This window comes from Ischnura elegans, chromosome 3, assembly GCF_921293095.1.
Source record: "Ischnura elegans chromosome 3, ioIscEleg1.1, whole genome shotgun sequence".
NCBI classification, from domain to species: domain Eukaryota; kingdom Metazoa; phylum Arthropoda; class Insecta; order Odonata; family Coenagrionidae; genus Ischnura; species Ischnura elegans.
The window spans coordinates 25,375,438-25,447,526 of record NC_060248.1 but is presented as its reverse complement, the minus strand read 5'-3'; the positions used below and the strand labels follow the sequence as shown (position 1 = coordinate 25,447,526).

At 39.7% G+C, this 72,089-nt stretch overlaps 1 protein-coding gene across 1 annotated transcript; it reads right to left on the bottom strand.

Moving 5' to 3' along the window:
- Positions 1-13,192: 13,192 nt before the first annotated feature.
- LOC124155559 (lysozyme-like) lies at positions 13,193-49,051 on the bottom strand. Its single transcript, XM_046529489.1, has 5 exons — positions 48,707-49,051; positions 37,838-37,973; positions 32,661-32,752; positions 22,449-22,503; positions 13,193-13,948 (listed from the first exon to the last, which is right to left on the bottom strand). The coding sequence occupies exons 1-5, from the start codon at positions 48,728-48,730 to the stop codon at positions 13,767-13,769; spliced, it is 489 nt and encodes a 162-aa protein (XP_046385445.1). The 5' UTR covers positions 48,731-49,051; the 3' UTR covers positions 13,193-13,766.
- Between the last annotated feature and the right edge of the window lie 23,038 nt (positions 49,052-72,089).

Here is a 72,089-nt window from a genome sequence, read left to right as displayed (position 1 = left end):
AACGAATGATGAGAAGGAATACGTAGGTAAGTCAAGTGATAAGTGGTGATAAGTGAATTGAGCAGTGAGATACGTCACGCCAATCTTAGGATCCAGGATCCAAGAAGCCAGGAGGGGCCTTTGAGGGTTCCAGTCTCCTCCACCCCCGAAATATTCTCCCAAGTGGTGACTACCCGCGATACATCTGTAGAGGCTACTAGCCCAGGAGCATCTGTCCTCTGTCACTCCATTTTCGGTATCGAGTTAAACCTCTGTTCGCAGGCACCTCTGACTTCAGGACAATTCCCCGGCAGAAGGATATGCATTTGTATAAGGATAGACCCTCTTATATATACGTAATCTCCTACTTTCGGGCACGGATACTCTTAGGCCCAATTTTACTCTTTTACACACACCATCGACATGGGTTTTCTGACCGATCTCGCAAAAAAATTTTAAATAAAGTTTTTTAAATAAAAGAATTTCATTCACCAGAATTTTATTCCCACAATATAATACTTACGCGGTAATATTAGGCGTAAAAATGAGGTTTTATTCAGGTTACCTCCAACTTAAGGACACCTCTCACTTACGGACACATTTTCGAGGACCGTTAGTGTCAGCATTTTGAATACATAATAATTAGTGACTTATTGAACTGTCTGATTTTCCGATGCGTGGGAATTGACAGCAATATATCCGTAGAGGCAACCCACGTGCCGCCGTGTACCCTCCGAAGCAATTTTTTGTCCACGAGTATGTTAGAGTCGTTGACCAATGATAATGATGAATGGTTAGATGTAGAAATTGGCCTTAATTTTATCGCTAGTAGTAACTCCGTTACTTTCGCTCAGTTACTCCGCATATCACTCTTCCATGTCCACCTTCCCGTCCTTATCGCTCGACCCCTTCCCCCTCCCCTTAGTTCGGCCAGCGACCGCAAGCGTCGCTCGCATCCTGTCCCCTTATCTCTAATGAGCTGGAGATGCTGTCGCTTTGTTCCAACTTCTTGCCCACTCTTTTCATCCGAAATTTGCACGTGTAAAAACAATATTTTTTTTAACTCTGAGGCACTTTTATTTCGGAAACGCGACGATAGAGGACTACCATGGATACTCTGAATGAAACTAGTCCTATCCTTTCACTCACACATGCGGCGATATTGAGATTCGCCTATTCAGGCAGTAAAAAAACCTTAAAAATTTATGCCGACTCCGACGAAAGTTGTTTTTATCTTCTTCACAATGCCTTAAGTTCTTTGGAATAATGTTTGTATGGCCGTCTATCAAAGCCAATATTTTCAATTTTTTACGCAATATTTATTTATTTCCATGCCATCGAAAACAGCTCTAATACGGCATTTTACATCGGGGCTATCAACGTGTTAACAATTTAAGGTACACAAACAACCATGCCCTGGATAGGAGTGACTTACCCAGGCGGGACTCTAACCCGCGACCTCATGTTTGGCAGGCGAGGATTATACCTCGCCGCCAAGGAAGCCGGAAAATATCCTTGATTGAAGAAAATTACAAAAATATATGAAGAGACTAATGAACGATTTCAATTTTTCCTGGTGAATAATATTGAGGAATGTTTCGCGGGTTCTCAACCAGGTTAATTCAGTCGTATTGGCCGACGTTTCAGAAAACGACGTGTCTTCAATTCTCACGGCGTGTTACTGTCTCAATCAGGGATGCCGGCTTACAAAAAATATTGGGGGGGCCAAACTGGGGATCTTGCACCGGTAAATGTTATAAGTAGTGAGTTTTAAGTTTTTTAAGCATTTTTGTAGAGTTATATGACCAACATGAGAACCCTGATAGCTCCAATCTCGATATCTGGACACTCCGGGGAAAATCGACAAGCCTGACAAATTTTTTCCTCACACCCATAACAAATTTTTGAGGGGGCTCGGGCACCCTCAGGCCCCGTGGAGTTGGCGCCATGGATCTCAATGTCCAAATTTACACTGAACCGAAGTGACCGTTTGGTGAGTACAAAAATAAAGCTCAGGTGTTCTCTGATTGGCTGATGGTTTTTTGAAGTTTCGACGACACCAGACCCTTATGCTTGTACTCGCCAAATGGTCAATTTGTTTCAGCGTGAATTTGTACATTCAGTAACACGCCTTGAGAATGGTAGACAAGTCATTTTGCGAAACGTCGGCCAATGCGACTCAATTGGATTGGTACTATTTTTATAGTATTCTACCGATTAAGGTAGGTTTCCATGAATTACTAAATCAGTGATCTGGGAGCCTCCCTTTCCTTCCAGCACTGACTTCTTTAATTCACTCTAAGGCCTACTCCCTTTCAAATCTAAAAATCCTATTCTTTTCCTTCCCCTCCCTCGTTTCCCTAACATTTTACCCTCTAACACCATTTTCAACATCCCCTCCCCAATGAGTACTCCTCCCATCCATACCTTCTGTCTCCTCCGAATCTCATCTAAAAGCTGCCTCTCTTCGCCAACCATATCCAGCACTTCGTCGTTCCTTTTCCTCTCCTTCCATTTCACCTTCTCCATTCTTCTCCATACACATATCTCGAATGCTTGGTACAGAATCCGAGAATAATTCCTGAATATGAAGGGAGACTTCCCCGGCGCATATGTTTCTCGGGCTTCCACTCGAGTTAAAAACTCAATCGTCGCCAACGTTTCGAGGTGCGCGTAGCCCATCAGCCTCATGGCAGCCTGATACAGGGATCGGAAAACCGGCATTACATACAATTCCTCATGGGTCAAACCGGATATGATAGGTGGATGCACCTAAGGATTGTTTTCCATGATTGTCTGAGAAACTCTTTTAGTTTTTAACCCGAGCGAAAGTCCTAGAAACAACTACAAAAAGAGTTCGTATCATCGTGATTGTCTATGGTTAAATATCGAAAAAATCTTTGAATCATTCTTCTCTCGTGATGGTCTACCAATTTTCTGGGAAGAGTGGATTCGATTTCGCTTGTGGTAGCCTGCGTCACTCAAATGACGATGATGACACTCACGGCGCGGGATTCCTCTACCCTTTCATTCCGCAATTATCTTTACCCCGAAGGCATCGACGCGCGTCTATCCCGGCGTCAAACAGTAGTCCCAAGTCGAAAAAAGCTGGCCAGAGTCATGTTTTCGAATTTTTGCAAGGAATTTTTGAATGTTGCATTCGGGTTCTACAGGATATGTTCTACAAAATACGCTTCTAATTTAGTTTTTTTGTTGATCAGAGCGGCTACAGGCTGCCGTAAAACATGGAGCATTCAGCGTGAAAATGACAGTTGCGGAACTCGGTCGATTTAAGAGAAGTTCAGTTTCATGGGGAACTTTAAACAATATATTTATCTAATAAACATTTTTGTAAATGCAAAGTCATAAAAAACATGGTCATAAAGGATGGCCGAGAGCAGACCGGAAGCACGACTTTGACAGGGGGGCAAAGATCAGTTCTGCAGATGGAAAACGTAGATTCAATTCATTCGGTTCATGCCCTTGAATCGTTCATTTTGAACGATTCATTCATGAACGGCACAACTCTATTAGTTGCAGTTTTTTAACAGCGGTGCACACTATCTTGCTCAGTCTTGAAATTGCTCTTAAGCAAAGATAAAGGGAGTGTTTCTCAATAGTTTTATCGCTTTGTTGTAATTTTTTAAAACATGATGAACCCCTTTCGCCTTGGTTTTGAATTTCTTGATGATTTTTTTAAATACAAGGTTAGGAAAAAAGATCGTTCATGCAAAGAGGCTAGCTATACTTACGAACCGGTAATTCATTTCTTTTCTAAATTCAAATCAAATTTGGTGGAACAAGGAATATGTTCCCAAATCTATTAATTAATGATTTTACGTGGCTTTATAGTATGTTGAGAACTAAATTGGATAAACTACATTGGGCAGCAGCCAGGAAAGTACTAGTGGGTAGGTACGCATTATAAACACCATAAAGAAAGAGAACCATAATTATAATCTACGAAAATGGTGCCCGTGTACTGGTAAAGCCGTATTTTTGTGTGATATAACTATTGGTCAATTGGTTTATTTTGAAAATACAAATAACGATATATCGGTATATTTTTATATACCACATGTGCACATACTTATTCTACGACCGTACTATTACGAAGCCCTCCACTTTGCATCAAAACCTATTTATTTCTCATAATTTTCCTCCTATTCCAGCAAATCTTCGGTTTTAATGCCCCACTCGGAGCAAATTAAGCCTTTTTCCTGGTCCGTATCGCCAGCGGTCGTCCTCTTTCCTCTGCCAACTCGTAAATAATCGCTTTTCTCAGTGGGAGAGAGGAAATTGATAAAGAGGTAGGAGGGGAAGGGATTTGGTCGGATGAAGAATTAGCCCGCTGAGAACGGAATGGTATAACCGGGATGGAAATATAAGTATTTTCTAGAGCATAGGAAAAGGGAATAAATACACTTTTTCAAATTTTCTCCGAATAAATTCTCTTCGGTTCCAGGCAATTCTGACACGCATCATTTTATCTGTGAAAATTATATACTACGATTCGTAATTTCCGAAGAAAAAATCGATGACTTCAGGAAAACAGCCAACAACTCCTAGTAGATTACTTCCTCGAGGTGGTTTTTATGGTAAAAAGCATGCATTTTTCATTTGAAAAAACGAATTGCGAAAAAAACGCGATTTGATCTGCTGATAGGGATATTGATATGTTGTGCGTCGGAACGACGAAGTGCTAGACATGGTGGACGAGGAGAGGCGAGATATCAAGGAGACAGAATGTATGGATGGAGCTAGTACTTACGGGGAGGGGATGTTGAAAACAGTGTTGGAGGGGAGAATATTAGTTAAACGAGGGAGAGGAAATATAAGCTTTTTAGATAGAATGGAAGGAAATAAGCCTTATTGCGAATTGAATAGGGAAGTCCATAAAGGGACGGGAGACTGCCGATATACTTCTTGAATACTTCAGGAATACTTTCCATTTTACCATATTAAGGGCTGTCGTCGCAGTCCAATCTGGGAAAAGGAAACAAGAAATTATTGTCAATAACCATTTCGATGGTAATTCAGAGTGAATCAAGTTTTAGCAAGAGAGTAACGGAAAAACTATATAGACAATGAGGTTGATACTCTGCCCCAGATTCATTCCCTGCTTCTCAACTGCATCGGAGTCTTCTCCTCAATGTCCATTTGGTAAAGAAAGATTTGTATTCTCCAAATTTTGATGCTCATCATCCTCCTCCGATAAACAGCAACAAAAAGAGTATTTGCGTACGTGAGGATAGCCACTGAGAAACCATTGATTTTCTGATATTCTTTGACTCATTTTGTGCCTAGCGGTATTGTTCTTTTCCTTTTTGAACTATCTCTCCCTGCCAGACCTGGAACTAAGACGGAGCTGAGGAGGCAGGTGCTTGACTGAGTGGCAGATTTCAGGGTTCGACAAAATTTGAGAAATTTATTCTAAAAAGTTATTCAATATTTCTAATTAAATTTTTTAACTATAATTTTTTATTTATAAATTATAAAACAATAATAATCATAAAACTTCTTAATACCAAACATACGGTGTATAATTTCAACTACCGCCTCTCAAAAAAATAGCTTACTGATGTATTACATCTTAGTGGTGGGTGAGGGGGAGCTAGGGGGTAAAGGGGGTCGAGCGAGCTGATCTTTGCGCCCCTGACAAAGTTGTGCTTCCGGTCTGCTCTTGGCCATCCTTTATGACCATGTTTTTTTATGACCTTGCATTCCTATTGACAAACCCTACCAACTATCTCTTCCCTGAAAACATGGAGTACAACCAAATGAGCCTCGGAATCTCATCGCCCGGGACCCGTCCGCAAAGGGCGGGTGTCGGGCACGGCAGCGAGGTCGGCAAGGCCCTCGGGGTCGCCAACATGCGAAATCCTTGCAGAGAATTATCATCATCATCATCATTATCATCAGCAGCAGCAATGAAGAAGGAAGAAAAGAAGACCAAGAAGATGGAGAAGAAGAAGTCGGCTATAAATGTAGGGTCGTGGAATGTGAGGACTATGACGACGGCGGGGAAGTTAGAAAATATCAAAAGGGAAATGGATAAAGGGAGGATAGATATCTTAGGATTATGCGAGGTGAGGTGGAGGGATGGGGGGGACTATTGGAGTGATGGTGTTATATATAGTGGTGGGGAGGAAAGCCAGCGAGAGGTAGCTTTAGTATTAAACGGGAAGATGGGTAAGCGTGTGGTAGGCTTACACCAGGTAAGCGATAGGATTCTGGTGGTAGAAATTGAGGCGCGGCCCACAAACCTTGTGGTGATCCAAGTTTACATGCCCACTAGCAATCATAGGGAGGAAGAAGTAGATGAGGTGTATGAACAGCTCGAGGAAATAATTAGAGACACACCGCGTAAGAAAAATCTGGTAGTGATGGGGGACTGGAACGCCTCAGTCGGGGAAGGGAGGGATGGAAACGAAATAGGAGATTTTGGTCTAGGAATACGGAACGACAGGGGAGAGAAAGCAGCAGAATTTTGTAGGAGAAACAAATTATTCATCACAAACACGTGGTTCAACCATCATAAAGGGCGAAGGTACACATGGAAAAGTCCAGGGGATGTGGGGAGATATCAAATAGACTACATTATGGTAAGACAGAGGTTTAGGAATAGTGTGAAAAACTCGCGCAGCTTCCCTGCAGCGGATGCGGATTCGGACCACAATCTAGTGCTCATGAAATGCACGTAAGATTCAAAAGACTTATGAAAGTTAGGAAGGCGAAGAAATGGAACGTAGAAGCCCTGAAGGGGAGTATGAGGAGAGAATATCAGGAACTAGTGGACATTAGTATCTATGCGGGACATTGACAGCACCAAGACTGTTGAGGAAAGATGGATAATATTAAAACGGGAATAGTCAAAGCGGCGGACATTGTCTTGTCAGCGTAACCAATTGACATGTCCGCCGGACAAGTTACGCTGGCAGTAGAAGGACAAAGAAGCCGTGGATAACGGAGAACATGATAAGGGAAATGGAGGAGAGGAGGAAGTGGAAGACCGTGGGCACAGAACAGGGCAAAATAATGTATAGACAAATTAATAATCGATTACGGCGTGAAACAAATAGAGCAAGGGAGGCTTGGTGGAAAAGACAGTGTGAGGAAATGGAAAAGTTCCAGAAGGATGAAGAAGTAGGCGCGTTGTACGCCAAAGTGAAGTCGCTATCGGGCGGGAAAAGGGGACAAGCCATGGCTAAAATTAAGGTTAAAGATGGGAGGATACTAACCGAGCGAGAAGAGGTACAGGGCAGATGGGAGGAATACGTGGAGGACCTGTATGACGGAATGAACAGACCAGAGAAATTGACTCTAGAGGAGGAAAGTGCAGTGGAGGAGGATAATCTTGGGCCGGAGATATTAGATTCAGAAATAGAGAGAGCACTTCGTGATATGAAGGCTAGGAAAGCAGTAGGCGTGGACAATATACTGTGTGAGCTTATGAAGAATCTAGGGAAGGAAGGTAAGTAAAGGTTTTTCGAACTAGTGCGCAAGATCTATGAGGAGGGATGTTGGCCGGAGGATTTCGTGAAGACGGTTTTAATTCCGCTTCCGAGAAAGAAGAAAGCTGTGGAATGCGGAGATTATAGGACTATCAGCTTAATATCGCATGCGGCGAAAGTGGTGCTGAGGATATTGAACAGACGAATGGAGGCGAGGGCAAACGGATATTTGGGCGAAGATCAGTTTGGTTTCAGAAAAGGGAAGTCGACTCGTGATGCAATAGCAATAATGAGGCCCCTCGTGGAGAGGTACCTAGATTATTACCAGGACGTATATGCGTGTTTCGTGGATTTTGAGAAAGCGTTTGATAGGGTAAACTGGGTTAAGTTATTGGATATTCTCAATAGAATAGGTGTAGATTGGAGGGATAGACGACTGATTCGTAATCTGTATATGGCCCAGACTGCGCAAGTGAGGGTAGCGGACGGAGAATCTGGGTGGGCAAGCATTGGCCGAGGTGTGAGGCGAGGCTGTCCTCTATCGCCGCTGCTCTTTAACGTGTACGCTGAAGAGATGGTAAGGGAAGCGTGGGATGAGTTAGAAGCTGGAATAAAAGTGGGAGGAATGATGTTCAAATCAGTGAGATTCGCGGATGATCAGGCATTGATTAGCCAGTCAGCGAGGGGGCTTCAGGCTCTAGTGGATGCGTTATACGAGCTTTGCGAGGAGTATAGGATGAGGATTTATCATAAGAAAACTAAGGTTGTGCGGTTTTGTAAAGCATCACGAGCGAGGAATGTGAGACTCAAGATAAAGGTGGGTGGTGAAAAACTTGAGCAGGTTGAGCAATTCAACTATTTAGGCATTACGTTAGAGGAAAACGGATACAGTAGTAAGGACATAAGGAAGAGAATCGCATTAGCGAAGGAGGCATTCATTAACAGGAAGGAGCTTCTGAGAGGATCGTTGTGTAAGAGTTTAAAGAAAAGGTTAGTGAAGAGTTTGATCTGGATTGTAGCTCTCTACGGTGCGGAAACGTGGACACTGAGGATAGAAGACGAGAGAAGATTGGAGGCATTTGAGATGTGGGTATGGAGAAGAATGGAGAGGGTGCAATGGACGGAGAGGAAAAGGATTGACGAAGTGCTGGATATGGTTGGCGAGGAGAGGCAGCTTTTAGATGAGATACGGAGGAGACAGAAGGTATGGATGGAGTTAGTGCTTAGCGGTGAGGGGATGTTGAAAATGGTGTTAGAGGGTAGAATGTTAGGGAAACGAGGGAGGGGAAGGAAAAGAATAGGATTTTTAGATGGATTGAAAGAGAGTAGGCCTTACAGTGAATTAAAGAAGGTAGTGCTGGAAGGAAAAGGGAGGCTCCCAGCTCACTTCTTGAATACTCCATGAAAACCTACCTTAATCGGTAGAATACTAATAATAATAAATAATTCCTATTGACAGATAATCCCTCCCTGAACTCTGTTGCATCCAATTTCTTAGTTTGAATAATTAAGTGACTGGAGACTCGGAGGCTGCCCGCTAGGCTTAGATTGCTTGAACAATTGAGAATGGATATCTTTACGAGCGACACGGAGAACATAATATTAGAGCACCATTACATATCCAGTTCTGACAGAAGCGATATATTAAGAGAGATATTTTGCCAAACGGATAGCTATGGGATTGTTTTTCCCCCGAACCATAAATGACTTTAATAAATGCTATTTGTAATTTCCTGAGAGCACTTCCTTTTTATTTGTAAACGGGTGGTTTTTTAACACCCCCTGCGACAGGCCTTTTAGGTGGCTTGCGGGGTATTATGTAGATGCACGCCACTATAAGCAACATAACTTTCTTATCAATGTGGTCTGTGGAAAAGGAATCCTCCCGGGAATAGCCATTCCAAAGGTCTAATTCAAACTTTGCACAATACAGATTGGTCAGACCTCAGAAACAAATTCAGGAAGCTTGAACTGAGGTCTTTTAAATTTATGGGTTACATGCACTAAATCGTGAGACTCAAGGTAAAAAGGTAGGCGAGGAAAAACTTAGCTGGTAGAGCAATTCAACTGTTTGGGCAGAACATAAGAGGAAAATGGGCACAGTAGTATGGACTTCAGGAAGAGAATTGCTTTAACCTGGAAGGCATTCATGAACAGGAGGAGCTTATGAGAGGATTGTTATGTGAGAAGTTGAAAGAAAAGGTCAGTTAATAGTCTGTTCTTGAATGTAGCACTTTACAGAATGGAAACTTGGTCACTTAGTGAGAAGGAGGAGAGTGGACGGTAGGCATTTGTGAAGAATGAAGAAGATGAAAAATGGGGAAGGTGAATACCGATTAACATACCTTAATTTTGGAGTCTTGAAATCTTGGAATTCACCATATCCATGAGTGTCTTTTCAGCCAAGTCTCAAATTCTCCAATTATTTGATAACTTTTGGTGAAAAAATAGTGTTTAACTTTGTCAATGTGTGCAAACAAAAGTGTGCATTAACATGACATGCTCTCAGTTTCGATAACCCAAGTAAATGAGGTAATTTTAATTTTTTCACAATTTTCAGATCCAATGCCTCTTGGACCCATTGACTTATGCCATTGAAATTCAAAGAGATAATCCAAAATTAGCAAAAGGTGTCATTGACTACTATACTATTGCCTAGATAATATTTTGCCACATGTGATCTCTAAGTATTTCAATTTTCTGTCTCTTTTTAAATCTCTAGCCCTTGCATACACCTTGCGATCCATAAGGCTGAGACATTTATTTACGTAACTAATGTTAGCCTGAGAATCACTCAAGCCAATTTCTTTTGTTGAGAAACTGCATTTAACTTTGTGAACTTTTAGCACTTCACGCACTAGAATGCATGTCATAAAGTTGACCCCAAGATCCACTCCACAAGATCCCATTTCCCATTTGGCAAACTGGAGCTCCCAAAACTTCACTAGGGTTGATTCGTATATAGTGTATTTCTGTGATGCATCAGAGTGAATCTTCTTCCAGAAAGTTGAGCTACAGTTATAAGTTTTTCACTATTTATCCAGGTTATGATAATCTATCACAAGACCATCAATTTTTATACTGTTACTTATGTATTTGAAAGGAACTCATTGATGACGGTGAAGGTCGTGGTTTGCTTGGCACGGATTTGTGTTTGAATTTGAGTCCTCAAGAGTCTGCAGATCAGCCTCACTGAGAGAGACACTGGCAATGTGAAACACTCCCTCACAGTTCCCCTACTCAACACGTTTATGGTTGATTTTTTTAATCAAACTACACTGAGGACAAGTTTGCATTATAAGGCCACTCTGTCTCACTTATTAACAGCTCAAGACAGAAAGGCAAAGCCAGGAAAGTGAAAACATGTCCTTTCACCAGTATAGCTCACAAGTATTTGTTTGGTTCAGCTCTCCAACAAAATGTCTATACTCCATATTAAATATCAGCTTATCTTTCAGTGCTAACTTAATTCCTCTGATTTACATCCTTCATCACCATGTACATATCTCATATGAGGCCTTGCTCTGCTATTCTTACCTTCCACTGGTCCTTCGATTATTTTTTTCATCAGACCATCATGTCTCACGATGTGGCTGATTAAGCTGTGCCATCTTCTCCCTAATATTTTCAAAAAGCCTCTATTATCTCCAAATTCTTCTTATAATGTCCCCATAATTCACACCATAAATCCATTCAATCTTCATCATTCTTCTGTATCACCTCTTTTTGAAAGCTTCCAATATCGATTCCCTTGCTGCTGATATCATCCGTGTCTTGCTTTCATTAAAAGTATTCTCCAATTGTCAGTCCAAATGAATTGCTTCCTCACCTCATTGATTACCTATATCACACATTCAACGCGGGCCCAATTTTCATGAGCGTCGTCAGAATCGGCTGATAAAATAAGAAAGAAAATTAAGGATATGTTTTCGTGTCATAGCTTTCGTTCAAATACTGCTATGTATTTACAAACGGTGCACACTGGTTGAAAGAGGGAAGCTTGCTGAAGGCCATACACACGATCGGAAGAGTCAAAAGTGGATATTAGTTTAGTACGGTGGCGGAGAAAGGCCCCCCATCCGACCATCAGAGCATGTCAATTGACATGCTATGTATCTCGGCTTGGATGGGACCACGTCAATTGACGTGCTATGCACTGAATGTGTTAAGAGACACCTCTTGTTGAGAAATTACCTCCTTTCTTCGATTGTTTTACTCACTATTTCTTTCTTACTTTGTCTATCGTTTATCTTTGTTACACAAATATGTAAAAGAACTCCTCCACCACATCAAGTTTATCATTTTCTAGTTTCAGGTTGATCTTCACTTCTTCTCTTCTGCTGCAAGCTTATGTATTTTTATTCTCTGCACAGGGTTTCAGCCTATACATTGTCATTGTTTTTTTCATATTCATTAGAATATTCTTTCGGTGTCTCTGCTGCCGCTCTGAGTGCTATTTTATCGGTCAATCACACCTTGCTTATTTGTAATAGCATCGCCCTCTTGCATCACTACTCTGGTGGAGTGGAAAGGGTTGACGAGTATATTAATTGACATTCTTTTTCCGATTTTTCATCCATCGCCTGATGATGTGACCTGCAATGGATGCAAAAGCTCGCATGACAAAGTGCAACACTCAGCTGCTCCGGAAAGCCATTGACAACAATGCATCTCACTGCGAAATCCTACGTTCCATGGTATCGAGGATTTAAAACAGACAAATGCAGGCGAGGGTTAACAAGTATTAGGGTGATAGTCCATTTGGTTTCAATAAGAGAAATCAACCTGTGATGCAAAAGTGGTAATTAGGATCCTTGTGGAGAATCCAAAAAATATCTAGGACAATTCACTGACTGCAAGCCTGCTTTACGGATTTTGGAAATGCATTTAATTGCTACCCTCACTTGTGCAGTCTGAGCCACGTACAGATTATGAATCAGTCGCCTATCCCTCCAATCTACACCTATTATCTTAAGAATATCCATTAACTTCACCCAGTTCACTCTATTGAATGCTTTTACAAAATCCACAAAGCAGGCATCTGCGTCCTGGTCATATTCTAGGTTCCTCTCCACCACTCCTCATTGTCGCTATTGCATCATGAGTTGATGTCCCTTTTCTAAAATCAAACTGATCTTCGCCCAAATATTCGTTTGCCCTCGCCTCCATTCATCTGTTCAATATCCTCAGTACCACTTTCGCCACGTGTGCTATTAGGCTAACAGTCCTGTAATCTCCACATTCCACAGCTTTCTTCTTTTTCAGTAGCGGAATTAAAACTGTCTTCACAAAATCCTCCGGCCGCCATCCCTCCTCATACATCCCATGTACTAGTTCGAAACTATTTGGTATTTCCTCACAAAAAGTGAAAGAAATTTTTAGTCAGACTTTTTGCCAATTTATCAAATTTTAGTTGAAAATGAAGAAAGAGAATGACACTATTTCCTATGGTATGGCGGCCTAAATTACTCTGACTTGAACATTGGATTAAGTGAAAGTAAGTTCAATTATGGTCTGTAGAAGAAACCCACAAATAATGGCATGCTTAACATTGCTGATAGAAATGAATTCACAAAATATTTCTTTCACGACTGAAGTTTTTTCAACTATGAAAAGTGTTATTTTAGTTTAAAACCCTTTACTTAGTACACTGTTTTTCAAAAATTACCCCCCTTGGTTTTAGACACCCCCCTCGGGGAAAGAAACTCCTGGCTACACCACTGCAATTAAATTAATAAATATGTAATAAAAGATGCTTAAAAATAGACAAGATTTTTTATACAATCCCTTTTTTATCATCAGTGCCGTTTTGTTTTGAGTTACAGAATATGGAGAGGAAGAATACTGTTTCAATTATACAATCAATACAATTTTGTACAGTAACTTTTGTACATCCTCCTCCAGCCCAAATATGAGAGAAATGTTTGCCTTTCAGACCCATGTGCCCCCCCAGAAAAATCCTGAATCAGACCTTTATTGATCATTCCTGTCATTTTGTTTTGTGTTATGGAGTATGGAGAGAAAGAATACGTGTCAATTATACAATCAATTAAATTTCGTTCAGTGATTTTGGTACATTGTCCTCGATCCCAAATATAAGAGAAATTTTTGAGTTTCAGACCCCTTCAGATAAAAATCTTGGATCCGGCCATGCTTTTCCCCATGTTACTTAGAGGGCCTCAATAGTTTCATTTTGCACTATCAAGAGATTGTGTTTATAATTTTTCTTGGGCATATTTAGCTTACACATAGAATCCATACATTTTTTTAATTGTTATTTAAAATATGGAGTAACATTTTAGCTGAAAATTTTGAAGTAACATTACATAATTTTTATTTAAATGTAGGGGTGCGATTATCTTTATCGCTACCAGTGGTAGGAAAGCAATTATCCAAGTTTGGCTTTGTTGCATTTTTGCATCTCTTGGTCCATCCATGCCAAGCATTGAAACCTTGTCTTCTATATATTTTCAGAGCACATACAGCATCATCCCTTATATCATCATCAATTAGATCTAGAAAAGAAACGAAATTTTATAGTTAATGAACAGAAGAGACAAAGATTCATTAGACCAGGACTATGAAAGCAAAGTAGAGACAAAATTAGGTACTATCAGATTTGTCTTCTCACATATACCATGTCCCCTACTTTTTGAGCCTACCACAGTCTAGTGGTGGCTGTGGTAAAAGCATAAACATGGTAGGTACCACGGGTACATTAGCATCTACATATGCTGCGGGAAATGAATCAAAATTTTGATCTGAAATTTATTATCAGAGTTAATCTTCAGATTGATTGTTGACAAATTCACTTTGTGGAAATTCAGTAAAGCTGTTTGTATCATTATACTGATGTGAATGTTAGTCAAGGAAGTTTTCCTTGATGGACTGCATGGGCCAAACACAATATACCTTCAGGTGATTATGTCCCGAGTGAAGCAGAGAACGATATGTTTGAGGCAAAATAAGCCATTTAGGACACAGGGTCGAGTGAGATGAAGAGCAAGTAGTAATGCTGCAAATTTATTCTGTTGTCAAACTTGGTCTATTACTACATATAATAATGGGATTCAAAGGCATGGGTATAAAATTACAATACAATTGACTCCGGCATTTGCCCTCCTCTCAATTTAGTTCTCTGACTTTTAAACCTATTCAAAAAGATTATCATTGAGAATAGTAACATTTATCATCAAAATATGACTTTGTTGTGGATAGCCACAATGTCGGCAGTAGTAACAGGAAAAAAAATTGAGGGTTGCTCCTATAAAGTAGGCAATTTTCAATAAAAGACACCTGAAGTCCGTGGCGACAACTCCATGGGTCCTGAGGGGGCCCGAGCCCCTCAAAAATTCTTTATGGGTGTGAGGAAAAAATGTGTCAGGCTTGTCAATTTTCCCCGGAGTGTCCAGATATCGAGATTGGAGCTATCAGGGTTCTAATTTTGATCATATGGATCTTTTAAAATGCTTAAAAAACTTAAAACTCACTACATATAAAATTTCCCGGGGCAAGATCCCCGTTTTGGGCCCCCCCATTATTTTTTGTAAGTCGGCATCCCTGCCTGAAGTACAGGTGCCCTTAAAGGACAGGTGGAAGGGCAGCAGAGGTAGGCCACAGATGATATACTTAGAAGAAGGATGATGCAATGATGGATGTAAAACTGAAGAATTATGCAGGTGTAAAAGGATTAGCCAATAGGAGAATTGAGTGGAGAGCTACATCAAAACCAATGTGAGGATTGATGATTGCTGATGATGAAATTAAGCAGTCTTCAACAAATGTTGAGAGGTCATAATACACTAATTTTGCCATTATCTGCCTTCTCTGACTCTTAAATTTCAATATCTAGAGTGAAGCGTGCACCACTTGGCTTGCAGCCCAAGGGTAACTCAACAGGTCTGCACCAATTAACTGCATGTTTTTGGCCTAAGTCACTTGTGCAACCGTCGCATTAGATTCCTCAGAGCTAGAGCATGCCAAATGGCTAAGTGCATCCCTTCGTACCACGTGACTCCCATACCACTGGGAAGTCACCTACGCCTAAAATAAGACCTTGTTCTTTCCCAGTGTATATTGCAGGTGAAGTCTTCTTGGGTTTTCCACCGGGTGATTTAATTGTAGGCCCAAGTTTTGATGGCTGCCTCTGCAATTATCTTCAGGGCAAGAAAATGATATGTGTTGAAGATGTAGGCAGAGGCAGCAATTGAAATGTTGGCCTATAATGGACTCACCCGGTGGAAAACCCAAGATGACTTCATCTGCATAGTACACATAACATTTTGGGCTTAGACTCCCAGTTCATATTCTTCAATAAACTTTTCTTTACATTCTTAACCCTTAGAGTGCAGGAACGTTTTCATACGTTTTGCATGCTGACTGTGGTATTTACCCAAAATGTTTATTACTATCTGGATATCTTGCATTTGGACACATCCCCTCACCTTAAGCATCCCCAAGGGGTTTAACTCTACCAGAACAGCCCTCATGGCAGGGGGTGCCTCCTGCACAGGGCGTCTTTTCTGCCTTACTTTGCAGCTAAAATTGTGAGCTCCCACAGCCCAAGGATTAAACAACTAAACCATATCATTAGTTCTTATTTACGAGTGTTGTAGCTTAAGCAAGGTTTCCGTATTTTTTGTAAGTAGAAAAATTTGTTAATTGCTATTAATTTTCACATCATTGAAAAGCTTACACTTTTGCCAATTTTTCAACATAATGTCCTTATTTTTTGACACACTTTTGAAGACAGTGCTCAAGCTTTTGTATCCCTAAGTGGAAGAAGTCTCCCGCCAACCTGTTGAGGAAGTGTGTGACCTCTGCTCAGACTTCATCATCGCTCTAGAAGCGTTTGCCACCAAAGTGTTCTGTTTCCTGGGGTGTAATGGAACACCCACATTTCATCTCCCATGGTGATAGACTCCAGCAACTTCTCCTTGTTGCCTCCCCCCTCACATTGTTGAAGAGCTTTGCGAACGTGGTCAAGGAGTTGCTCCTTTTGTTGGTCAGTCAGCATCCGGGGGACCCAACGAGCACACATCTTCCGATAACCCAACGTTTTTGTTAAAGTTTTTTCAATTGTGCCATTAGAAGCTTCAGGAATGCATTCAACAAGTTCACGGTTAGTGACCCTCTGATCTTTGAGCAGCTCACCTTTGATCTTCTGAACAATCGCATCCGAAATTATATAAGCAGCAGTCTTCCACTCCATTCTTCATTGTGAACTTCCATGCCACCCTCAGCAAAAGCCCTGCACCATTTGAGGACATGCTGAATGGATATGCACTCTTCACCATAAACTTCTATCAGTTACTGATGAATTTCCATGGGCGGTATCTTCCTTGCATGGAGAAATCAGATTACTGCATGATCCTCTCACTTGGAGGGAATGGGTATCAACACTTTCATTGTTGACGGTTGCAAAGCCAATAATGAGCGACACAGTGAATCGCGGACTGGCGGACTCGAGAGTAGGGGAACCAGTGCGCATGGCACAGCTGTGGGATTTAGCCTAGCACCGTCCCTCAACATTGTAGCTCATTGGGAACCTTACTTTTGGTACAACCCTTGCAGTTTCATCGATATCATCTTGACCAAATGCTTGCCCTCTCTGAGTCTCCATTGCCTACCCTTAGCTGTGCAGTCTGAGCCATTTAAATATAGCAAATGAGTCACCCGTCACACCAACCTACTCCAAATTTCTTAGCACTCAGTGGCAGCGCGTGCGTATACGCCTGTTAGCAAGTGCACACCCAAAGATGAATAAATTATAAAAGAAAACTATTCCTTTGCAACGCGAAGGATAAAAGTACTGTCTGCATATGCAAGAAACATGAGCCTCCGAACGCTACTGCTATCTCCTTTTCGAATTCACCGCTCTACTAGAGTGCGATCCCGTGGCATCATGCCGGGTGCATTTTCGGTCTGTGCGATCGCTTGAGGGAGCTCTGGCGGGACGAGGTAAGCGGGGGGGTATGTGCTGTTCAAAGGGGCGATGGGAGCAGACTCAAAACCATGCGAATGCGCACGCGCATGTTTTTGGTGACTGACTAGCAGGTAGTGTCGTGGTGTAGCCGCCACCTACACTACCTGCGCCCAGGATCCTAGTCCGTCTACAGAGCCATCTGTATAGCCGTTTTCTACACTACTTCCTCATAGGGTGTAAGGAAAAGAGAATGAATTCAACTGCTGTCACTTGTAAAGGTGTGTTGAGAATAATTATTTTCATACATGCTAATATTATTTCTGTTCATGCAATTTTAAGGGTAGAGTGTACCAGTGATATGTTTTGCTTGCTATGTATTCTATTACGACGAAATATGACGCTCATGGATTAGGATTAACATAATATAATTAAATCATCCTATATCTGCTCTAATGCACACCCTAGATAAATTACCACCAGCCGCCACTGTTATCACTTACGAGCATTTTGGATCTTAGCCATGACCACTGGGCTTTATCGGTTGTTCGAGTCTGTTAAATAGAGTAAATATTGCTTTGGTTTTTGTGAAAACTAAAATATTTATTCTGTCAGTAATAAGAGATACATTTAGCTTAATAGCACAATAATTTATCGAGTGAATGAGTTGGTTTAAAATAAACAGCAGCTATTTTTACAAAACTGGAGGTAACTTTTCATGCATTAGTAAGTTAGAATTTCACCTGATTAAGTCTGAAACAACACTCGATGTTTTAAGAACATCTATTGACTAATCCCTATAAACTCTATCAAATGCTTTTTTCTTTAAATCCGCATAGGAAAAGTCGTGGTTAGTTTTAGTTTCTTTATGCTAGGGCATATCCATAATTGCTATTCTATTTCAATTTTACTTTAATTGTCTGAACCTGAACTGATCAACACCAAAAAATAATTATGTATCCTTCATCTCCATTTGTCTGTTAATAATTTTTTCCACCCTGCTTACCAGTGGTGTAGCCAGGAATTTTATTCGGGGAAGGCTAGGGGGGTCCAAAACCATAGAGGAAAATGTTTGAAAAACAGGGTACAAAGTAATGGTTTTAACTCTTTTAATAATCAAAGAAACTTCTTTTGTTAAAGAAATTTTTTTTAAATTCAAGATTTTTCAATATTTCGTTTTCTTTTATGAAGGAAAATAATTGTGTTTTTATATTTTGGGGGGGTGGGTCCGGACCCCCTCTGGCTACGCCTTTGTTGCTTACCCCATATGAATTTGGGGTAACACTCCATGGTATTCATCTTTTTGGCCTATAAATTAGAGTGATCTTCTTGTGCCCATTTTGATCTCCTCAAATATCCTACAAACAAGTTAAAATAAAACTATCTCCTCCACAATTTCCCTTAAAATATTGAGAAGCTCAGATAGGAAAATACCCATCCCCATCAATTTCCTTGGCTTCAAATACTGAAAGGCTTTTCCTTTTTCCCAGATTTAAAATCACTGTCCTTCACACTTTTTTCCTCTTTGTATAACTATAGTTGACCTCCGCACCGGTCATAATGACTTACAATGAAGGTTCCCACCATACCAAGCCGCTGACCAGCAACAGAGTGACCACTATGTCTATAAATCCCAGTGTATATCTGACACCACAGGACAGGAACCAAATGTATGGAGATGGATAACAGCCAAAGTGGTAATTATTTTATTATGGTATTCTACCGATTAAGGTAGGTTTCCATGGAGTATTCGAGAAGCGATCTGGGAGCCTCCCTTTCCTTCCAGCACTGCCTTCTTTAATTCACTGTAAGGCCTACTCTCTTTCAATCTATCCAAAAATCCTATTCTTTTCCTTCCCCTCCCTTGTTTCCCTAACATTCTACCCTCCAACACCATTTTCAACATCCCCTCCCCGCTAAGTACTCGCTCCATCCATACCTTCTGTCTTCTGTTGGCAGCTAATCAAAAAAGAGTGAAATTTGTTCAAGAATTATTTGCAATGATATTTCTACCTGCCATGAGCCAATAATACAAACCGATAAAAAACACTGATGGCATCATGCGACATATATGCACGTAGCACTATGGTAATCAACAGATTGACAGCATACTGCTCCTCCATATTATTCCCATCAACTTTTTAGGCTATCTCATAAACGATTCTTCCTATGCAAAAAGAATGAATAATCAGAAACAGTTGGCCAAGCAATTAACCCAAGCGTACTTTTTCCCAACAGTACCCTTAAATTAGCAAGGGATTTGGCCCTTCCTTTCAGTAGTAAACAAGATCTACCAAACTATTCTTGATATGTACCTGTCAAGGAATAAACCTGTAGTTACCGAATTTTTCTTTTAATTTAACTATTCAACTGATTAAGGTGGGTTTGAATGAAGTATTTCAGCCTTCCCTCCCTTCTCAGTGATCGCTCCATCCAAGCCTCCAATTTCCTCCGTATCTCATATAGAAGCTGCTTCCCTTCACTCACCATGTTGAGCGCTTTTTCGTTCCTCTTCCTCCTCACCATTCACTTCACCCTCTTCTCCACAACCATACCTCAAACACCTCTATGTTTCTCTCTTCATCCTTCCTAAGTGTCCACGTTTCTGTGCTGTAAAGCACAGCACTCCAGAATAGACTCTTTGCCAACCTTTTGCTTAAGCTCTTACTTAGCGATCCTCTCAAAAGCTCCTTCCTGTTTATGAACGCCTCCTTTGCTAAATCACTTCTCTTTCTGATTTCCTTACTGCTGTATCCCTTTTCCTATGATGTATGATGAGATACCCAAGTAGTTGAATGCTGCAAACTTCTTGGCCACTGTCTATTCATCCGCACACCTCACCAATTTAAACATTACTCCCCCCATTTTTATTCCTGCTTCCAACCTATCCCACCCTTGTCTTACCATCTGTGTGAGTTTTTCACGCCATTCCAAAACCTGTCTTGTCATGATTGAGTCTATGTGATATTGCCCCATATCTCCTTGATTCCTTCATTTGTACCTCCACTTCTGATCTACATCTACATCTATATAATACCCCGCAAGCCGCCTAAAAGGGGTGCGGCAGGGGGTGTTAGGACACCAGCCGTTTACAGCTAAAAAAAAAAAAAAAAAATGAAGTACTCTAACGAGGTTGGTACTAGCGTTTATTAAAGTCCTTTATGGCTCGGGGGAAAAACGAATTCCCGTATCTATCCGTTCGGCAAAACATCTCTATTAATTTATCGCTTCTATCGGACCTGGAAATATAGTGTGGCTCTAATATTATGTTCTCTGTGTCACTCTTAAAGATATCCATTCTCAACTGTTCAAGCAATCTAAGCCTAGCCCGCAGCCTCCGAGTCTCCAATGGATCCCAGTCTAATTCGCTTAACATCTGGGTAACGCTGTCTGTACGCCCGTAGCAGTTTTTGACGAAACGCGCAGCCTTCCTTTGTATTTTATTCAGTTCGTGGATTAAGTCTTTCTGCACCGGATCCCATACGCTCGCTGCATATTCAAGGTGCGGTCGGACGAGAGCGAAATAGCACCTTTCTTTCACTTTCTCATCCGAAAATCTTCCCACAATACGCTTGACGAATCCTAATTTCTTCAGGGCTATGCCGCAAATATTCTTTATATGTGTTCCCCACGTGAGGTTCGAGGTTATCGTAACTCCCAGGTATTTCACTTCGTCTGTTGCCTTTATGTTAATACCATCCACTGCATAAACATGGTCAGAACTGGACGAATTCCGCAAGAAATGTAACGCCATGCATTTGCTCAGATTAAGTTCGAGTCCCCACTCTTGGCTCCACAAATGAACGTTGTTTAGGTCAGATGATAGAATTTCATAGTCAGAGTGATCACTAATTTCGCGATAGATGACAGCGTCGTCAGCAAATAAGCGTATTTTACTGCTAATGCGGGGGCAGAGATCATTAATGTATATTATGAACAACAGGGGGCCGATTACGCTTCCTTGTGGAACACCTGATGTAACTTTTACAACATCAGAGCTAATTCCGTCAAGAACTACTTTTTGTTTACGATCTCTGAGAAGGTCGCGTATCCAGTTTACAACTGTCTCGTTTAATCCGCATGACTGTAATTTGTATAAAAGTTTGATGATTGAACCATTCATCTGTGAAGATGAATCTGTTTCTAGAGAAAAATTTTACTGCTTTCTTTCCCCAGTCAATTCACAAATCAAACCAAAATTCTCCTATTTCATTTCCATCCCTCCTTCCCAAACTAAGGCATTCGAGTCCCTCAACTCTACTAATTTTTCTTACCAGGATTTCCCTGATTAATTCCTTGAGCTGTTCATACACCTCATCTACTTCTTCCTCCGAGTGATTGCTAGTGGTTATATGTATAGACTTAAATCACCACACGATTGGTGGGTCATGCTCCAATTCCCACAACCAGAATCCTATAGCTTACCTGATCTATACCTATCACTCTCCAACCTATCTTTCTATTTAATACTTAAGCTACCTCTCATTGAGTTTTCCTCCCCACCACTTTATATGATCCTTTACCCACACATGCAATACTCCCCACTATCCTTCCACCTCCCTTCAGCTAGTCCCAAATATCTATCTTATCTCCATTTCCCTTTTTATATTTTCCAGCTTCCCCACCCTCATCATTATCCTCACATTCCACGTCCCTACATTTATTGCTGTCTTCTTTTTCTCCATCTTCTTGGTCTTCTTTTTCTCCATCTTCTTGGTCTTCTTTTTGTTTCTGAGTATGAGAGAAGGACCTCACATTTATACTTAAAATATTGGAGAGAAGGACAAATTTTTGTTTAGAAACTCCTCATCCTTAGAGCCCACCAACTACTGACTCTATGAAAAGAGTTGTTAATTGGTTGCAGGGAGGAAGGCAAGAGCAACTAGAATCCTGCTTTGGGTCCTAAAATGGGTGATCAGCATTCCTAAGCAAATGAATCACTTTCAAAAAGCTCTGAAGAAAGAGATTATTTAAATCCATTTGGAGCTCCGAAGGGTAAAAGCATTTTCCTCCTAAAAGGCTTCAGAGCAAAAAGGTTGAAGTTACCTATATAGGTACTATGCAGTTTGAATAAACAGATGCTTGATATTTACCTGAGCATGGTATTCCACAGTCTTTTCCATCACCACACCAATACCTACTGTTGATCTGGAAAACAAAGGAAAATTATTTATATAAGTTTTCTGAAATTCATTAGCTAATCTGTCTCTGGAATATTTGTATCTTTATCTAAACCATCACTCAACCTTGTTATTTTATATTTTTAAGGTATTCTGCTGGTAAACATAGGTTTACATTGAGCATTCTAATGATTACTTTAGCCTGTCTATATAAGAATTCTTTTAGATTGAAGGAAAGAAAAAAACTAGATAAGTAGCAGAAATGTAGGTATGAGATCGATTATAAAGTATTCTACTGATTAAGGTAGGTTTCCATGGAGTATTGAAGAAGTAATCTGGCAGTATATCTTCCCTTCGGGGACTTCCTCTTCAATTCACAATGAAGCCTACTTCCTTATATTCATTCCCTAACCTGTTTCTGGTACTTATATCCAAACCATCACCCTACTTTGGCCTTTTTTATTTCTAAGGAATTCTCCTGGTGAATATAAGTTTACGTAGAGCATTCCACAGATTAATCCAACCTGTCTCTCCTCCCAATGTGGTCTTCCCACTTCAATAACAATAAGATCTTCCCCTTTCATTCTATTCCTAAATGGTATTTTCTTCCTTATATGAACTCAATTAACAAACATCCTTCCCTCTGACATTGTTCTTAACATTATTAAATTAAATTAAATAGAATTAAAGTTATCCATTAAATAAAGCCCTATGCTACCGATCAGGTCCTTCACTAACCTTTTATTTGAACTCTCAAGTAAATATCCTTGCATCAGTTCTTCCCTGTTTATGAATGCCTCCTCTCATACCACAATTCTATTTCTGATGTCCTTACTGATGAATCTGTTAACCTCTAATTTGTTGTCAAAATAGTTTAATTGCTCGAGCTGCTCAAGTTTTCCACACCTACTTTTACCCAGAGGCTAAAATCCAAACTCTTGATGCTATTCAAAACTGCAAAACCTTGTTCTTTTTGTTGTATATCTTCATCCTATACTCATTTCAATATTACTCTGATGCATCTGGAGACTGCAGCCCACTTGCTGACTGCATAATCAACCCCTGACCATCCATGAACCTCACTGATTTAAACATTATCATCCCCACTTTTACTCCAGCTTCCAACTTAACCCACCCCACTTTTGCCATTTCCTCAGTATGCACCTTAAAAAGCAACTGCGATAGTGCCTCACTCTTGGCTCTTCTACCAATTAAGGTTGGTTTGCACGGAGTATTTAAGAGGTATTCTAGCAATCTCCCCTTCCTCATGGACTTCCCTCTTCAAATCCCAAGAAAATCTACTTTCGTACATTTTATCTAAAATCCAATTCTCTTCCTTCCTCTAGCTTGTTTACGGCTTGAGAATTGAGGCTCCTACCTCACTCCTCTGCCAATTGGCATTATAGTAGACAAGCATTAATGCTTGCCCGCTAAGATTCTCCATCTGCTACACTCACTTGCACAGTCAGGGCCAAATACACACGTATTACGAATGAGTGGCCTACCCTTCCAGTATACGCCAATTCGCCAATTTTTTTAATGTCCATTAACATTATCCAGTCCACAATGAAAAACACTTTTTCAATATCTGAGAAGGAGACATACTCATAGTGGTCATGTACTAGGTTTCTCTCCAACAGGCACCTCATTACAGCAATTGCCAAGTTAACTTTCCTTTTCTGACAGCAAACTGATCTCCACCCAAATATGTGCTCGCTTGTCCTCGCCTCCACTCATCTGTTCAATATCCACACTACCACTTTTGTCATGTACATTATTAGGATAATAGTCCTATAATCTCCCCTTTCTACAGATTTCTTCTATTTAGGTAATGGTGCGAGAACCATTGTGACAAAATCCTCTGGCCATCCCTGGCCTATCCCTCCTCATATAGCCTGTATACTAGTTGGAAAAACCTTCTCTTGCCATTCCTCCCTAAATTCTTCCAAAGCTTACACAGTATGCTTTCCCCACCAATAACTTTCCTAACCTTTATATCATGATGTTGCTCCCTGAATTTCCACATCCAACAATAAAATCCCCAATTCAAGATTATTGCCCTCCACAGCTCTTTCTTACTCTAAAGTCAATCTTTCCCACTTCCATCCCAACAATGTTTATTACCTGACACCATCTCTTGGACTACCTTTCATCCAGCTGCTACCCTTTGACCTTTCCAGCATGGGTAGCCCTATAGCTGGAATAATTTTAAATTAATAATAATAATAATAATAATTTTAATTGTTCCTAGAGATCACATATGTTCCGGTGACATTGGAAGTCATCAAAATAAAGTAAATAATTAAAGTAATATTTACAAATAAATGAAGTGATATAATATTTACAATTTTTACAGTTAAAAGGAAAAAGATACAATTTTTGTGGTGATGAGGGGCTAAAGTGAAGCAATGAGAGATAAGAAGCATGGCTGATAACTGATAAGTGGTGGGGCATGGATTAGGAATAGTATCACCTAAATTCTCATCCTTCATACCTACTCTGTGTCAAGGGCTCATAACCATAATGCACTGTGCTCCATATCAGACAACTTCTGAAAGCCTAGCCAATAAGTTCAACAGATTCAGGCTTCAATCGGTGGAAGTTAGACATATTTAAATAAATGAAAGATCGTATAACTTTTCTAAAAAATTTTTTACTGCGTACAATGCATTTCGGCTCACTGAGCCATCATCTGGTGCAAGACACTGCTAAACATTTGAAAATCACCTTTATACCCTTGAGAAAGGGGTTTGGGGAGGATTTGACATCTTTGAAGAAGGGGGTGGGAAAAGGCGTACAGAGTAGAGACAGTGGGAAAAGATACAACTATGGCATGTGGAGAACTCACATTGGAAGGAGGGCTCTAGTCATAACGGTAAGGATTGCCAGCAAAAGAAAATGGTCAACACAATACGGAGAGAGGGTGGGGAAAACCCTGTGGATGCAGGGGTTGGTTAAGGGGAGGGTGAAGAAAGAAGTTGACCATTTGTTTTCGGGAAGGGGATCTTAAGGAGAGGAGAGTGGGTGACAAACACTTGTTCATTCATGAGCATATTCATATCACTCTGAACAATTTGAATTGCTCTAAAACATCAAGTCTTGTGCCCTTACTTTCGAAGTGTAGAATTTCAGGTTAAAAATGACAACAATGAAAAGTCTGTAGTAAGTGTTTGGTGAGAAGAAACATTTCATCTCCATATTCCAGCACCCTCTATGTTCTCTCATTCTGGTAATGAAACTTCTGCCTGTTTGACCGATGTAACACAATTAACTTTGTAAATGTCGGATTGATGGATTGAATCTATTTCTTCTTTGTTACGATACAAAACTTTACCGTGTAGGGGTTGTAGAAAGAAACATTGAATTTATTTTTGGGGAATTTGCGAGCAAGCCTGTTGGAAAGATATCCCACAAACAATAGCGGCACCATATTTTAGATTTCTCTGTGATGAGGGGAAGCAACTAACTTTTTGATCTCTGCATATCCATAGTTGGCGGCAAACATGAATTTGGTGTATACAGAAAACTGCTATAGTGACACAATCATTCTGAGCGACTCATGCCATCCAACCTCCCAAAAATTATCCTCATTTCATTCGATGTTTCATAGATTGGTCAATCCACCATTAAATGCAGTCAACTTCAATTGTAAACTCTCCAAAATTAAATCAATTGCAGATTCAAATGGCTATAGTATATATTATCTATGAAATCCTTCCGAGAAAGTTGAAAACACGAGCCATTTCACAGCTTTGCTCATCATCCCTTCCCGTCATCACAGAGAAAACAAAAAAATGGTGCCGGCTATTGTTTGCTAACTAATGAATATAAGCAATAAGATGGGCAAGAAACTGGAACAAAGAGGTGCTCAAAGGGACAATAAAGGGAGAATATTGGGAATCAGAGGTAAACAATATGCGGGAGGTTGAAAAAATATACTCTGTAGAGGAAGGCCTTTCCCTTAGGCAACAACCTTGTCTCGTTTAAAAACTTGCGCATTCCTATGACCCCTTGAGCTGCACTGGCAGCATTAATCCTAAATTATTCCCAGTAGGGCTACCCATGCCAGATAGGTCGAAGGGTAGGAGCCAGACGAAGGGTAGTTTACATGATAGTGTCGCGTGAAAAACATTGTTGGAATGGAAGTGGGAAACCCTACCAACTATCTCTTCCCTGAAAACATGGAGTACAACCAAATGAGCCTCGGAATCTCATCGACCGGGACCCATTCGCAAAGAGCGGGTGTCAGTCACGGCAGCAAGATCGGAGAGGTCCTTTGGGTCGTCAACATGCAAAATACTTGCAGAGACATATCATCATCACCAGCAGCAGCAGCAATGAAGAGAGAAGAAAAGAAGACCAAGAAGATGGAGAAGAAGATGTCGGCTATAAATGTAGGGACATGGAATGTGAGGACAATGATGAGGGTGGGGAAGTTAGACAATATCAAAAGGGGAATGGATAAAGGGAGAATAGATATCTTAGGATTATGCGAGGTGAGGTGGAGGGATGGGGTGGACTATTGGAGTGATGGGTATAGAGTTATACATGGTGGAGGGGAGGAAAGTCAGCGAGGGGTAGCTGTAGTATTAAACGGGAAGATGGGTAAGCGTGTGGTAGGTATAGACCAGGTAAGCGATAGGATTCTGGTGGTAGAAATGGAGGTGCGGCCCACCAACCTTGTGGTGGTCCAAGTTTACATGCCCACTTGCAATCATAGGGAGGAAGAAATAGATGAGGTGTATTAACATCTTGAGGAAATAATTAGAGACACCCCGGGTAAGAAAAATCTGGTAGTGATGGTGGACTGGAATGCCTCAGTCAGGGAAGGGAGGGATGGACAGGAAATAGGAGATTTTGGATTAGGAATACGGAACGACAGGGGAGAGAAAGCAGCTGAATTTTGCAGGAGAAACAAATTTTTCATCACAAACACGTGGTTCAGTCATCATAAAAGGCAAAGGTCAACATGGAAAAGTCCAGGGGATGTGGGAAGATATCAAATAGACTACATTATGGTAAGACAGAGGTTTAGGAAGAGTGAAAAACTCGCACAGCTTCCCAGCAGCAGATGCGGATTCAGACCACAACCTAGTACTAATGAAATGCAACGTAAGATTCAAAAGACTTATGAAAGTTAGGAAGGCAAAGAAATGGAACGTAGAAGCCCTGAAGGGGAGTATGAGGAGAGAATATCAGGAACTAGTGGACATTAGTATACAGGAGATTGAGAGTACTAAGACTGTTGAGGAAAGATGGGATAATATTGAAACGGGAATAGTCAAAGGGGCGGAGAAGGCAATTGGTTATGTTGACAATAGAAGGATAAAGAAGCCGTGGATAATGGAGAATATGATAAGGGAAATGGAGGAGAGGAGGAAGTGGAAGAACATGGACACAGAACAAGGCAAAAGAATGTATAGGGAACTAAATAATTGATTACGACGTGAAACTAAGAGGGCAAGGGAGGCTTGGTGGAAAAGACAGTGTGAGGAAATGGAAAAGTTTCAGAAGGAAGGAGAGGTAGGCGCGTTATATGGCAAAGTTAAGTCGCTATTGGGTGGCAAAAGAGGACAAGCCATGTCTAAAATTAAGGCTAAAGATGGGAGGATGCTAACCGAGCAAGAAGAGGTACAGAGTGGAAGAGGAAGGAATTCATGGATGATCTGTATGACGAAAGAAACAGACCAGAGAGATTGACTTTAGAGGAGGAAAGTGCTGTGAAGGAGGATAACCTTAACACTAGGAGGACGGGAGTTCCGCACTACCTAGAAGGACAGCTAGGGGTCATTTGACCCCTAAAATATATTTTGGAATAAAATGCCTCATTTTCATCCAATGTGCATTGGACGATTTATTCATCCACATCTAAATCTACATACTACCCGGCAAGCCGCCTAAAAGGCGTGTGGCAGGGGATGTTTGGACACAAGCCATTTGCACATGAAAAGGAATTTGGAAAATGGAAAGTAAATTGGTGCAATTCGGTGATATTTTTGGCACCTTTTTCTTTTTTGTACCTGTGGAGATGTGGCTGTTGGATTTGGAGGCATGTAAATGAATTTATATATGCTATCCATCATATCTACTGCCGCTTTGTTTTTGTTATGAAGTAGGATGGTCTCTGGTATTCTTTTATTCGTTTCGGAAATAGTGCCGTCTGAGACTATGTTCCTAATGGAAAAGTACATCATTGTTCTAGTTTGCCTGATTCTACGTAAGAGTATTGCCTAAGTTACTTTTGAACACTCGCGTGGAATGGATTACATGGATATTTTAGGGGTCATGGATATTCGTGTGTCACGTCTGATTTTTCAGATCGTCCCTGTAAGAGAGGTTTTCCATTTTTTTCTAATTTTCTGCTAGCTGGATGGATGGAAAATAATTGTTACAAGTTACATTTATTCCTGAAATCTTGTATGTTACGGTCACTTAAGTGACTAAATTTATTAACTATTTACTTCCCAAACACTTGATTTCATTGCCAATCTTCATCTTTGTCACAATATGGAAATTCATTTATTTTCATTTCACGAAAAAATCTGCAAACGAAAGCGCAATATGGTAGAATATTCTCCAGTTGCATTGGAAGTATAAAGAGGTAGAGAGCATTAGAAATTCATACAAAAGGACAAAAATTTCAGAAGTAACGCTTATTGCCCATTTGAAAGGCAGGGACTCAACCACCTGGTATTCTGATTCGTATCTTCCAAGAACTTGCAGCAATGATTCTTCTCCACCCTACGTGTGGCTTCCAAGGGTAGGGTATATAATAGAATTTTACAGTCCACCCAATTTCTCCGCTCTCTCAATAGGAGACAGGATTTTTCCCCAGGGCGCAGCAAGCAGTCCAGCCGCCCCAAACTCCGACGGGGTCAGGAGGCACTATGGCTGGACACACGGCAAAGGGGCAAGGCCGAGTGACAGTGCCATCAGGCCAGAAAAATGAAACAGGTATTCGTAAAGTTGATGAGGTGATTATGAAAATTAATGTCTGCATGAAATCTGAATTTTGGCCGACGGAAAACAGTCATGGGATACGTGATGATTTTCAGGTGTGGGTAATACAATAATAATTGAACGATGAAAGGAAGAGAAAATTAAAATATCATACTTGCATGAATTTCACGGAAATCAAGGATTGAGAACGTTTTATTTCCCTTTGCGGCCGGTTAAATATCGAAAGATTAAGCACAACAAGTCACTATGCCTAGGTTTTGGAATTCTGGTAGGAGCCCTTAGGACGAAACTGGCATTGAATCGGGTACTTGCTGGTTCAAAATGAAGCAAATCATCAAACACATCAATCACAAACACATAAGCTAAACATAGCACAAAAGAGCCCACGGGCAAGAAAAAAAGTAGAAAATAGCGCGAAAACAAGTTGTGGGTCAAATGACCCATAGCCATTCTTCTAGGTATAACATGTCATAAAATTTTAAAACAAAACATTATATCTAGTTGAATTTTCACTAATTTATCAAAATATAGACCAAAATGAATAAAGTGAAAAAGTTTCAAAATTAAAAAATAATATTTTAATTAGAGAAAAATAAATTTGAATTCCGAAAATGGGTCAAATGACCCCTGCCGTCCTTCTAGTGTTAAGCCGGGGTTATTAGATTCAGAAATAGAGGGAGCACTTCGTGATATGAAGGCTAGAAAAGAAGTAGGCGTGGACAATATCCTGTGTGAGCTTCTGAAGAATTTAGGCATGGAAGGTAACAAATGGTTTTTGGAACTAGTACACAAGATCTATGAGGAGGGATGTTGGGTTGAGGATTTCGTGAAGACGGTTTTAATTCTGCTACTGAAAAAGAAGAAGGCTGTGGAATGCAGAGATTATAGGTAAATCAGCCTAGTATTGCATGCGGCAAAAGTGATACTGAGGATATTGAACAGACGAATGGAGGCGAGGGCAAACGAGTATTTGGGCGAAGATCAGTTTGGTTTCAGAAAAGGGAATTCAACTTGTAATGCAATAGCTATAATGAGGTCCCTCATGGAGAGTAACCTAGAATATGACCAGGATGTATATGCCTGTTTCGTGGATTTTGAGAAAGCATTTGATATTGTGAACTGGGTTAAGTAAATGGATATTCTCAAGAGAATTGGTGTAGATTGGAAGGATAGATGACTACTTTGTAATCTTTATGTGGCCCAGACTGTGCAAGTGAGGATAGCGGACGGAGAATCTGGGTGGGCAAGCATTGGCCGAGGTGTGAGGCAAGGCTGTCCTCTATCGCCGCTGCTTTTTAGCGTATACACTGAGGAGATGGTAAGAGAAGCGTGGGACGAGTTGGAAGCTGGAGTGAAAGAGGGAGGAATGATGTTGAAATTGGTAAGGTTCGCGGATGATCAGGTGCTGATTAGCCAGTCAGTGAGGGTACTGCAGGCTCTAGTGGATGCCTTAGATGAGCGGTGCGAGTAGTATGGGATATGATGATTAATCACAAGAAGACTAAGGAAATGCGGTTTTGTAAAGTATCGCGAGCGAGGAATGTGAGACTCAAGATAAAAGTAGGTGGGGAAAAACTTGAGCAGGTAGAGCATTTCAACTATTTGGGCAGCACATTAGAGGAAAACAGACACAGTAGCATGGACATCAGGAAGCGAATTGCACTAGCAAAGGAGGCATTCATGAACAGGAAGGAGCTTCTGAGAGGATCGTTATGTAAGAGTTTAAAGAAAAGGTTAGTGAAGAGTTTGATTTGGAGTGTAGCTCTTTACTGTGCGGAAACGTGGACACTGAGGAAGGAAGACGAGAGAAGATTGGAGGCATTCGAGATGTGGGTATGGAGAAGAATGGAGAGGGTGAAATGGATGGAGAGGAAAAGGAACGACGAAGTGCTGGATATGGTTGGCGAGGAGAGGCAGCTTTTAGATAAGATACGAAGGAGACAGAAGGTATGAATGGAGCGAGTACTCAGCGGGGAAGGGATGTTGAAAATGGTATTAGAGAGTAGGATGTTAGAGAAACAAGGGAGGGGAAGGAAAAGAATACGATTTTTAGTTAGATTGAAAGGGAGTAGGCTTTACAGTGAATTGTAGAAGGCAGTGCTGGAAGGAAAGGGAGGCCCACAGATCACTTCTTCAGTACTCCATGGAATCCTACCTCACTCGCTAGAATACTATAATAATAATAATAATCTAACAGAGAGTAAAGTCAGTGATATATGCTAGGTGCTTTCGAAAATACCCTGAGAATAAAGCGAAAACTAAAATGGCTCAAGCGACAATGTTTAGTTTCGAAAAATGATAGAAAATTCTGTTGTGCTGCACCAATGCTTTCTGACGACCTAAAAATATCACTGTTTCTTTAAACCCCACCAAGCTCCTTGCACTTTTTCTGTTTTCATGTTAAATTTTTTTGATGCTGGACATCAGATGGCATTAGGGAAATAAAAGAGGCCCCTGTGATTGATCGATTGCATGGCCACTTATGGCAAATATCTGTAGTTAGCAGAGGAATTGCGTAATATATTTGTAAGTATTTTTTGTGAATTGAAGAGGAAATCCATGAAGGGAAGGGAGACTACCGGATTACTTCTTAAATGCTCCATGGAAATCTACCACAAGTGGTGGAGTACTTTATTTATTTGATCTCATATCTACATTTTTGTTACCAGTTCTTTTTTACCTGCAATCTAAAAGAATTTATATATAATACTTACTCGTATTTTGTTCTGGAGACTATACAAATATCAGTAAATAATTAAATTTAAGCATTAGATTGTGTAGAATGTTACCCGCATAAGCCTCTAAAAGTTTCAAGTCTTGTTTTTTTTCACACTTTGTTTGGAAAATTTGTGGTGTTCTAATGATTAAACATCATTCAATTTTTAATAACTTTGTCAATTTTACAATTTTATTTATTTTTTATCTATTTAGTCAATTTAAATGTAACCCTCCTCAAATATTCTTATTTAATACAAGTATCCTATGTAATACTGGATTTTTAAAAAGGTGGATGGAAAAAGGAAAAGAATCAAAAGAATGTATACTTTAAATAATCATGTTGAAAAAATTAATTATTCATAATTTAACTGTAACAGCTGTTAATTTATATACATAATTCAATAATTATCATAGCCCAAAAGAAAAATTCTTAACCACACACCTCTCATTAAGATCAAATATATCTGGGTTTAAAAATATATCTTTTTTCATTTAAGGCTCACTCACCTGAAAAATACCGTAGTCATAACTCCCATTAGAATTAGGTCCTCCTTTTGCTGAGGTGTTTCTCCCACTTTCATTTTCAACCAAGCACACCCCTGGAAAAAGGATTAGATAATTAACCATATTTTAGAAATTTAAAACTGTTCTGTCCTAATAAAATTTCTTGACTTTTTATGCATGCACTTTGCAAAAATAGAAGGAATATCCAGGGGTGCCGACTTACAAAAAATATTGGGGGGGCCCAAACCGGGGATCTTGCCCCGGAAAATATTATAAGTAGTGAGTTTTAAGTTTTTTAAGCATTTTATAAGAGTCATATGATCAAAATTAGAGCCCTGATAACTAGAATCTTGATATCTGGACACTTCGGGGAAAACCAGCAAGCCTGACACATTTTTCCTCACACCCATATCGAATTTTTGAGGGGGCTCGGGCCCCCTCAAGCCCCATGGAGTCGGCGCCACTGGGAATATCTTAAAATTATACGTTGGCAATTCAACCTCGATCCATCTAAGGTCCTTCCCAGCCTTAGATTTAACAAAATTAGGGTAAGTATTAGTAGTAGTAGTAGTAGTAAGGACATCAGGAAGAGAATTGCAGTAGCGAAGGAGGCGTTGATAAACAGGAAGGAGCTTCTGAGAGGTTCGCTATGTAAGAATTTAAAGAAAAGGGTAGTAAAGAGTCTGATCTGGACTGTAGCCCTTTATGGTGCAGTAACATGGACAGGAGGGAGGACGAGAAAAGACTGGAGGTATTCGATATGTGGGTGTGGTGAAGAATGGAGAAGGTGAAGTGGACGGATAGGAGGAGGAACGATGAAGTGCTGGATATGGTAGATGAGTAGAGGCAGATTTTAGATGAGATATGGAGGGACAGAAGGTATGGATGGAGTTAGTGCTTAGTGGGAAGGGGATGTTGAAAATGGCGTTAGAGGGTAGAATGTCAAGGCAGCGTGGGAGGGGAAGGAAAAGAATAGGATTTTTAGATAGATTGAAAGGGAGTAGGCCGTAGAGTGAATTAAAGGAGGCAGTGCTGGAAGGAAAGGGAGGCTCCCAGATCACTTCTTGAATACTCCATGGAAACCGACCTTAATCGGTAGAATACTATAATAATAATATACCTCACATTTATAAGTAGAAGTACATATGCATTTAAAAAAAATTGAGTGAGTTACTGATTGCTGATTCATGCACATATGATCCCAGCAGTTCCCCTCCTATTGAAGAAGATGGGAAGAAAGATGCTGTGCGTTTGCCATATTTTAAATCACATCCAGCAAATGTGAAGTTGTATTATAAAAACTGAAGATTTCAGCAGATGCTTATAATATACTGTTCGAAGTTCTACTGGTGTGAAGTTGAAACTTTACTGACATTTTAAAGATGCTGCTAGCTATTGTATAGGGTTAATAATTCCCCAAAGAAGTCTTGCATTCATTGCGGAGCAAGTCAATTGACGTGGTCCCATCCAAGCCGAGATACGGAGCACATCAATTGAGGTGCTCTGCTGGTTGGACCAGAAGCCCTCTCTCCGCCTCTGTACATGACTAATATCCACTTCCGACTCTTCCGATTGTGTGTATGGCCTTCAGCAAGCTTCCCTCTTCAAAAGGTGTGCGCCGTTTGTAAAAAGCAGTATTTGAACGGAAGTTATGGTGCGGAAACCTCCCTCTGTTTTTTTTTCTTATTTTAACGGCCGATTTTGACGACTTTAATGAAAATCGCGCCAGTATTGAATGTGTTAATTTAGACATGATGTCATCCATTAGATTGGCTGTGATTAGTTAAGCCTTCTATCTTTCTCCACATTAGTTTCAGGATCTTTTTCTTATTATTTCTGTGCTTATAGCCTTGGTATCTCTTCAGTGTCTTTTAATTTTTTTAAAATTTCACTTCCACACCATCTTTCATGATTTGGTCCCAGAGACACCCTTGCAAGAGTAAAGGAGTGTTGTACTATCAAAGTGAATAATGTGGCCAGGGTCAAGGCTATGCTCAGCCACCACTGACCTCTCTGGCTGCAGGAGCCAACAACTTTACAGCTTTTATTATAGTTGTACTCTTACTTAATAAATTATGACTTACTTAACAGATTTTGTCCTTTTTCAGTCATGTTTCAATTGCTCATCCCATCTTGTCAGTGTATACCCTACATACAAACAACTTACCTCTCAACGCATGCCTCTTATAAATAAGTATACCAACTAATGAGAATGGGTATAGAGCAGGCACGCCGACTTACAAAAAATATTGGGGGGGCCCAAAACGGGGATCTTTTCCCGGGAAATTTTATAAGTAGTGAATTGTAAGTCTTTTATGCCTTTTATAAGAGTCATATGATCAAAGTTAGAACCCTGATAACTCTAATCTCGATATCTGGACACTCCAGGGAAAATCGACAAGCCTGACACTCTTTTCCTCACACCCATAACGAATTATTGGGGGGGCTCGGGCCCCCTCAAGCCCCATGGAGTCGGCGCCACTGGTATAGAGGGTGTAGAATAGGGTGGGCCAAAAAAAGTAAAATTCGTCCAATCAAAAACTTGTATGCCTTATAAGTTGTGTACTAGCAGTATAATAAACGCTTATTACACCGCTAGTACACAACTTATAAGACATAGATGTTTTTGATTGGAAGAATTTGACTTTTTTCAGCCCACCCTAGCGTAGAGGAATGTTAGCAGCCACCTCTTGGGTCCACAGCAGCATGAGAATAGAAGGCCTGCCTAGTAACCTGTTCTTAGAATGCTCAAAATGCTTGCACCTGGCCTGGCTTACCTGGCCTGGCCATTGGTATTGATGATTCTTGATGAGTTCGCTGCCATCTGAGCATTAAATTGAGGCTTGCATGAGGTGGAGTTACTTTGCATGAGCGACTCAGATGGCACTCTTCCCATTAATTTTACATGTACTTTTCTAATTCAATTCCATGCCGAAGAGGTCTCATCAAGTGGCATCATGTGACGCACTGAATTTATGCATCATCACTATAAGTCAGCAATCCAAAGATTGGTTTCTTGTTGGCCAGGGGGATGATTTGGCGGCACCAAATGCTGATGACATGGTGCCAAACCAGAGTCATTTGTTCTGTAGTTCTACCAGCAGCCACCAAAGGATGCTCGGCTGCCTGGGTGAGGAAAGAGTATGCCAGTCTGACTTTGACCACCGACGTGAACAATTCACCTTTGCGATTGGTAAACTGTTATTGTGGATATTACTGTGTAACCGCAGTAGAAAATAAATCCGTCCAACCTGGCAATTCGTGCTTAACCACACTGAGTGTTATTTGTAGCGTACATCCTACACCAAACATTTCTTAATTACATATTTATTCCTCTGTACAGCCTTTATAACTTGTCCAAAGAAACTCATTTGGAGCCTTTCTTTGCGTTCCATATCATTCACTTGTCCTATGATTGTCTTCATCAAGCTTTGATGCCTCATGATGAGGCTGATTAAAATGTCCAATCTGCTTATTAAGGTCTTTAGGCGGCTTCTCATCTCCCTCACTCTTCAAAGGACTTCCTCATCTCTGACTCAGTCAATAATTTTATTTTCACCATGCTTTTGTAGACCTACATTTAAATGCTTCTACCCTTGACCTGAGATGAGATGAGCTGGACATGGTGGGCGAGGAGAGGCAGCTTTTAGATGAGGTACGGAGGAGACAGAAGGTATGGATGGAGTTAGTGCTTAGCGGTGAGGGGATGTTGAAAATAGGGTTAAAGGGTAAAATGTTAGGGAAACGAGGGAGGGGAAGGAAAAGAATAGGATTTTTTTAGATAGATTGAAAGAGAGTAGGCCTTACAGTGAATTAAAGAGGTAGTGCTGGAAGGAAAGGGAGGCTCCCAGCTCACTTCTTGAATACTCCATGAAAACCTACCTTAATTGGTAGAATACTAATAATTACCCTTGACCTCTCTGGCACTGTCAACATTCATGCCTCAATATTAATGAGAAATGAGGTCCATCAGTAGCATGTGATGGATTTTTCTTAACTCCTATGCTTGTATTCTCTACTTTAAGTAGATATTTCTTGGTAGCTACATATGTATGTCGACAGAATGACTCTGATCAGATGCAGTGATCTGAATCATAAATGGTTGGCCATTATGCACCACTCAATCAGGGTTATCATCTAGTTCAGCAAGAGTTAAACCCACCAGTGTGTCTCAGTTGGCTTCCCATTGTCATGAAACTTAGTTGCCTCTAACTTCTCACTCTAACTCTAACTTCTCAACCATTTTACTGAATGATGACAACTGAAAAAAGTAAAATTTTCATTGTATTGGGTGGAGTTTGATGTGAACCAGTAGTGGGTCAATCCATAGCATATGGTTAATTTGTTGAGTTAATGGGGTCGTTTGCTCTGACCCAAAATTGTAATTCATTAAAATAATTCAGTTAATGGAAGGGAAGGATAAATGATGATAAAAATATTCTTCCCCATTGAGCCATTCTCTCATAAGTTAAAAAAGAAGAAAATTTGCAAGTGGCCGCTGAATTTTTATGAGTTGGTGGCATCATTAGAGTTTTGGCTAATTTACTTGCGCAGGAAGAACCTTTCCCTGAGCAAAGGAATCACCAACACGAAACAAGAGTGAAAACAACAATGAATCACATACAGGGACAGTTTCGGCATCAAATTAGGAGATGGGGTCATAACCTGAATCCAGGGAGTACGGAATACCCTCCCTCCCCTCCAGAAAGAGGGGCATTTTTACAATAAGGAGTGCTATGCTCTATGACTAATACAAATAAAAATAAAATTATCAACTAAAATAAAACTCACATTTGGGACTTTTAGCCATGCATTTGCATTTAGAAGAACTATTAAACTATTAAAAATAAAAATTTACTTTTAAAATTTGGGAGAGTCATGACCCCTGTGATACCCCTTCCCCCAAAATCTACTCCTGACCACACAAGGCCCTTGCATGAGGCTAAGGAGTTGCAGAGAAAGGGCAATCTGCTGGGTAGCAGTTAGTGACGTCATCAACTTATCTGTAAAAGGGTTAAAGCTGTCGATTTTTTGTTGCGAATAACTCAAGTAGTAGGGGATGGATCAAAAATCAGAAAAATATGTGTCTCTTCACTTTTTAACCTCCATCTTTATTGACAAAAAATGAAATTGGTGATTGAGATAATTGGAAGGTATATTGATGATAATGCAGTACTCACAGTCTGGTAGAAGTGGCTCAGGAAACTCCAAGGACAAAAGCTCCCGTGCAAGCTCACATCTTTTGAAGACGTAACTCGAAGTTCTCATATCATATCCTATGGTGATAATTAAGTAACAAATGAGAAGTTTTTGAACCTGAAAGAGAGAGTATTTCATAGATTAAAATTTCATGGAGAAGCTGACTTATATTCAATGTTTTAATCCAAATTGACTTTCTCTGAACTATTTTTGCTAAAGCAGCAAAGTGCATACATTGAACATTCGTCATGTTCCTAATATACTGGTTATAATGAGCAACAAACAGCAAACTTCATCGGATATTGGCAATTACTTATTTTCATATATTTTTCTCTAACCTGGTGTTGTTTAATGATACTACAATATTCTCAACAACCCGGCACGCGTAAATATATCACAGCATTTCATTAGAAAATAATCTGATACAAGACTGAAGAAGTTCAAAAAAATGTATTGCTGGAGAACTAGTATCATGATTTAAAAATCCATCACATTGTTAATTCACAAAAATCTGAATACCTATGTCCTGCCTCACCTTTTAGTATGTGCTGGTGTGCAACAATTAATGTTCCATCGTATATTTTGCATTGTTGAAGGATGCCAAAATCTTCCTATACCAAATTATACTCAACATATTCCATACTTGAACATTTTTTATGCCGAGACCTGAGTAGATACTTATGATTTTTTGCTTATAGAAATGTATTCATCACACAGCTACTAAAGGCAATTCTCAGAAACAAGTGAAAAAAGAAAGCCATCAAAATGGCGAATTAATTAAGTAATCAACTGAGCTAAGACTAACAGAAAAATAGCAGCTGCTAATTGACTGCCAGTATCTACACACTGAATTGAATTAAAAGTGGAAAGCTAGCTGGCATAAAATCCATAACAGAGGCTCGGACAGCCATTAAATCGTCTAATTGCCTTCAGAATTCCCCTTGTTTGTTCTTTATGAGAGTAAAATCATTTGGTCAAAGTGAACTACGTATAACGAAGGAATTCCATTGTTATCCTGCAAGTATACACAACCCACATTATTAATTTCTATATCCTGTGTGCATGGGCATTCCGCAGTTCATGCGTCTGAATTAATATTATTAATTTATTCTACAAGTTTCGGTAGGTTTAGATGGAGAATTTTGCGAATTAGCTCAGCCTGTCTCATCCCATATTGGACCTCACACTTCAGTTCAATAGAAGGCCAAATCCCTTTCATTATACATATCAATAAAACCTGTTCTCTTCCTTCCTCGCTCAGCTAACATTCTTCCTAGTGACACGGGTTTTAACATACCCTCCCCGTTCAACACTCGCTCCATGTAAACCTTCGGTCCCCGCCACATCTCATCTAGAAGCTTCACCACCTCGCCCACCATGTCCATCACTTCGTCGTTCCTCTCCCTCTCAGTCCCTTTCTCCCTCTCCACTCTCCTCCATTCCCACATCTCCAACGCCTCCAGTCTTCTCTCTTCCTCCTCCTTAAAAGCCGTTTTACACAGGGCACGTACTTGCGCAACCTGACGTATGTACGAAGGCGCAGCCAAATTGCGTCATGTAAAGGCCGTTCTACACGTGGTATGTCAGTGCGCCGGTTAATGCAGAAAACATTTTTGAAATTGCGGGAACGCGATCTCGGAACTAGAGAAGGGTCAATTTTTCCATCTCGCATCCATGCATTCTCGCATGCGTTCTAGCAATTCACCGCTTCACACGATGCAATTTCGACTGGACCTTCGTATTTACGTCAGACTGCGCAATTCCGTGTACCGCGTAAAACGGCCTTATAGCGGTGAATTGCTTGAACACATGCGAGAATGCGTGGACGTGAGATGGCACAATAATGCCCTGTCCTAATTTCGTTGGTCCATTCGCGCATTTCCACGGCGTAAATTATTTAAAGATAAATTGATGCAGCTCTAACCTGCGCAATGACTTGCCATGTGTAAAACGCCCTAAGTGTCCATGATTCCGCACCGTTAAACGCTACACTCTAAATTAGACTCTTCATATCCCCTCCCCGCTCAGTACTCGCTCCATTCAAGCCCTCTGTCTACTCCGGATACTTTCTAGAAGTTTCTTCTCCTCCCCCACCCTTTTCCAGTACTTCGTCCTTACTTTTCCTTTCCGTCCAATTCACTTTCTCCATTCTTTTCCACACCCACATCTCGAAGACATCAAGTATTTTCTCGTCCTTGTACTTGAGTGTCCATGTTTCGACAGATGTTGTTATATATCTTTCAATTTAGAATTTTTAATCCTGTATTCTGCTGAGAGCATATGATAACCCCAAAGCGAAAAGTATACTTCATGACTGAATTGTATAGTGAGAAGAAAATTTTGAAGACGTCTTGATCGGAAGAGTACATAATCTGACATAATCAATAACTTCGATAAGGCTCACCGCACTGACCTCCCCATGTTCGTCACGTTTGCCTCGAAATCAAGACAACAGCACGAAGGTATTTTTACAATAGAATCAGCGCTCATCGAATTTTCGCGATTTCATCATTCCATTTGCTTAGATTAGTGGAGAAACAAAACTAAAAAACGGTTTGATCTTCAATTTTGACCTGTTTTTTCGAATTACAAGTGGTCTCAATGAGATTTTCCACCAAAACGAGAAATATTCGTATTTCATCTTTGTATCCCAATTAAATTTGAAAACTAAGGAACTCGAAAATATAGTGAAAGGGCACAAAAAAATTGCTGATGTGTAGTAAGAAAGACTGCGTTGTTCGGAAAAGGCTTTATTCCGTGTTACTGCCGGCATTTTCATCTGCAGTAAAGGGTAGAAGGATATATTCTCCTCCTTTTACCGTCTCAAGCATGAGCAAATAATATTAAGTCCGCCATCAAATTGGCAGTTATTGGTGCACCCTTAATATACCTTCCTTATACTCCCTGAAGGAGACGAGATGGCGATATTTGCAGACGGGGAGACGTTGCGACAACCGAAATGTCATTCGTTATGTGTTCCGCGCTGCGGCCAAGCCGATCGTGTGAAGAACCCATTTGTTTCATTCATGAGGGCCGCAGGGATAAAGGCCAGCGTAAAGAGGGAAGGAGCGACGGCCATGTTTTCCTTTCGACCATCCATCAATAATAAGAGCCTCCCCACCGACAATGTTGAATAATAACAGCAAGCCCGCCGAAGTGCCAAACTTCTTTTCCCCTCGAAGAAATGAATAATATCACCGCGGCAAATGGTGACCTTTCGTGTCGGAGCAAAAGGTTTCTTTCTTTCCCTCCCCATACTTCCTCTCCATCATAACTCTCTTTCCCTCAATAAGGCCGAAGAGTTCATATTCCGTGTGGGACGCCCGAACGAAAGGCAAGTTCTTGGCTCTCAAACACGGCTCTCGAATAAAAGATTTTTTTTAAGGCTCAACAGGAGAAAGATAAGCGGCAAAAAAGGGAAAGTGAATGGGAAATAGGAATACTATGTGGAATGGCCAAAAGTGAAAAGGGTAATAATTTGGAAGGATGAAAATGAACGCAATTCCGCTCTGTCTTTATCAGGAAACGAGCGTGTCTGTGGCTTTACGGCCGTGAGGCCATTTTTTTTATCGTGTTGTAAATTGAACTACTCTCTTTATTGGAACAGCGTGATGACAGATATTTAATAGACCACAAATAAAAGAAAGCAGTAGTGGGGACGCTATGAAAACAAATGGGAGTATTGCACATGAATACCTGGTACCAAATGATCTTTTTTGTTCTAAGACCGCAGCTGGCTCTGTGGCTTTATTAATGGAACAGAACGAATCTGTAAAGAGCCTCTCAACAATCGTTAATAATTGCGGATACTTGTCTCTTTCATTGAGGACAATAATTGAGCGGCCATGAATTACCCTTTTGGTATTTAACACAATGGTCAAACTCGTTGTTTTGCATCCAGTATTTTCCGTGCGTAGAGGCTGCTTCTAAATAAGGGAGATATGAAACACATTTAGAACCCACACAAAAGAACCTACAGCTTTTTCATTTTCACCACTTGGTCAGTCATACCTATCCTCCCAAAAAGTAATAGATTTCCTTACCATCTACTAACAATCACCTCATTTTGGCATCAAGTTGCTAGGGTTTTATGCCTTTCTAGCGTCCTCAACAAAACATACTTTTCTGGCAGATAAAAATTGAAATAATTATTATTGGAGAAAGCATCTAATAGCAGAAGTGATGTACGCAACAATGAATACGTGGAATTGCAGAGTAACCAATAGGAAGCCTCTTTTTCCCACCTTTTTCTCACAATCAGAGGAAATTTTAACACCCGGAAAAACATAACAATACATATCGATATCACATATGCTATTTTTTGTTCATCGGCTGACATCTTACGTCGGCATTTTTGCCAAAAATATATGAAATATTGGCAATGACCAGAGTTTTCGATTATAGCAGTACAAGATGCATCAATCGAGTTCATCACGAGGAAGACCGAACAACGGTGTAAAAAAATTGTAGTGTTCTGGAGACAAATGAAAAACCCAATTGAACACGGCACGAAAGAAGATGGAAGAATTAAGGAAATCGTCGTTTCCAGTCGAATTTCTACGACTTTGAGTTTCAGTAAAGGATTATTATTTTTTAATTGGTACCAGTTCCGCAATTAATTTTTCATTAAAAGCCTTTCATTGGTAAATTATGCTCTTTCTCTCCCCGCATGATCTTAAAAGCACTTTTTTCGTAATTAAATTCGATTCACTCCTATACCACGATATCGTTCGCTTAGGTACTTATGGAAATATTACGATCTTAAAAATGATACATTTTTACCCAATTTGACTCCTTTTTAATTCTCAAATGGTCATAAATGGTGGTTAACATATATTTAAACGCTTTATCATACATGATACATACATTTTCCTGAAATTTTATCAGAAAAATCATCAAATAATTATCATTATAATACATTTGGATAAACTTAAATTATTTATTACATTCCCAGCGATAACAAAGTCCTATTCACTATTCATGATTCATCCACATAATGGTATTTCCTGAATTATTATACTCTTTTATCACACTTACATTAAAAGATGCATTTCAACGTTTCTGATGCGTATTTTTTTCACTCTGATCGTCGTGAAGCCATACATTGCAACCCTCGGTGTCAAATTCTCTGCCAATACTTAACTCAATTCTTCATTTTCAGTTTAGGCCATAAATTGTCTCCCTAAAGGATAGGTATGCATCACCACTATCCGGTGAATCATTATACCGTACAAGAGCCAGCGAGTCCAAAATATTACTGAAGATGCAGGACACTATTTCTTTTTCAATTTATGCTCTCCTTCTTTAGAAAACGCTCGTTCCATTTCTCAACGGAGCCATTTTCTAAAATGTGTTTTATTTATGCCGTTGACAGTATGCAATGCGTGCTAAAATGGCTATGATTGGTGGCCTGAGTGGTTGAATAATGCTTCCCAGCCCTTGACAGCGATTTAATGCCTCCGCGCTTGCTGCCCACTATTTTTTCTCGCTATACTCTCTCCGTTTCGTTTTTCCGCCTCCGCTATAAAAAAATTAACTAGATGGCTCAAATTTCCAGCTAATCACCGTCCAACCTTGCCATTCAAATGTAATAATACATATTTATCGCATTTCAAATTCACTTCAAATGACTTTAGCAATTTATTTTCCCCTCATTGAAAACATTTTTATTCATTCCCATACCACCGGAAACAACACATCTTGGTCTTTTATATCGAGACTTTCAACAAGATAACAACCACACGTAAATGAACTACCATGCTCTGCATAGTATCAACTTAACCTGGTGGAACTCGAACCCGCGGCCTCTTGTTTGGCAGGCCAAGACTTTACCCTGCAGCCATTGAGGCCGGCCCTCATCGGTATAGCTTTTCAGAATAATACAGCGGGAAACTTAAATATGGAAGTAACGAAACAATTTAAAAAGAACCTACACTTGGAGTCTATACGGAAGTGAGGCATGGACAATGACCGCAGCGGAGAAAGCAAGGATAGAGGCCATCGAAGTGTGGTGCTACAGAAGAATGATGAAGATCAAATGGATCGACCGAGTTCGTAACGAGGAAGTCCTAAGAAGAGTAGGAGAGAAGAGAAGCATCACGAAAACCTTAATAAGGAGACGGAACAACATTGTAGGCCACATCATGAGACATGATGGCCTGATGAAGACAATCGTCGAGGGACAAGTGGAAGGCAAGAACGGAAAAGGAAAACCTCGAACAAAATATATAGAACAAGTAAAGAAGGATGTGAAAGAGAAGAAATACGTAGGTGTGAAAAGATTAGCTGATAGAAGAACTGAGTGGAGAACTGCAAATGTAAAAATATATTTATTTCGGTCTATTAGCTGCAGTAATATTTCTCGGGTTTTACAACGAGTACTGTTAAAATATGTTCGTGATACTTCGAAGGCTGAGTCTGCCATTTTAGCATTCGAAACATTGGTGACCTGTTACAATATTAACCGGTGGGATATTTGAGAAAGTATTAATTAATTATTAAATAATTAATTATGTCTCTTATCCCAATATTTTCCGTTTTTTTATTTATGATATTCTTTGAAAAGGACAGAATTTTATAAATAGTGTAGTTTAACCTGATAAAGCACAACAATAGTGTGAATAATAGCAGAGAGGAGTATATGACTAGCACAATGCATATCCCGCTGAATGATAATATTTTGTCCATAAACTGAATATAACGTTTTTAATTTTTCCTGGTGAATTATATTGATTAACTATTCTCGGGTCTGCAATCCTTGTGAATGCGGTAAAATATATATTTGGGGGACAGTCCGAACGTTTGAGACGAGGCTGAAAGAGCACCGAAGACATTTCAAATTAGTGCAACCAGAGAAGTCGGCCGTGGCGGAGCACAGCATTAATGAAGACCATTCTATTATATGGGGAGATGCAAAAATTCTTTGCCATTCACAACGCTATTGGGACCGCATCATTAAGGAAGCCATCGAGATCCACCTCAATCCCAAAAATATCAATCGCGATACCGGCTTCCATCTTATCAATACACGGAGACTAGTTATCAGCTGCATAATAAACATAAGGGAAACAAAAAAATTTAAACGACCTTTAGCCAATCAGATGAAACCTGAGCCCAGTGGCGGATACTTATGGGGGGCGCACCCCCTTTGCGGGACCGCCCGAATTGCCAAACATTGCAGAACCGCAATTGTAACTTTTATATATCATAAGATGACATTGTCTTGCAGATATGTATAATCACTTTAATTAAAACTTTCTTTAACTTTGCATGTGACTTGATTATTTTTATTGCGATAAAAGGAAATGTAACTCAAGATATCTTTTACGCCCCCCCTTGAGTCTTTTCTGTGTCCGCTTTGCCTGAGCTTTATTGTTGAGCTCGCTAAACGGTTGATCTTGTTCGGTGTGAAATCGGGCTTTCATTGAGTAACACGCCTTGACATGAGAGGAAAGTCGTCTTCCGAAACGTCGGCCTATACGACTGAGTTAATCTGGTTGAGAACCCAAGAAGAATTCATCAATATAACGTATTTACCGACGAATGACGAAATTATGATTTTTTTCGCTATCCGTAAGGTAGATGGCTATGGAATATCCGCATGTTGCCATGATTTTATCGATATTTTAAATCGTGCTGTAAAATAATTGACAAATCCATAATGAATCTTGGCTTAACAGGCATCACTTCCGTCGACTCTCCTATTTCATCGTCTTCAGATCAAAGGAGTGAGCTCAAAATATGTTTCGAATCCAATGCTAAGAGTTACAATGATATTACGCACACAATCTTGATTTATTAAGATTCTGTTTGCGAAACGCTCATCTGTATTGCGAAAACACGCGGACGAGTACTCGCAATGATGAAAAGAAATTCTTTCCAACACCGTGAGAGCCGTCAATGTAATTAACAACATGTTTTAGAGCCGCCGTATTATTGATTACCGTTAAATAAAATCATGTGGAAAATGATCTTTGCCGAATCATTGATTCCCCTAAAAATCACGGGCGACGATCTATTAGAGCTAGAATCGCATTCAAAATTCTGGTCGTAGGATTTGTTTTACGTAGCTAGCTGACAAGAAGGAAGACGGTTGAGGCATCAAACGGCCTTGGGGAAAATTTTCCTCGAGGAAGTTTTCACAAAATCGTTTGCAAGTCTTCTATCTGCTCGATAGATTTACAGAATGCTAAGTTTACCACCATTACACTACTTTTTCGTTTTTTCGTTTCGTTCCTTACGCTGGAACTGAGGCATCGTCAGAGGATTATATCATTAACCATTGATGTTGCGCTTTCACAGTAGAATGACCGATAAATACTGTCACGATTAAAAAATGTAAAAAAAATATATTCAACGGGTCAATATCTGGCTAAGCATTTACCGTTCCAGTCTCTTCGCCGTTCTAGGAGTTAAAGAAAATCATTTAGCAATCAATTATAACGCAAAAGTAAGTAATTGAATGCAGTGCATCGCAGAAGCCACCTTAGCCAGCCATCGAAAAGAAAGGCTGCTGAGATACCAACTGTTATAAATGTTAACATAAGGGCTGATTTTCAATACTGATTATTAAATTTCTGAAACAGGACCAGTGAGTAGACGAATGGAGGCGAGGGCAAGCGGGTATTTGGGCGATGATCAGTTTAATTTTAGAAAAGGAAAGTCAACTAGTGACGCAATAGCGATAATGAGGTCTCTGGTGGAAAGGAACCCAGAATATAACCAGGACGTGTATACCTGCTTCGTGGATTATGAAAAAGCATTTGATAGAGTGAACTGGGTTAAGCTAATGGATATTCTCAAGAGAATAGGTGTAGATTGGAGGGATAGACGACTGATTCGTAATCTTTATATGGCCCAGACTGCGCAAGTGAGGGTAGTGGACGGAGAATCTGGGTGGGCAAGCATTGGCCGAGGCGTGAGGCAGGGATGTCCTCTATCGCCGCTGCTTTTTAACGTATGCGCTGAGGAGATGGTAAGAGAAGCGTGGGACGAGTTGGGAGCTGGAGTGAAAGTGGGAGGAATGATGTTCAAATCGGTAATGTTCGCGGATGATCAGGCGCTGATTAGCCAGTCAGCGAGGGGACTGCAGGCTCTAGTGGATGCGTTATACGAGCGTTGCGAGGAATATGGGATGAGTATTAATCACATGAAGGCCAAGGTAATGCGGTTTTGTGAAGCATTGCGAGCTAGGAATGCCGTACTCAAGGTAAATGCAGGTGGGGAAAAACTTGAGTAAGTAGATCAATTTAACTCTTCGGGCAGCGCATTAGAGGAAAAGTTAGTGGAGACAGTGGTAAGGTTATCAGGAAGATAATTGCATTAGCAAAGGAGGCGTTGGTGAACAGGAAGGAGCTTCTAAGAGGATCGTTACGTAAGAGTTTAAAGAAAAGGTTAGTGAAGAGTTTGATCTGGAGTGTAGCTCTCTACGGTGCGGAAACGTGGACACTGAGGAAAGAAGACGAGAGAAGATCGGAGGCATTCGAGATGTGGGTATGGAGAAGAATGGAGAAGGTGAAATGGACGGAGAGGAAAAGGAACGACGAAGTGCTGGATATGGTTGGCGAGGAGAGAAAGCTTTTAGATGAGATACGCAGGAGACAGAAGGTTTGGATGGAGTTAGTGCTTAGCGGTGAGGGGATGTTGAAAATGGTGTTGGAGGGTAGAATGTTGGGGAAACGAGGGAGGGGAATGAAAAGAGTAGGATTTTTTAGGTAGAATGAAAGGGAGTTGGCCTTATTTTGAATCGAGGATGGAAATGGTTGATGGGGAGAGATGATCCTGGAATTCTTCTTAAGCACTCCATGGAAACCTACCTTAATCGGTAGAATACTTTAATAATAAAACAAGACTAACCTACGTAAGCTCATCGAGCAGCTGATTACCTAGGTAATGATACAGGATTTTCATTTTTATTCGCGTACATGAACAGTAAAAGTTTAAGATTTAAATGTTGAACGAGAACTACCGGCAGAAATTCACGATATGGAACTAAAATGCTGTTATTTCATTAATATTGAGTGATTATTTTCGTTATCATTTTTTATCTTGTAGCACGCCGTAAGAAAAAAAATATAGGGAAAGTAATCAAACAAGATTCAAAATGTTCAAAGTCATTGGAGTATTTTGATTTCATCTAAACTGCAGTACTGACAATTGCTAAATGTATGTCGTCGGGAAATTAGTCAACTTAAGCTGATCAGATTTCATGGTAAAGCTGATCCACGGTGAGAAAATAAAAAAGATATCCGCCTTGTTTGCCTCGCGGCAGATTGTGAAAGGAAACGAGTCTAACAAATAAAATGCACTCGAAACCATATACCACCATGCAATTGGTGAAGGGGCAATCTTTAAATAACGCAAAAGTTAGTGAAAACCCAAAAAATTATTGTATATATTGTAAACATTAATCCTAAAAACCCAAAATGAGAAATTGGCAGTGTTAATTTTTTAACTATTAAATTGTGGGCAGTTAACTTTTACGCCCTTAATATTTTAAGATCTATAATAAGTAAAGGCTTTCAATTATATTGGAAACTAAATTTATGGCTTTCGTAAGCACTTTTTTTAACCTACGTGAAAAAACCTGAACACGACCATACACCCCACCCCACATTACAACCTGTTAAAGCCGGTTTAACAATGTCTAGTCATTATTTCGTCGATTATAAAAACTGAAGGAGGCATTTAAGGTCATGGGTTTATAATTTCATCCTCAACTCCCTTGCAATGATGCAAATTAAAATTATTGCCATGCTATGGTTATAGTTGTTACATGTTCCAGTTAATGATAATCATTAATAATAAAAACCGGTTATTAATGTTTTCTCCGCCTTTGGAGAGTCTCTTACCGGAGAAATCCGCGGGGCGTCCATGGCGATGGCAGTCACCGGGCGAAAGTCTCGGACAGCTAGCTAGCAATGCCACAAGCGGAAATAATATAGTCGATCACCACTCGCAGTGGAGAGAGTGCTTGCACTCCTATGCAGCACTACAGCGGAAGACAAGACTGTAATGCAGTGCAATTTGATGCGCGATATCGACGCCGAATGATGTTATCCTCCGAGACGTCGTGTCGCACACGTGGCGCCACTTTTTCTGTGAACGACTCGTGCCGGTAACGAAAACAACCCAAGGCCCAATCGTCCCGTGCTTCATTTATTTCATATTTTGACTTCTCTTGACCCTGAGCGACTCGCTCGCTGTCCTTTCTTTGGTGGAGGGCTTTATAAACAGAGGCATTCCCTTTAATGTGCGTTCTCTTTTCATTTTTTTCTGATCCCCGGGAAGAGAAAGGGGAATCACCGAGGCGGTTGCGGCTGTGCGAAGGACTCGACAAAGGCCGTTTGATAAACTTCAATCTTTTGTAAGAGCTTATCTTGCCCAAGGAGGGAGGGAAAATGTGGAAGGGGCGGTGCCCCGTCTCGTTCTCACCCCGTATTCTCTTCGTCTTTGAGTTAAATAAGGAATCAAAGGCCGGGAATCATATTTAAGCTCGCGAAAAAACGTGCGATCCGCCTCAAAAGAATGAACCCGGAGTTATTCTCTCCGCGGAAGAATGATGGCCCAGCAATATCGCTTCATCTGAGACGAGAAGGAAAAAAGCCACGATAAGAACAAAAGAATTTTCTCTTTGAAGGATAATGAAAAGAATTCAAAATCCCTTTCTAACTCACCACCCAAATAAATGGTGTGATAAAAAAATCAAGGAAGATCAAAGAGATTCATCAACATGTCGAAAAAAACGGGGAAATATTTGCGGTCTTCGATTTATTTTCCGCTGGAAACACTTTTTTTAATCGAGTTATTTCATCACACTTCGTAATTTATTATAAGAGTGTGGAATAAGTGATTGTATGCCTGGGATTTTATCCCTCTATCACGACTAGGTAACTGATATACTTTTTCTTTTTATTATCTCTACTGCTGACACTTCTGTATCGCTATCCATAAAATCTAAAAAATTCATAATTTTATCTCACGTTGGATGGCTATTCCTTTGAAGATGCCTCAGTGAGCGTCTTTATGGTAAGAGCATAATACCAGTTCACAAGCTTAGTATTGTGATTTGGCAGCCCCTTTCAAAACGTGGTTATGTCATCGATATGAAGCGCTGGAAGGCACAAAATACGTGAATATTTCACCTCTGAGACATTGGCAGTTTAAGAATTTTTTAAAGTGTATAATGTCACTCAAGTTATTGAACTTATGCTTGCCGTATAGTTTTAATGATTTAAAATAAAGATACTCAGATAGTAGAATTGTGTTAATATGATGTCCAGCGAAACAATGCCATTGGCTTAAGATATGCCCTGGAAATATTCGGCTACTATTTGCAATAAATTGGAAAAAATGAACGATCATGAAGAAAGGTTGAACTTCTACGCAAAAAGAGGCCAGGGGACCGGCGAAAATAAAAGGCATAGGCAGCAAGGTTGCAAAGATCATACGGCCGTATTCATAGATTTCCGCTAAAACACGCTAGTAGGGCGACTAACTTAGTCGGCTACTAAGACCTTTTAGTCGCCTACTAAGATATGGTATTCATGGATTGTATTACGTGAGCTACTAAGAGCTACTAACTTAGTATGCTACTAGCCAGCTCGGCAGCCGATACTCGGTAGCGATTTGGGTTCAACCCGCTAGGCTACGCTTGACAACACTGCATCTGACTCCTCCGCGGCGCGCAAAATTCGTAACACTATCAAACAAAAGAAATTGATTCAGCAAAATGCATTGAAATTTTTACTTTATAATGGATAATTCGATGTGATATCGCATCTCAGACATATTTTTTGTTTGCTGTGCACAAAAATTAAGCAATACCCTTGGGAAAGGGTAGATTTATGAGTAATACCGAAGCATTTGTATGTTTGAGATGCAGTTATTGCTTTACGAACGGCCGTATATTTATTGATCATATACATTGCGTATTTTTTGTACTTCCGATATTTGTTTCCATTAGTGTATGCATGATTAGTATGGAAAAACATAACTAGCAACGTCAGTATTATACATATCTGTATTCGGAAAGCAGAAATACACCTCAATGTCGGGGTAGAAACGAAAACTTTTGGAATGCAGAAATGAAACGTTAAGAAAATTACGTTGAGATAAATGTGTGAATGATACACATTTATTACGTTACAAACACCTACGTGCGAGCAATTAGTAACATATGTTTGCAACTCCTAAAATGTTAGTCAAGGAAACAACAATCTGTTTCACTACATTTAAATATTTCAAATATTGACAGCGTGCGGAAATATACGGCATATAGTTTACTAGAGGTGGTTAATGTAAAAAACAAAGCATAATTAACGTAAGTTGTTTTACTTATTTATTGCTGATCATATCACAAATAGCACTACAACGCACAACATTTCACTTCACATTTCACGAGCTGTCTTTATGACACTTATAATCCGTACATTCTGAATCAACTGGTTCAATGAAAATCTTGACTCACACTTAATTTAAAACACTATTACGTAACTCTAGTAAACAATGATAATCAGTTTTCCAATCACTCTGCACGCACCAAAAGAATTTGCACTCGTTGACGTTCGAAAGAATTCTTCACATCTCACTTCCCACTCATCACTAATGATTTAGAATCAGTTGATGCTATTTCACATTACCATTACGTAGAAAATGAAATAAATAGGCTGAAACAAATTTTTAAACCAGAAATTGTAACATCAACAAACTTCCAATCTCACTCTCCACTATCACTCGTACCTTAACCAAAACAAAAACAACAGCGCAACGAAATACGCGGAATGTAAACACTGCCGAAAGCTCACGATAAAGTTACTAGAATAAGTAATATAATCAAACACAAATTAAAAGCGCACAAACGAATGAAAATTTATAATCGTTTGCTGTAACCCTAAAGAACAACTGCTTCAAATATGAAACATATCCCCTTCGCAACAGCTAGTAAGTAGATACCTTTGATCGAAATGGTTAAACCAGTATGAAAGAAATAAATAATTTTGTCGTAGCTCATACACTGACAAATCACTTCACTTGTCGCTTCACTCTTTACTTCATCGTCTATATGCAATCAATTCACTTAGGGGCGCATTGAATGTACAAATTGTGTTCACTTACACTAGAGGCACAAGTTCACTGCAAGTCGTAGCTTCCTCGCAACTACGAAAAACTTTCAATTCCTGTCAACAATTGCACTACATACGTTGCCTGCCTTACTTGAAGAATGGATTCTCGTATTCCATTTTGGCTCAAATGCATAAAAACTCTATAACAGTATACAAATAAAACCGGAGTTCGATCATCCACAACGGTCCGCCATATTTAGTAGCTCCCTTAGACAAGGCCGGAGGGCGACTAAGAACCGGCTACTAAGATAGTAGCATACTAAGCTTAGTAGCCCTTACTACCCAGACGGCACAGAACCCTCAGTATCTAATTCGTATGTACATAGTACCCATTGACTAAGGGGATACTATGCCGCTCCGTCGCTTTTCGTCAATGGATAATTTCCGTTCGCGGCCTGTCGACGAAGCGCGTACGCAGCATGTGAATGTCCGCTACTAAGCACGTACGATTGGATACGAAGCGCGCAGGAACACGGCACTCAGGCTAATCTCAATCGATTAGGTCGAAATTAGATATATCGTAACTCGCACGATCGAAAAATGTATCGAACGCAACACAATCGATAGCTACCGACCGTAGCGAGAACCTTGATACGAATCATTATGAATTGTAAGTTCTCAATAGGTAAATAACACCATATCATGAATTCTAATTACCATGAAAGACTCACGACCGCCAAAGTTTTTGTCGGTTGTGAGTTTTTCATGGTAATTAGAATTCATGATATAGTATTATTTACCCATTGAGAACTTACAAAACTTACTCGGCCACTTAAATAACTCTGCGAAAAATGAGATTCTCACGGCTAATTCACGCACCCCCAGCATCCAGCATTGTTAAGTGGCTCGTACTTACTTGGAAACCTTGAGATGTTAATGAGAGTAAATTCTTATTAATTTTGGCACTAAATAAGACATCACATAGCCCACGAGCATTAAAAAGCTTACCCTAAAGCCTGACGAAATAAAATTTTTAAATAAAAATTGCCGATGAAACAGGATTGCTGACACATCTGCTATTAGTATGATCGAATTCATCAAAATGCAAGCAAAAATTAACGTATAGTTCAGTCTCAGCTACTAAAACTTACCCATATCAGGCGCTAAAGTATTTGAAAAATTATTTGGTATGAGTAAAAGTCCCTAGGTCACTGCAGTAAATGTATCAACCTATTAAAAATATGAAAGTCCTGCCAAATCACCAGCATAAACACTTGTAAAATAAAACATGGCATCTCTTAGATCACACCTCCGATTTTATACTTACTTTGCATGAAGTCACCACCGCAAAAAATTTTAAAGAGGCAGGAAAGAAAAAACCCACAGAAATACAATACATATATTATGTATTTTCTATTGTCAACCACAATAATATTTCCAATTTTCTCTTCTATCCCACATCTAATTTAGCGAAACAATTACTCTTATTCTCTTTCGAATAGAAAATTATTTAAAAGAGGACTGGTCGATACATACAAACTATCGTCAATACTTTCTCCGATGAACGTCCACTATCACTGCATCAACTTGCACAAATCAAATCCACATCCACAAATATATGTCACTTCTGCCACAATGTCTGTCTTCTTGGCGACAGGTAACAGTGAAGCAATGGTACCTTCCTCCAATCTTGGCACCTTCAATTCAGCAAGAATTTTCTCCTCGTCTTCTCGTCCAAGGCCACAGATTATTTTCTGATATCACAAGGTGCGATGTGAAGCTCACACACCTAAAATTAATAAATAATAAAATACCATGTAACTTATTAGGTCAAATCATTTCCAATTTTTGGTATTTCTGCATGAGAAATCAAATTACTATAGGCTCGTAAATATAGTAAATATTTGTATGCCTGATATTTTTATTGTTTTAAACTATAGCATAAGATAATTTGAAATGATGAAAGCCGACGTGTAATACACCATAGGGCAAGCTAAGAAGCAATATTCGATCCTATAAACTTGGCAGCTTATTCCTAGTTTCTCCTTTAACCACACGTTTACCGAATGAATTAATACAAAAAAGACAACTAAAATGCAAGAATTTTCAAAAGAATTGCTGCTACAATATTTTGAATCACCATTTTTAGTACTGAATAGTACTCTAGTACTTCAGTACTGAATAGTTCGGGATGTTGATGCATCAACATCCCGAAGCCACTTCTAACTTAAAATTACATCAAAATAATTACAGCGAGAAAGAGTACATACCTCACAGTTTTTCGTAGGGGTGAAATGTTTTCTTCTTATCGCCCAAATGCACTTCTTCTTCAACTCAGGATCTTTTGGAAAGCTAAAAACTTGAGCCATGTCCCGGAGTTTCCATTACATCCCGACATTACACACACGGAAGGCATTTTTAACAAAAATATCTCACAAACACGTTTCTGAAGCCCAGAGAATGAAATTAAAGAATAAGGGAAACTTCACCATTACCAGACACTCTATTTTTCGCAAACTTAACCACAAAAATCCCTGAAATGTGGTGAGACGTGACGTAAACCATGCCATCTCCAACGGCTTGTGAAGGCATGTGATCTTTCTAGGAGGATATGGCACGATGGCACCAGATGGCACCACCCGCGAAAGAAAATAGTCCCAGACCGAATACAGTTTTATCGATGAGATACAATTTTATCGATGCATATGAATTTGCCAGTCCTCTTGCATCTTTTTTCGTCATTAAAGGAAATAAAGAAACAAAACCTTCTAAGTAACTTCCTAAGCGCGATTTTTGTATCTTGATTGTCCACCCTCGTATTTAGGTACGAAAACTTCCTGTGCCGTCTGGGTAACGATCTATGAATACCATTTTGCTAGTATGCTACTACTTAGAACGCTACTTGGGCGTTAGTAGCTTACTAAGGAAACTATGAATACGGCCGATAAGGTCTAAACTCCCCGTAATCGGGATATATAGTATTAAGTCTACACCCAAAAATGTAGTCCCTCCACGAATGAATCTCATGATTTTTTTTCTGGCAGCGGCCTTAATACGTAAAATTAACTATTGCATCGGTACGAAATATACGCTACAAAATATCGGTGAAGTAGAAATATATCACAAGACAATGGAATTTAATCAAACCTAAAACAGATGTATATGAAATTTGCAAGAGAAATCACCATAAAACTGAGAACCTATTGGCTCAAAAAATAGGTAATATTTAGTGTATGCGTGGATTTTTGTTCTACACATTTCGCTCACTCATGAAAACAAGCTGAAAATAATTATAAGCATCTTGAAGTTTCTCCTACGAAAGCCTCCCAGGATCACACAGAGCAAACAATTTAAGAAGCCCCATCAATACAGCGATGCACTTTCCATACACCTTGACCGACGTCTTAGCCGAGAGCATCGGCCAGAGGGTCAGTGTCGCGTCACCGCGGTGACCTTTGGAGCTCCGCCGATGAATACTGCAGCCGTTGGGGCACGGGTCTCTAACAATAACCGCAGATCCTATTCAAACACGCGTTCGGTAATTCGACTGGTTCCTTCCGGTGTCCCACCTTATCTCATTTCGGCTAACGATCGACTGATTTCTCCCCAATCCTCTTCTCACTGTCTTGGTCGACACTTACGTCTAGGTTGGGGCTATTCTTGTTCTTCCTATACCCTATCCTAGTCAATTCTGTTGATTTCTTCGACTCGAAGAATTATTAAGGCCACCATCCAACCTGCTAGGCTGCCCACAGTTGTATGTGCGATTGGCATTCCTATCTTCTTTTCATGAGACACTGCGAGGCGTCGGAGATATGGACATTTATCTGTACTCTCCACACAGAAGCAGACGTATGCAGTATGGATCTTCCTGAAAAATGTACACGCTTAATTCTCCCTGCTTGGGATGCACCTAAATTTGTATAACTAGCTGTGCTTGTTTTCACCGCTCTTCCTTTGTTGCTTTTCCAGATGATTCTTAAAAAGTACGGAGAAGATTTCCAGCTCAGAAAACTTATTGCACAGAAGATAATTGAAGTTTTTTTTAAATACTCTTTCTCTTTTTTTGTAAGATCTAACCGTTTATATGAAATTGAATGCTAGATAGCCGCTACTAATATGAATGGAGTTTTTTGTGACGACGCCATTAAGAAGGTTTTGATAATATATTAGTAAACTACTGCGATGAATAAGTATTAAAAGAAAATAGAGATAGCACTTTTCAAAAGGTTTATTTAAAGTACGACGCGTTTCAACCGTTGGGTCATTATCAAGTACAATTAGGATTAGTTGGTCACGGAGCTGTATTTACACAGAACGGATGGGTGACAGGTGGAAGGGGAAGTTTAGGAGAGGTATGCGTCATTGGCTATTCCTTTGAAGATGCCTCAGTGATGTCAGGTGGTGCGCTTTGGGAAAGGTATGGTAAGGAGTGGGGAATGTCCAAAAAGTATTTGTTCGTGAAAAGGGCCATCTCCATATTCTTTTAATACTTATAGGATGTCATTCCACTACATTTCGCCTGCTCCTGTTAGTTTTACTGCGATGAATGTTTTCTCGGGCTTCCAACCGGATTAGGCTCTGTGTTTCTGACGAGGTTTTGGTGAAAAAGTATTCGGAATAAATGGAGAGCCTAACGAAGACCAAGAAAACATTCATGGTCGAATGTCATTACGAGTCTCCAATTTTCTCCTGTTTGAAATATCTTGAAATGTAATGGTCAGATTGCGAAAATTTTGAAACTGCGGAACCACTGCCGAAGAAAAGAAGAGAAAGATCGAACGAGGCTAAAAATGCGCTGTGTGCGACATAGACTGAATTTTGACCCAAACAATTAGACTTTTATCTAAAACCTTTATGAGTCGGGGATTCCAGTGGATTTGGCCTTCTGAGTGACGTAATAATGCCGCGGGTAGGCATAGGAATTTTTTCAACGTCGCTCAGCTCAGCTATTGCAGTGAGTACAGCCGCTTGATGAACAGTTATGGGGCCGTTGACTGTTTAGTGTATTGTGACTCTGCTGCCGTCTAAAAATTTCCTCTCATGAAACGTGTGAGTAACGTATCTAAAATTCAGTACTTGTTTTCCACTGAAATCGAAGGATTGCATTTTGCTATAGAACATTTTATTTCATCTCACTGAATTAGTAAATGTTGCAAGTATTTCAGTGCAAGCCGTTTTAATTCGTGTGATGGCTAGAGAGTACAGCAATTCGTATCCCTGGTACGTTTTAGTGAATCCTACTGATACCAGAAGAGGATTAAATCCACAAGGTCTATGTTCCTGGGCTTGGGATAGTTCCATGGCTCCTTGACTTCTATTTCATCCTCGTCTAGGGTTCTGTTTACTGGATTACTGTTCATCGCAGGCAGGCTTAGCTACTTTTTAGGTTTACTTAAAATAGTTGTCGGGAAGATCAGGTTATTATTTGGAATCAATTTTCATTATTTATTTTATTTTACTTTTTAAGAATTCATCTTTATAATTTATTAGTTTCAAATGGTTTTAGCACTAGCAGAACCTTACAAACGGCGAGGAAAATGCGGAAAAATCCCCAAGAAAAGGCACGATTTTCAAGATCAATCGCATCTTCCAAAATTGTAATCTTTTTTACAATGATACCAGATACGAAATTCACCCTTTCGTGAATAACTAACGATATTTTTCTATTTTTATGCCCTTCACAGCAAGGTCTCAGCAATCGAATAAAAGTCGAATTTCAATCACAAACCACTTTAAATAGAATCGTATTCGAGGGTAAACATGCGATGCGATAATACGATCCAACCTATACCAATGGGTAACAAACTCCAAATGTCTCGCTCCTTTTCATAATGTTATTATATTCTGGGGAATAATATCGCAATCTCCCTGTATAGCTCAAATTTGCAAGAAAGATTCAGACTATTATAAGCTTTTTGGTTTCGACCTCCAATCTCTCACTTTATATAAAAAAGGATCACTGCCAAAAAATACTAATCTACAGATATAATTTTTTTACGAAAAATTATCCGGGACATCGTATTTATTATACACGGTATTTTATACAAAAGTTACAATCAATACTTAGATAATATTATTTAATACATTTTGTGGAGTACTTCATTTGTGAGAAAGAAGAATGTGATATACGAGGGGGAGAGGAGGAAGAGAATGGGATTTTCTCGAGAATGAAAATGATAGGGCCTCACTGTGTATTGAAGATGGAATTTCATTATGGAACGGCCCTGAACCGTTCACACAATGTTGTCATGAAAACTGCCTCCACTAGCAGAATATCTTCATTTCTGATACTTGGAGGTGTTTGATTCATAGATTTTTTGGGTCGTACCGTTTTTTAACTTTGATGGATCCGCAGGTTTTATGCTATAGATTCTATTGCGTCGGGCGAAGTATGATGGAACTCCTTCATAATAGTGCCGTAAAGAAAGGCAACAAATAGTTTAGAACCTGCCGTCGCCTTTCCATTCTGCACTATGATGTTATCCAGTTGCAAATGCCTAAGGTATCAAGTGAGTTAAAATAATGTGGATTTTTCCTGCAATTTTAACGTATTTAAGGTGTTAAAACTGAGCGATTAATACCTAAAGAGGAAAATTACAGAAGAGTAGCCTTCGTACTTGCCCTTTAATTTTGAATTGCCATTTGAGTACGCAGCAATAGGCGACTTCATATTTTACTAAAGAGGCGCATCACATTCGTTCGACCGATCTTAATTTGTCTCATTTTCTAGTAGGTAACCTTTTTTAGACTAAGGAATCTACTATCTACTACTAGACTCTGGAATCTGCGAATCTACGATCATATGTGAAAACTATATGTTACATGGACTACATTCTCCTAGTGACGAGTGGTTTACTTTAGCTAGCGCACTTGAATTCAGGTGGATTCCAGTGCGGAGGAGGAGCCATTATGTCATCAACGGAGGATGGGCCAAGCTCGGACTCGGCCATAGCTCAGGAGGAGGGCTTTTTGGGAAGTCGAGTCGTGGGCAGCTGACGTGCTTTGATTCCCGGCCCGTGACGCACGGAATGCAAGCGTCGCCGCGTGTCTCCGAGATGACAGAGCGATCCTTTGTCACGCTCACGCATTCCAAATGAGGCGTCTTTGACGTCCTGTCCTTCCTTCCTCGATTCGAGTTGATGAGGGTCTGGATAACTGTCTAGAATATTCCCATTGCGTGGTCTCTCACTCTGAACCTTGGGATCGCCATCATCTAAAGTAGCGTATCGATTAAATCGGTCAGCTGATACACCTCCGTAATCCTATTGTCGGTTTTAGAAAGGAATGCAGAAATGATGTTTGGAACGGTGACAGAAATAGCGGGCAATTTGCTTCACTGGAGAACATGGGATAATTGACGGTTTCGTTCTTAAGGAGCTTAATTTCTTGGTTACCCGTACATAATCGTTCTTATTTTCCTGAGGAACAGGTTTCTCATTTTCATATATACCCAACGGGGGACTCTCCATTGATAACGCCAGCGTATGCTTAAAGAAAGGTAATAATAAGGTCCTATTTTAATGTACCACCCGGTCAATAGAATGATTGCTGACTTATTGGGCTCATGTAAGCATTATCTACCAACAACATGTTACAACGTTTTTACTTTCAATTGTCAAAGCTATCATAGAATTGCACAAGGTATGCGTATATAGAGCAAACAAACCAATTTCAATTTAATTTTCATTCATTCCTTTTTTAGAGTGCGTACTTTTTTATATTTAGTGTATGCCTTTTTAGTCTTTCAAGAACTTTTCTGGGATATTTTTATGAGCTGTTAACGAGCGGCATGGACAACATTAAGTAGGTTTATATCCATGCACTACTCCGTTTGGAGTTTTTTTCATGTTTCATTTAATTTACTGCTTTGTATATGGATAATTGGTTGAAAATATACTGCTCAGCTTACAAAAAAATGTTCAGGTAGTATTTATAAAATATTTTACGTGAAAACATCGCAAATATTTTTGTTGGGATAATGGTTTCTATCGTCGTTGTGTCCTTCTGGATTTTAGCCTCCGCAATGAATACTCCAAGGAGACCAGTCTTAAACTTTATAACTTATTAGAGTATCGTCAGAGAAGGGGTTTGAAAATTGGGAAGGAAGTTAGAATAAGGGTCATGATGTGGTGAGCAACTATTAAGTCCCAGGGTCGGGGTAGGTTAGTATAGGGAAACTAGCATGGGGAGAGGTAACGATCACGCCGTCAACTGTTTAGAGTGCGATCTACCTAGGAGAGTAGGACAGTTGTTGATATTTCTAAAATTGTTGACAAGGCTAGAAATAACAGTCGTTCGTTCTTTCTTCTTTTCCTTTCAAAACTACACTTTCTTAGGTGGTCTCGTTTAGGAGCCAGTTAGGTACCTTTAATATGCAGCCTCTTGGAGCCTCTGCAGACGTCGATATCCTTGGTCAAGCAAAATTCAACTCATGTAATAAGCGAAATAACCTAGTTGATATAATTTATTTTTGATTCCTTCTCAAACTAATTTCAGAGGCTTTAAACGCCAAATTAAATTATACGGAGCTCAAGAATCATCGCGATAACTTTGGACGAAATTATAGGTACTAATGAGTACTTTTATAAATGTTCGCTACAAGTATAATTTCACTTTAAAATAGCTAAAGAAGTTCACCTATCTTCCAATGTATAAATATTTTAAAGCTGAAAAGATAAATTATTATTATTATTGTAATTATTATTATTTACTCACTTACTATTAGCCAATTTTAATTATCACTTACAGTACATTAGTAATCAGCCTGTTATAAAAATATGAGAATAAGTATGCGATTGTTGTAACAGGCGTGGGAAACTATAAAAAATGCTGTCATCTTCAAAAAGGTAATTGTTTAGAAGATGAAAAAAATCCGGCTACTGCTTCCAACAAACCGTATTTTCAGCCTTCCTTTTCCTTTTATTGTACGAATACATCCCATTCCCATCGCAAATACTTTTAAGTGCGAAGTTCGTGCTTTTGTATTTTCTCAATAATTTTACCTTCCATAATGTTTTGTGTGAAATTTATGTGCCTGATTAAGTACGCCATGGCCTTTGCGTTCCTTGTTTTGTTTCCAATAGGCTTTCTGCATAGGCTTCATTTATCGCTTGCTCATCAGCTTTCCTGTCGGTACACGTTGTTTTTGCTGCCATACTCCACAAACACATTGCCAAAGCTTCAAATTTTGTGACTTCACATAATATCTTTGTCTCGCATCTATTGGTTAGCACTCTCTCGACAAAGCTTTTCAGGAATTTCTTCCTAGTCTCAGTACTATAGCTATTGTTTACTTGGAGAATTTCATATATCTGAAGGGCTCTTTTTAGCTCAAGTTTTTCGTCTTTTGACCTCAGAGGAATAATTTTATAAAGAGTCTTTAATATGCTTTCTTGTGAACCGCTTCAATGGCTGTTACCTGTGAACTTTAATTAGCTGCAACAATAATAGCAGATTCCCATGATCATCATCTTGGCTGACTCAGCGTACAGCACAGTATAGAAATGGTTAATCTAGGTCATGGTTAAACAGAGTACTGTGGATTCTTTGCGAAATAATGCAAGGGCTGGTCGCAAAAAAGTTCCAAAAGCATTGCCCTTTATTCTTGAAATTCTTTACTCCTCATGATTCTATCCTCGAGGATTCGTACGAGAGTCAAGAAGCAACGCCTCCACTCTCAGGAAATCACGCCCTCCATGGCTGTGCATCGCCGGAGTCAAAAGCAGCGGCGTATGGTGAGGCGCCTCTCCCGTTCGGCGAAGGTGACACCGCACAAAGGGCCTTTGACGGGTGCCCGTATTGACGTGCTCAACCGTCGACGAAGGACACAGGACGGTGTAAGGTGGCAAAGTGTAACAGTTGCTGCAGCCAAAGGACATCAAAGTACAAAGCTCACAATTAAGGACGCTCCAGCGAGCTCACAGCTCTCTCGTTAACGACCCGTCCGAAAAAAGACGAAAGAAAACGAAAAAAAATTATCGAATTGAGTCCTTGAGATCGAACAGATTGGAAACGTATCGAGAACGAACGATAGAAGGCCTTGCACGCACATTTTCTTCGGCCGGGTCGCTTCATATCCTCCACTCCTGAATATCATCGAAAGTTGGGTATTCATAAATACCTTTTGGGGAAAAATGTCACAGATTTTTCTTCTTCAAAGTCTGTTTCCCCTTCTGCCTATATTTTGAATTTTTTTAACTTGAAATCAGTATTTCAACACTTTTATATTGCTCTTTAAATATTAATAATCTTCTATGTACTCACACTTACGTGTCAATATATCTTATTGCCGACGAAACAATGGACAATCAATCTGTTTTCACGCTGTATTGAACATAATTTTTACTTTTTTGTACTCTCAGAGAAAGTCCAGTTATATCCGCATCCGACAGTAATTGCACCCCCGAAAATCGCCAATTAATAAATCAATAAAAGTTACTTTTCGACGTTGATTGCTCATGGCTGCATAAACTAGATCCGCTGATTTTATCCTTCGTCAGGTCGGCATTAGTTATTCCTCTCTTCGTTCCATCTATCAAACCAACTCCATTCCATGATTGAAACCACCATGGCTCATAACGACCAATAAAAACCTTTTCATTACCCATTATATTCGTTTATGTTCCACTCTCATCCATAATTTTTACTTTCATTACCGACTTACGTAGCCCCTTTCCCCTTAGTATCTCCTGTGGCCACCTGCTCCGCCTTCTTCTCCTCTTCTCCTCACAAGCCATATCCAGTTAGTTTTCCTCTCCAACCGCCACGTTGCTAGGAATTAAACACTAAAAATCATACCTTCACCGCAGCCATGATAGCTAGTGTTCTTGAAAACAAAAACACTCATAAACTTCCGACGATGTACTTTTTGGGTAATCCTGCGTGGTAGATTAAAATTACCGATAGTTTCGTCCCCACTGCTGGAGACTTCAATTGCCTTAATTTGAATTTGACTGCTTTAATGGAAGTCTTCCATTGCCCTGAGACGATAGAGTCTTTATATTTATATGAACCGTGACGCAGGTTTAGGCCAAACATCATCGCTGGATATAAGTAACCGCAAAGGTATTTACGAATTGACATTGTTAGTATTCTGAAAGTTTCTTTCGATGCATTGAGGTGTAAAATTACTCATGGTAGAGGAATATGATTCTGAAAATTTTAAATATTACTCCATCTATGGAAAAATTATTCTTAGTGTTTTAAGTGATTGCAGTCAATGCTCGTAAAATTCTTATGTGTGATACAGTATAAATAGGCCTATTAATTGACGCATGACGCATGAGCAAAAGATAGCAGAGTAATCTCAACAGCTCTTAAGCTATAGCGGCTAGTAGATCACTCGGAAAGAAGGTATCAGATAAACCCATTCACTATTCGGAAGATAAATATTTGAAAAAATATAATCAATAGTCAATAGCATGTTATGCTGACGTTATTAAACGGGGAAGATGAGCAAATGCCATTGGTAGGAATGTGATTACCCTGTGCATCAGCGGGAACATGAACATGATCCGTGCAAAGTCATACAAAAAGTTTTTGAATTGTCGTGCATGCTAAAATCGTTAGAAAAATATATGCCACGGTTAATAATTCATTCACAAGAACGTTTGCGATTAATAAGGAAATAAAGTAAAAGGACAGCATGGATAAAATTTTTTTCTAATAGTTTAACTATGGTACCAAAAGGACTTTCGGAGAACCTTAAAAAAATAAAGATCTCAATTTTAAAGTGTGTCATATTGTTATTTCCTGATATTTTTAGCAATACCACCATAGTATTTATAACAGTTTAAATATTATAACTGGCAGTAGGTATCTGTATTTTTTACATGAGGGCAAGAGGGCAACCTTCCAGTGTTTTTTTCTCCAGAATTTCGCTCCATTCATTTATTCATTTTATCGATGGGCTGAAAATAGATGCGCACAGACTTTTGGAAACGTTTGTACTCTATTTTTCCCCAATGTCTGATCAACTGATAACTTTTTTCCAATTTCTGTTTTTTGCTATAGCTGTGCCTCCTAACAGAAACTCGAGAGTAGTGAAATATCGCCACAAACGTGCTCCCATTATTTATTTTCTAGTGAGCACAACTTGTCGTATGACGTCTCCGGAATCGTTGGGAGAGGTGAAATTTTTATCGGAAGGCAATCAAGGGCATCAAAGAATGGAGCATTCCATCCGATGGTGAACAAAGCCGGGAACAGACAAAAGGAATCCATTGAAGCACCGCGACATGAAGAATAGACCTCAGGACTAAAGGAATTGGCGAGTACAATTTCGAGGGCAGCGACCTCAGGATAAACTGCAAGCGGAAAAATCCACAAAGAGCTAAAGTAAACCAACCTCTCATTTTGTGTTTTAACCCAGGTTTAAATTGATTCACCCAGGTGAAGGTAGAGCACACCCTAGGCAACCTAGACATTCGCGTGCATAACAGACATTTAGGGAAAGAAGGTGGAGTAGTTTCTTTCTCTGGAATACCTTGCACACTAAGGGTGTTTTTGGGGGAGTTCGAAGGCTTCACCCCGGATTTGAACCCGATCCTTTCAGTCAGTTACCAAGCGATCTCCCTCCTATGCCACCAATTTTCACGGTTATTAACAAATTTTATTGTAATTAATCGCTAGAAATCACGCTTCAAATCAAAGCCTTATGGATTTGCACGTATGCAAAAACATTAACGCAAAAATTATTGGTGGAGGATATGCTTTGGTATGAGTAACTCCCCGATTTCCGTTCGCGCGCACAGTCTGACAAGCTCCTGTGTTACTCGGTCCACATTAGACGGAAGAAATATTGCAGGAAAATAAATGTCACTTTGCACGTCCGATAAATTTCTTACCAATCATACTTACGGCAGTTCTGTGATACTTTGATTACGACTTAAGGGAAAGATCTCAATCTGGAAGGATTGAACATAGAGGATAATTTCGGGCCGGGGTTCTTGAACGTAGAAATGGAGAGTACCCTCTGTGATATGGCTAGAAAACTGGTGGGCGTGGGCAATATCCCGTGAGAGCTTCTGAAGAATCTATGTAGGGATGTTAAGAGAAGGTTTTTCGAACTATTACGCAGGATCTATGAAGAGGGATGTTGGCCGGAAGATTTCGTTGGAACGGTTCTAATTCCGCTACCGAGAAAGAAGAGAGCTAATTAATGCAGAAATTATAGGACTATCAGCCCAATATCGCACAAGGCGAAAGTGGTACTGAGGATATTGAACAGGCGAATGGAATGGAGAGTTAACAAGTATTTGTGCGAAGATCAGTTTAGGTTCAGAAAAAGAAAGTCAACTCGAGATGAAATAGTGGTAATGAGGTTCCAAGTAGATAGGAGCCTTGACTATGACCGGAATGTGTGCCTATGCCTTTTTTTATAGATTTTGAAAAAGTTTTCGGTAGAATAGACTCGGTAAAGTTAACGGAAATTCTCAAGAAAATAGGTGTAGATTAGAGAGATAGGCGACTCATTCGTAATCTGAGAAAAGCCCAGGTTGTGAAGGGAGGGTAGTGACCTAGCAATGGCCGAGGAGTACGCAAAGCTGTCCACTGTCGCTGATGCTTTTTAACGTGTGCGATGAGGAAATGGTATGAGAGGCGTGGGATGAATTGGAAGCTGGAGTGATGATTAAATCAGTGAGGTTCGCGGATGATCAAGCGCTAGACAAGCGTTGCGAGGAGTATGGGATGAGGATTAATCACAAGAAGACCAAGGTTATGTGGTTTTGTAAAGCATTGCGAGCGAGGAATTCAAGGTAAAAGTAGGTCGGCAGAAACTTGACCTGGTGGAACAATTCAGCTATCTTTGCAGCACATCAGGGGAAGACATATCGATGGCTAAGTTCTAACAGCAACCATCTCAAATTCGGCCGGTTTGATATAGATATCTTAAAAAAAGTGTAATAACATTTAAAACATTAAAATATAAGCAAATACAACTCTTTATTTGCAAATAAATGCTTCTTTTTCAGTTTTATGAACTTTTGATTTTTAATTTCAGTGTACAAGTAAAATAAATTAATAGTTGTTTTGTTATGCTGAAAAGTTGATATTTTTGAGATACGTGTTGTTAGAACTTAGCCATCGATACACAGCAGTAAGTGCACCAGGAGGCGTTCATATACAGGAAGTAGCCATTGAGAGGATAGATATGTAAGAGTTTAAATATAAGGTTAGTGAAGATCTGATCTGGAGTGCGGCGCTTTACGGTGCGGAAACTTGGAGACTGAGGAAGGACGAGAGAGGACTAGAGGCGTTCTATATGTGGGTATGGATAAGAATGGAGAAGGTGAAGTAGAAGGAGAGGAGGGGTAACTACGAAGTGCTGGACAAGATGGGTGAGGTAGCTTTTGGGTTAGATACGGAAGAAACAGAGGATTTGAATGGAGGGAGTACTGAGTGGGAAGGGAATGTTGATAACAGTGTGAGAAGATAGAATGTTGGGTAAATAAAGGAGTATCGAGAGAGAAGTTATAATAAAACTGGGTGGGCCCTATTGTGGATTGAAGAGGGAAACCCAAGTTGCCCTTGAGGTCCAAAGCAGGCCGGGGTATTACGCAAATTGCGCTACGCACAGGTACCCTAACCGGTGATATCGTGATCCCAATTCTTTTATAATGATATCGTGATCCCAATAAGTAAAGCCGTATAGGTTAAGAAAATTGCGGTATATAACCTCAAAATTCACCAATACACGCATAATTACTCGCAAAATTTAATAAAAATTGCGAAAGTTTCCGTTGATCGCAATAAAGGGGGGATACTTTTTCCCCAGTGGTATCCAGAATATTAATGAGACGAATTTTTGATCGTTTTCTTTTTTCTAGTGAAGCTTCGTCTTTATATCCATGCGGTTCTTGATTTGTGGGAGGGTTGAGGCGAAGAGGACAGTTATAATAAGAGCGAGAGAGGGCGTGGGTGGGGACGAATTGGAAAGACAAGGAGGACAGTGAGGAGGGGCTGGAAGAGATTGGGGCTCGTCAAGACGAAAGGGGAAGCATAAATGAATTATTCAGCTTACGGACGCAAAACGAGTTTGCTTTAAACAAAGGAGATGGAGCCTAATTTTTGATGAATCCCCTCACGAGCGCCGCCGTAAAAAAAGCGGGGGAGTTAAAAAAAAAAAAGAAAAACGGGAGAAGAAAGAAATGCGAAGACGTCCTCTTATTTCTTCCCCTTCACTAGCTCACTTGTCGGGGTCGTATTGGGATGGAGGGCGGAAATAAAGAAAAAAATGACAAACGAAATAAAAGGAAGGGACAATCACGAGAGAGAAGGAACGGATTAATGCTACTTCCTCGTGAGAACAAAACCCCGTTTCATCGAGCGGCGACGGTGTCCATTATGTCCCTCCGCTGCGGGATAGATCTTTTGATTCGCTGCGTAGACTCAGTCGAAAGGCAAACATTATCTGAGCGAGAAAGAACTTTTTCGGATGAAGTAGAAATGAGCCCCGTCCACTCATCAATGTTACTAACCCTCTTACTTAACGCGTAAATGTAGAATAGATATACAGTTCTGTAATCTAATTTATTGGTTATTAGTAATCTTCGAATTATGAAGTAAAATTGTTTTTACATCGAATTAATGATATAGAGACATACGTATTGTCCCCGTAGGACTGGCTATGCCATAAGACTGACAACGAGTGATTATGTGAATGGAGGTAAAAATTGAAATAAAATTTACGAGATGAACTTACGATTAAATTAAACGAGACTTAGTTTTTTTGCATTTATCTCGGGAATTTTATCTCAATCTTTATCTCGTAGAGACTTGAGTTTGGGGCAGATTACGGGCAGAAAGAAGAAGAACGTCAGGGAGCAAAAGAAAATAGCCCGAGAAATGGAGAAATAGAGGGATTCACTATACCTATCTGGATTATAGTAAAGTCCCGGATTCAAAATACCACTCAGAGCCGAAAATATTCTAATCCCCGCATTTCTGCATAGGAAAACAAAAAACCCTTTGCGTTGGGCCTTCTCTTCGGTGCGGTCGAATAAGTGTATGCAGATAGCTCATCGAGAAAGGGAATTTGACGAGAAAAGCGATTTTTGTGATAGGGTGCACATGAGTCTTATCCACCGAGCGAGCGTGAATTCCTCGCGGTTAGGATACGAAGTATTATGCACCCGTTATTTCATTCGAGAAAAGCACTCTTGTGCGCATTGCTAGGTAGAACATGGCAGAATACTATTGAAAAGCCATTTTGTCCCAAATGTTAGATATGTTGTATCAACCCTTTGAAATGCCCTTATGATCGTGGTTATGTGGGATAACTGACTGGAATGTATCGTCATTCACATGATTAAATTTTAGTAATAATGACCCCATAAGCAAGGACTTATCGTGAGGTCAAGTATGCATATGAAAGGTTCAGGTGAGAATATGAAGAATTAAGAGTCAAACTTTTTCTTCGGTGAGATATTTCTTAATATTGGTTACTAACTTTTCGGAAGTTGAACAATGCAATTTACCACTATAGAATGATAAATATATATATATATATATATTAATCGCATTGTAAGAATACTTTATTTTCTAATAATATTGTTGCTTAAATTATACTATTAACTAAAATATGCGCAATTCATTAAAATATGTGAATGCAACTAAAATCTTAAAGCTGATACATCCCCCAAAGTTTTCAATTACTAATTCCTGTCTGTTTTGCAAGAATCTTACAATTCTGGGGAATAATAATCGAGATATATGTTCCCATTCATCATGAATCATCGTGGTCCAAAGCTATTTTTGTATTCTTTTGCTCCCTTTCCTTCTCATTCTGCCCCATAATGTAAAATATCACGTACACCAAGGATGAAATTCTCAACATTGTGTATAACTTTGCATCCATGCGCGTGACTGCGCACAAAATCGCTTCTTTTATGAATTTAAAATATATCTCTTACATGCAATGGCGCAGCGAGGCGGGTGGCTTTTGGGGGATAAACCTTCCCTCCCCCCAGAGCTCAGAGAAATGTTTAACTTTAATCCATTTTTATTAATTGGATTAATATTACTTATAGAATAGTGCAAGGAGGAATAATCATCCCTCAGAAAGCCTTAAAATTCACCATTTTGAACCATTTATCTTAAAAATTTCAGGGGAGTATTCTATGCCCCCCAGTTTCGTCAAAACCCCCCTTACCTTAATTCTTAGCTGCGCCCGTGCTTACATGCGCCACTTAGTGATGGATGAATGATATATTTTACACATTGAAACTGAATTTGATTTGACGGCATTATTTTTATCCCTTTAACTCCTACGGCAAATGCTTTAGTTTAGTACATACTATAATCACGACCATGTGCTCATGTCAATGGAGAGAGAAAATCCATTGCACCATATTCTTTTAAGCTATTCTATCCAACATACTCACATTAGTTAGACTTACATCTTTGCTCTTTCCACGCAGCAATTGAATAATATGGGCGAGGTCATTTTTAGTAAGTATCGATCGATCATCACTGGCTGGGAAATCCCTGCTTTGGCAGTAAAGCAAACCTGAATCCTAGACTTTCTTTCCTCGTAAATTCGGAAAGTTATGATGACGTCAACGGTTGATGCATCAATAAATAGAGATTTCCTTCTAGCAAGGTGTGTTTTAGGCTAAAAGTTAAAAAACAAACAATCTTCACTACGCAATTCTTAAGCGTTAATTTTAACCAAAAATATGTTCGCCGAAACTCTTCATAAATATTTTCAAAGCAGGGTTCCCGGGTTAGGTCTGTTCTTCTAATTACAGAGATTAAATCTTTTGTGAGTTCTTTTTCATATCATGCATCAGTGAAGCAACAAATAGTCACACATACAGTATTTTGACTGCACTGTGAGCTGTCAGAGGTAGTGACTAATTGAACAGTACGTAATTGAAGTATAGTACAGAAAGAACGATAGAGTTCGATTTTGAGTGTGTTGCTTGGAAAAAAAAGGAGTAAAATGTTTAAGGCGTACGTTTACATAATGTAAGGGCTGTCATCATTTTCGAAGTAGAGCAGGGGCTATTATGCCTCTTGGCTACATAAATTTGCAAAAGCGTTCATGAAATTATCGGCTTCAAATGACGAATTTTGAACTGCTCGTCCATACCTACAAGTTTGCAATTACGTGCCTCGTGAACAAAGGAATTAACACTTACCGTGTTGACGATAGTACTGTCGATATGTACCCCAGTTCTTGACTTTTTCAATACTTATGTTTATTTATTAATAGCCAATCATTGATGCATGGAATAGGAGTCTGGTATCATATTAAAGAATGTATTTTGCTTTTGTTCATTTGTTTACTTAGAGGATAGTACCACAACGTTAAAAAATGGCAAACTACGATTTTTCAAAAGACGGATGTCCTACTATTTTGCTAGTAGCAAATATCGAAGGATATTACGCCCATAGCACGCCAAAGGTCAAGACAGAATGTTAGAGACGAATGATACTTCAAGCCAACATTATCTAGCTCAAGAGCAATGGTGATGATGATGGGCAGATATGGGAATAAATCTTTTAATTCTGATCGAAATGGGAGAACATTTACTAAGAATATCACCTAACAAATTAGAAGCCACCTTCTCGAGATGAGAATGTACCACCACACCAACCGTTTCGTCCCGTTGGTAGGTACACGTGTACTTGGACGGCTAGATTGGATTCGCTCCTCGGGCTGAACCATTCCCTCTCCCCTCTCAGATTTCAGGGTGCTAAAACGCTCCAGGATGCGACGGAATGATTAGGTTAACTGGACGCGAAGCCGGGGAGCACTTAAACTCTAAAGGAAGTAGCCTCCTTCCCTTCACTCCGCCCACCCCCCACCTAAAGTCCCCTCCTTGGAGGTGGAGGGGGGATTGGAATATATGAGGGGAGGTGGTGAGTAAAGAAGGGGGTAAGGACCCCTCAGGGCCATAAATCCCCTGGAGCCCTTAAGGGACAGACTCTCCTCCCATCGCTCTTCATCGTCGCGAGTTACGCCTCTGGTCGTCCGACGGGGACAATGACTTCGGAGGGACAGAAGGGTCAGATTTCTTCCCGACGCCTCCGTGTGACAGAGAGGACAAAGTGATGTAGAGGGGCTGAACAGACGTGGACATGTGCGATGGGGCAAGGGGCGAGTTCATGAAAGGGAAAGTCCAGCGTTCTTCCTAAAAACAGTAACAAAAATCTGGGTTCAAAACATTTTTTTGGTAGATTTTAAAAACCGGAGCAAGGGGAACATTTCAGTTACTTTAAAATTTAAATTTAATCTATAAATAAGTGAGTCGGCAACCTTAAAGCAAGGGGAAAGTAACAAAGATTGTATGATCCTTAATTTGCGGACTTAAAGTTTTATTTGCATTATGAGGAATAAAATTATTATTTTCATTATTATTTGGGTCGCACGTTATAGGAAAAATGAAATAGCCGTGGGGATTTCATAATAAGGATTGCTATATAACACGCGAAGCTCATGACTAGGAAAGACCGCGAGAAAGGATCGATGCGGTAAGAGTGAGAAGAATAGACTAGTGAAGAGTTCTATACTGAGCGTTGCGTTATAGCCTTAGTACCCTTTCTTCCGCTTATATTTCTGTCTTCAGGTTGGCATTCGGTCCAATTCTTCTTCAGCCTATACTTTAACAGTTCCGCTCCTACTCTTTCCCGGTTTATCCAACTTTCAACTCGATTACTATGTTGTTTAAAGTTTCTTTAGTTAAAGTTTAAAGAGAGTTTTAGTTTCTAAAGTTAAAGTTTAAAGCCATCTTTTAAAGTGTTACACATTCCTGATATAATAAATTGTTCTTTAGCAGCAAAATTGGTCTAATTCAAATATTATATATTTTTTCTTAAAACAAAGAACGTTTTTATTTTGTATAAACTAAAAATCAACTAATATATCATCATTTTTTCAAGACGTTACGTGCATGCTGAACGGTTAGGGGTTTCAAGCTGAATTGAACTATTGAGAGATCCGCCGGTGGTCTTGAATGCTATGGGAATAAGCTTTGCTCACAATTGAACTTCGGGCAAATGAATTTTTCAAATGTTCGATTATGACATGTTTTTCTCTCTCTTGTTCATTTCTTATTTTTTTCTTATTTCTTATTTTTCTCTCTCTTGTTCATTCATATCTTCCCTTCTTAGCTTATAAATAAATGATTCACACCACTATGTTTTGCTGCTTCCCTAAAAA

What these genes read in the sequence shown, in the direction of transcription:
- LOC124155559 (XM_046529489.1), bottom strand. Translation starts at nt 48,730, where the DNA reads ATGGACGCCCCGCGGATTTCTCCG. An exon ending in TGAGCCACTTCTACCAGACT is followed by an intron (nt 32,753 to 37,837) that starts GTGAGTACTGCA and finishes TCCTTTTTCCAG; the next exon opens with GGGTGTGCTTGGTTGAAAAT. An exon ending in ATGACTACGGTATTTTTCAG is followed by an intron (nt 22,504 to 32,660) that starts GTGAGTGAGCCT and finishes TTTGTTTTCCAG; the next exon opens with ATCAACAGTAGGTATTGGTG.